Source organism: Dipodomys ordii, unplaced genomic scaffold (assembly GCF_000151885.1).
Source record: "Dipodomys ordii isolate 6190 unplaced genomic scaffold, Dord_2.0 Scaffold57, whole genome shotgun sequence".
NCBI lineage: Eukaryota > Metazoa > Chordata > Mammalia > Rodentia > Heteromyidae > Dipodomys > Dipodomys ordii.
The window spans coordinates 9,478,639-9,540,328 of NW_012267273.1; the positions used below are offsets into that span (position 1 = coordinate 9,478,639).

A 61,690-nucleotide genomic window follows, 5' to 3' on the forward strand; every position below is an offset into this window, starting at 1 on the left:
AGTTCTTCATATCCAGGTAAAGAGTAAAGCAACAGCCAAACACTGACTACCATAATATTCAAGAGAGAATGGAATCTTGTATAACACATATGGATTAACAACCATCAAAATATAATAATAGGTAGACCTCACTCTCCTTCAATCAAAACAATCTTCCTCTCAGTCAGTGAACACTATTCCTCTGCTGTCTTCAGGGAGAATTTAAGAAAAATAAGCCATATGCACAATTCTCTTGGTGATGCTTATTTTAAAATATGAATGGCTGATAATCTTCTAACACCATATTTTACATTCAGAGGAGTGAGTTGCTCACCCAAAAGGATATCCAGCTAGGAAAATTATCACCACAAGAGGAGAGAAATTCTATTTTCAAGATGCACCATTTTATCTGAGCCAAAATGCACTAACATATAGTAGCTACATAATATCAACTTTAAGAACATCTATTATTATGAAATACATACGTTAATGTTGGTAGAACACGAATTTTCTTTACGATAAAACTATCCACACTAGGAACCATACAGAATCATTATCCAGATGTGTAACTTTAAGTGAATAGTTAGACCTCTGTGGACCTCAGTTTCTTCTTTGACATGGAATGGAGTCGTGAAGATGACTGGGTTTATTTCTTATATGTGATATGGATGATCATAGGGGCAATTTGGCTGAGAGACCTGGACAGGCAAATAGGTACCCCAGTTGCTGTCCCATCAGAGACTGACATCCCAGCTGAAGTAAAACTTTGCAGAGGGAGGAAGAATAAGTACCCATGCTAGCCATGTGAGAATGTTTGTAAAGTCAGCTCCAGTGCCTACATTTTACTGAACATGGGTTTTTATTCTCTTTATTTTCTACCCACTCATTGCCATTCAAAATGTTAGAGAAACTCAAAGAGGTTAGGGCTTTAGTTACTAAATGAAGAAGCAGTCAAAATAAATGTTCAGTGAAAAGAAATAAGGGAACATCAATCTCCACACATCCTCATTCATTAAAACCTCCGGGGCTCTAATTCCTGTTTAAGTGTTTTTTATGTTTTCCAAGAATTCTGCTTAGAAGCAAAGAGGCTTCAGGCATTTAGCAGCACAAATTGAGGCGGGCATCTATTTCTCACCTGTCACATGTTGTTCCTTCCTGTGGCAATGACAGGCACCACTTCTTGAGCGTGGGCATCCTTGCCCTGTTGGCTTACTATCATCAGCTGCAAACCTCCTTTATGGGAGCAAGGGGGAAATGTGACTTCAATAGCAGAGTCCTTGTTGGCCATGAGGTCTAGCTGCCAAAGGCTGAGCATAGACTGCCTTCTCATAGGCTTTGCTTTTTTATTTTTTATTTTTAAATTATATTTTCATTATCTTTAAGTAGTTTTCCAAAGGGGTTACAATTCAACATGTCTATTTATGAAAACAATGTATCTTGATCAATATCACCACTTCCATTGTACTTCCATCCCTCCTAATCATGCCCCTCTCCTCAGTTTTTCTAGTTTCCTAGGACATACATTGAATATTGTGACATCTATTATTGTTTAAACAAGCTGAAGTATAAGAAGGCAGGATTTGACCAAAGAGAAAATGAGAAGAATATTTGCCGGATGAGACTAAATCAAATGTTGAGTAAATTGGACTCACTTAAAAGCTACCTGAAAAAGTTAATGTATTTTTAAGATGATTTATTATAGGAAAATTATTTTTTCAAGACACCAATGATTCAGAAATTATTAACTTAGTTATTCTTTGGAGATCTTATGGTTTGGAGAGTTTGGCTATCCTGACTTGGACACATAATAGAACTGGGTTCCAACTTTGAACCAACTTCCTGCAAGTTCTCTGCTGTAGTGAACCAAACAGGAATTTGAGAAGCAACCTGATTTACAAGCTCTGTTCTATCACTAATTTTCATATTGATCTTGAGAATATCACACTTATTCTTGGGGAGAGAGAGAAGAAGTCTGTTCCAATAATACTTCTGGGTGGAAACTCTCAAAAGCTCATCCAAGATCATTGAAATGAAGAGGAGAGAAGGTTGAAATGATTCTGCATGGGGAATAGGAATGAAAATTAAAATACTTGTCAAAGACTAAGAAAGATCCTCGTGAATGTCCGTGTTGAATTTTCTTTGTCTCTCTGCTCTATCTTGGCTCCTCTCCCCTCTTCCATTCCTTCTCCCTTGCCTTTCCCTATCTTCCTCTCCTCTACTTCCACCCTCCTATGTTCTACTCTCTTCTCTTTTCTCTCTTTCTCTTCTGTCTCCTCTCTTCTCTCTCTTTCTTTCCACATGGATTCCAATTATTACTTATTTCTATAATCTGATCCTATATGGGCTTTTTATTCTTTGTATACAAGCTTTCTCCCCTAGTTCCAATCCTCTTCATTATGTGACCCTAATACTCTACATAAACTATCTTAGCATAAATTTTAAGGTCCTAGCTTCTTATAGTGACACCTGGATTTCATATTTTTAACCAGTGCAGGAAAAAAAGAAAGCACTGCATTCATCAAATATTGTAGAATTCAATGAATATGATGTACACAGTCAATTTCTAATGGTGATAGCCCCTAAATCAGTAAGTGATTGCCATTGGTACTTGAGAGACAGGAGTCACCGGAGCATAGGAAAACAGGGCACTTTGCATTTTGTTCTGAGTTTTGCATATTAGGATGGGTTATAGTGGACACTAACTGACAAGGACCGCTCCATTGATCAAGGGCTCCTCTGCCATTAGAAACCTGGTGAGCAAACAAATCTTTCTCAAGGAAGAATGCATAAAAGAATGCTCAGGAGTCAAAAATGACACATATGAGGCTATTACAGGCATATATATTTAATATGACATTGTGATTATGGCTACAGATATATATATATGTATATATATGGTGATTTATTTACCAAGAAACAAGAGTTGTTCATAAAATAATGGGTTTAAAAAACAGAAGATAAACACAATTGTTCCAGAAGTTAAAGCTTATAGGTATAATGATGACAAAATGGCTTGCTCAACCTTTTACTTCTACTCCATTCTCCTGACTTTATCTCCTGATGTTGATTTTCAAATTGCAGTATTTAAAAAAATCCTCAAACTTTATTTCCCTCATATCCAGGCACTATATGACATAAAATGAAGTTTTGCAAACATTATGCTTGTTACTCATCTCTGGTAACACGTTTCTCAGCGTTTTCCTTTTTTTGTCTGCATTGGCCTGTATATTTTCTTAGACAGGAAGTTAAATGCTTTTAATGTATTCACTATCACGTAACGTTGATTAGACTCAACTATTTTAAATATTTCCTGTTACAGAGAAAAAAGGAAAGTACAGGGGATATGTGGGGAGGAGAATATCACTAATGAGAGAGTAAGTAACTTGCCATAGGTTTAGTCAAATAGATATGTATAAGGTTGTATTATAGTTTTTCTACTAGAAAATATAAGATTATTTTTAACCTATGGGCTGAAGATAGTACTCCAAATATTATCATGCTATGATATGAATTTCTATTCAAAGTCTCAGATGTCTTCTAAATGGAAAGAGTTGAACCTTCAGTTCCAGAATTGTTTTGGGAAAAGCATTTCTTTGGATAGCAATTGCTTTGGTTTGACAGATGATTTGTTAAAAAAAAGAAAAAAAAGTATATTTAACATAAGAAGCTGTTGGTAAGTTGTTAACTAAAGAGCTTTGCCCTAAGCAAATGTTAACTGTGTGCTTTTAACATCAATAATAAGTCGGAGTGGTCTCATAGATCAAGATATACCAAAACCTTATATCCAAAACCAACTTAAAGTTGTCTTGCTCTTAGGTTTGAATGATTAAATATTTTAGAAACTGGGCTCTCTACTCATTGCTTTCTGGCACATACAAGTCAAATGGTATTAGGAGATTCTCCACATGTTTTTTCTTCTAGTTAAAGTTCTCTAGGGTGTTAAAATGGGCTTTCTGGTATAGCTGCATGGTGGGTAAAGAAATGCTTCCCTGCAATGATAGAAAATGACAGCAACAAGCAGTTGGATTTTTAGTTAAAGTGAGCTTCTCTTAAATCTTTCTTAGCCAGTGGACTAATTTCACAAGTCTGGGTACTTCTTTACAACTTCCTTCTTCTGCTCTCTTGTCTTTTATCTCATGACCCATCCTTTCCCAAACAATCAAGATTCTCAAGGAATAGGGAAAATGGCTTACTAATGGGAATAGTTTCAGGAGTAAAGGTCATTTAGCTTAAATATAACTAGCCTTTCAGATGATCCTCAAATCATAAAATTTGTGATGGAATGTATAAGTATCAGAGGAGGAAGAAGGGAAGGATGGAGGGCTCTTCACATGACCCACCACTGCTTTTTAACAAAACATGAACATAGTTTCCTAGTTACTCTGGAACTGATAGTCTGTCTTTTTGCCCAGACCCTAACCCCAAGCAATAAAACTTAGTTAGGAGATAATACCTAGGCTAATCATAGGTCTCTCTCAAGAACAAAAACAAATACTTCTTTTTCCACTGACCAAAACTTGGTTCTAACATGTTCCTACATCCCAAATCCACTATGACTATAGTTCCTTGTTCATAAGGTGCAAAAAGCAAACACAGGGCTCTAATGTGAACCTTCATTTTTCCCAGGCAATTTACTCAAGTAAAAGTAGAGAGGAAGGAGAGGAAGGAGAGAAATGATAGATAGAGGTTACCCATTTTTTTCCTGGAAAGAACATCCCATGTTTTCTAATTTCCAAGATTAAAAGGAATATATTGTCTTCAAGTAACCATAGAAACTACTACCAACATAGAAGTGTTGCTTTTACTTTTCTTTGTTTCTTGCTGTTTTTAAAATAGTTCTGTATTATTTATGTTTCAAAGAGCTTTCCCAAAAGAATTTCTAGGGCAATCTTCGTACATATGGCTTCTCATTTGGGTCTAGAATATTTATGCTCATTTTATTATTTTATATAATAGAAGAATATACATGGAGGTATGTATAGAGCTGTTTAACTATAAAATACTTATAGCTATAGATAGATGTGTGGGTACAATGTGACCATTTGGCTTCAGGACTTCCCTTCTTTCCACTGTTGAAGCTTTATACCCCTAGTTTGAGATGCCCTTCCCACCCTTTTCCTCTGGGTTCAGCAAAGGCTCTCTTCATCCTCCATTTACACTTCAGCCTCCCATAAAAGATGCACAGACAGTTTTCAAATATAGTTAATTAGAGAAATCATCTGAGTGAAAGTTGTGACACCTAGTTAATTCCATGGACAATTCCAAAATTTGGCTAGTTTGTATAATATAAAAAAAATATTTAAAGCCTGTAATCCTAGCTACTCAGGAGGCTGAGATCTGAGGATTGCAGTTCAAAGCCAGCCCGGACAAGAAAATCCATGAGACTCTTATCTCCAATAAACCACTAGAAAACTGGAAGTGGTGCTGTGCCTCAAGTGGTAGAGTACTTGCCTTGAGCTGAAGAGCGCAGGGACAGTGCCCAAGCCCAGAGTTCAAACCCCACAACTGACCAAAAGAAAAAATTAAACTTTTAACTACATTACTTTTTCAAGGAGAAATGAACTTGCCTAGATTCTTAAGACTTCAAGGTCTGAGACTTTTTGTTTACTTGGTACAGAATGGCTAGCTGCTGAGGAAGAATGTCAGAATACCTGCTGGGACTTTTCGTCTGAGTGCCTTGTCAATCCCACACAAGAGCACTTCTCCATGCCCACAGTGTTGAGCTCATATATCTCATATATTGATACATGAAGAGCTCCTCTATAATACTGGAAGTATAAATGACAATATTGACATAAATGAATTCCTATCACTTGTAACTTTGTGGTATATTCTGTCACTTTAATTCATATTGAGAATGTGAAATGTCAATAATTCAGATAAAATATCCTTTGAAACCCCAAAAGCCTTACCAACATCCACAGTGTTTGCCCAAAGAAAAGAATAACAAAGTCACTTAGCTTTCAATATTCTTAGGAAATAAGTGAATAATTGAGATACACGTGGTGGGAAACTAAGAGTATGCGAATGAAAAAGGAAAAAGAGAAAATATAAAATTAAACAATGTAATCTACTTAACCATTTAAGGATTTTATTAGTCCTGTTCAAAACACTTTCTTTCTTAAAAATCAACTCAATGCCCTCAATTTAACTATCCTTATATGGTTCCGTTTACTTATATTTCTTCCTAAATTATGTGAATTATTACTTCATAAAATCTATGAAAAAAGATTTTAGCAAGACTTATAATAATGAAATAGAGAACTATAAGCTTAAATCTATTAAAAATACCAAGGCCTATCACTTAGCTGTATGAGGCATGTTGGGAGTGTGAATCTGAACTTCTGACTATAATTAAAACTTACTAATTCAGAAAGCAAGAGAGTGAAGGAAGTCTGGTTGCAGAAAGGTTCTATTATTTTGCAAACTGCAGGATATTTGAAAGTTGTCTCATTTAGAAAGCTTTCACATAGTCACCTTTTCTCAAAGACAATTTGGTATTTGAACATAATCATCATTACTAAAGAAACAGATGGCATCATAATTAATTATAATTAATGTTGAGATTATTTTTCCCTTTTTAGTGCATTGCCCTTTTGATATTGAGATGATAGGCCACTCCAAAGCATGGCAGCAGTTTTATTTTATATGATTAGAGTCAGAAATTTGGGGATTAATTGTACACTCGGAAGGATTTCAAATCATTTGGAAATTAAATTTTGGCCTGCATCTCAGTTACATAGATATTTTTATATAATAATTCATTGTTGATCTTAGGTCACCAATTTAAAAAACAATTTATAGAGAGGCCAGTGAGGGAGATACAAAGTCAGGATTAATATAAATTATATTTAGATTGATTTTGCATAAACAAGATATTCATGTTTGTATACCTTATGTATCACATAATATGCAATTAACATAAAGATGATTTTGGAGAAAGCATTATTAGAAAATCAAATGGTTATCTCATAAAAAGCTTATGACTTTTAAAAATTCAGAAATAATTAGAAGAGTAATCTCTTTCAGTCAGGATTAAAACAATCAATCGTGTTCCTTTCAAATTGGTCTTTTAACTATATTATCTTTTATTTTGGGCTAGTTTAGGTGGCAATAATCTTTCCCCACACTTGATTGTACCATATTCTTCTCTGAGATAGCTTTGTGTTAGGCAAGATTTTTCTGTAATGAATGAAGACTGACAGAAACTGGGTAGAGCTCAATCGAATAGGGCAGGAAGAATGAAAGGTCTTCAGACAACAGATCCACATCCAGACTAATGTAGGCAAAAGAGTAATGGGCACTCCCTGGAATTCTCTGTGTGGGTATCTTTGAGCAAAGCTGCTATGGAAAGCTAGATGTGCATGTGATTGGATAATTCAGTGTTGTTATGGAAAGCAGAACTCATGGAATGTTTTTCATAGGCAGATCAAATTACTACTTGATTAACTCCTGATAAAACTCAGAACGCACAAAGCGTGGCAGAGAATCCTTCTCCATCAGAGCATGGATTCTTTTCTGGGCCACATCAAAGCTGCTCAGGGAAGGTTCCACCAGGCTCTTCATTGTGATGTCCTTAGTGAAGTGGTCAATATTCACCTGTAGACCAGAAAACAAGTCACTGAGTCAGTGTAGGTTGCAGGAATTGTCAGTGGGTGGACAGACAGGTGGGATTTCTTGTCAGTAAAATACATCCTGGGCCTAGTGGCTCATTTCTACAATCTAGCAACTCAGGAAGCAAAGCAGGAGAATTGCAAGTCCAAGATTACCCTCAATTAGTTATCATAGTAGTGTTGTTGAGAACTTGTCTAAAAACAACAACAAAAAATCCCAAGATGCCAGAGGAGTTACAGAAAGATGAGAAGTGTCACTGTTATTTTATAGGCAACAGGATAGAAAAATTGATATTCCAATAAATGGATAACTCAGATTGAACCAACATTAATACATCTAATTGCTATTAGTCTTTCCATTACTAGCCAACAAGTACATGTGTTATTTAATCCTAACACACACACACACATACACACACACACACACACACACACAGGAGAGTAAAAGGAGAGAGAGAGAAAAAGAGAGAGAGAGAGAGAGAGAGAGAGCGAATGTTCAGTGACTTGAAGATCATACCACTAGTAAGAGCATTTGAATTCAGAAGATCATAATTTCAATCCAGACGTCCTGATACTTAATTTGATAATCTTTCTACCACAGTATTTACTTCCCTGCCTTGTGTGTGGGGGGAGTAGCAGCAGAAAAAGAAATTCTGATTGTGATCTTTTTTTATGGCTTTGGGAAAGCAAGGAGGAAATAATAGTTCTGATAGAATCATAAATATAGCCAATGGCTGTGAGTATTTGAGAGGTTAGTCAGTGTCAGATGGTGTGCTGCAAGGTTTAGGTGAATAAATTCATTCAATCCCACATGTCTGTGAGATGCAGACATCTCCTATATGCTACAGAAGAGGAAATAAAGTTATAGAAATATTGTGTGACTTGTCCAAGGCCACAAATAGCATAGAAAAGGAAATCCAATGTGGCTCTTGAACCCAAGGTTGTTAGCAGCAGCCTTGGGCACTAGAAAGCATCAAGACGCCCATGTCCCAGGTGCAGGGACACTACATCATACTTCCTGGAACATCATTACTATTAGGGCCTATGAGAATGGGTTCCTGAGCTGTGAGCTGTGCAAGATACAACATATGAGTCTATCCCACTGGGATGTGAAGGGGACATTTATACTTTACAACGCATGCTTTAATGACTTGTAGGATGACTAAGTGTTAAAAAGAAAAGTAGAATCCAAATCAGTCAATAGTCCTAGATCAGAACAATGAAAATTGCTTCAGGTCTTTCCTAGGATGATAGAGGTCATCACTATGGAAAAGAGGGTTATTTCAGAGTCTCAGATAGTTATGGCAGGTTAGAGTCAAGACAAAGGCTTAATTAGGCAGTTCCCACTTAGGACAGCCTGACTAGTTTGTCTTTGGAAGTTCAAGGTCATTGCTTTAAGTAGGCACAGTAGATGTAAAGGAATGCCGGAATTGAAAGCAGCCTCAGAGATGATGGATTCCAATGTCTGCCTCCACATTCAGCAATAACAAATCTTCCCCCTATGGTATATCTCCTGTTGTCACTGTATTTGATATTGGTACCCTGCATCTTTTTTTTTGTCAGTCCTAGGGCTTGAACTCTGGGCCTGGGCTCTGTCCCTCAGCTCAAGGTGAGCACAATACCACTTGAGCCATAATGCCCTTCCAACCCCATCTTTTATATACATTTGTCCAATTTGAGGAGGGGAAGGGGAATAACAAAATGATGAAACTAGCACACAGGATGAAACATTGCAGCATTGATACCCCCAAGACACTATATTGGAAATGAACTTTACAACTTCGGGCGGGGGAAAAGCGTGGGAGGTGGAGGAGGAAAGGGATAGTGGGAAAACAACAAAGGAGGGAGTAACAATTCAAAACAAGAAATGTACTCATTACCTTACTCATGTGACTGTATCCCTTCTGTACAGCATCTTTACAATAAAATTAAATTAAAAATTAGTGGAGAGCTAACTTATGTGCTTATAATGGGAGGTGGAGGAAGTAGGAGGGGAGATCTGGAGAGAATTTCCAAATCAATGCCCACAGCAGGATTACAACCTATTTCCCTTCTTGGAGATTTTCATTTTCTTAACATTGGCTTTCATTATTCTGTACTTTCATCCTTCTAACCTTTGCTGTCTGTGTATGGAAAGAATATCTGTTGGTATTGAGTCATACAGTTTTCCCATCTATCCAAACATATTTGATGTCTTTTTTAGTGTATGTTGAAGCTACAGTATTCTACCCCACATGTAGAGGAAAAAAAGATGTTATGAACTTCCTCCTTTCAAATCATGGTAAATAAATGACTTTCTACACAAAGAGCTGTTCAGTCATCTCTGTTCCTTATTCCAAACATGTTTCTATGAAACATGTAATGTTCAGATTAGGTTAAGGGGAACTTGGTTTAATTAAACAGCAAAGGAAAAGATAAAGTTTCTCCAAAGTTTCTTTGAAACAAACACATATGCTGTCTTTTCTAATCAAACAGCAGCCAGTCTGTAGCACTACTATCTTGTATTATTTTGGTTTTCATGAATAGAAGTGCACTTCTCCCAACGAGGGTATGAATGCCCAAAACCAGGGAAAGAGAATTAAAGGATGTGAAAGAACAGAAAAAGGGGGAAAGGGGAAATTTGAAGACAGGTACGGGGAAAGAAAGAGGAACCAAAAAAAGACAAATAGTTGGAATACTCAGTAGACAGTTATCTCAAACACTCACAAAACAAATATCCATTACTCTTATTTTGATAGAGGAGAACATTGTCATCCAAGAATCCTCAGTGGCATCTCTCCAACTTAAGATTGCATGAAGTGGTCTGAACAGGACTCAAGTTGTTAAGTGCCAATCTGACAAAGCCCACTCACAAATAGGGGCCAACCTCAGTGCTAAGTGTTGGATCTGTATCTCAGGCCTGCATCCTTCTTGGGAATGTGTTGATCTAATCTTCAACTAACCGCATGCAAACTCCCATCCCCCACCCCCACCCCACATCAGAATCAACCTCTTTAGGAGCCTCGGTTTGGATGAATTCTTCATAAATTTGTTTTGCCTTCTCAGCCATCTTGACAGGGGACTTGATTTTCTTGTAATCCTCACAAGCAATCCAGAACTCAAGGTTTTCTTCACTGAATTCAGACTTCAGGAAACTTTTGAAGCTGGCAAGCCCATCTAACAAGAAAAGAGTCACTTAAGATGGTCTGTTAACTTATTTAACAAGTGTTATAGCCTGTGTATAGCCTGGAATCACTTCCTATGTATGTCTATCCTTGATGAAAGAACCTTATAAATGTTACTTGTTCAGCTCTGATTCATGGCTAAGAGACAGGTGCCACATGTAAGTACTCTACTGGTGAGGTCAGAGAAGTCAAGTGACTACTCATAGCTGCCCGACTGTAAGTGGCAGAGCCAGGATTCAAACCTAGACTATCTGACTAATAGTCCATGCATCGATCCAGTACTCTGAGCCACTTCCCAAAGAGACATGTGATTCAGCTTCTTGGAATAGAAATAAAATGACTGCCTGCTTTCTAGTTTAGTTGGACTGAGAGAAAAATACAAGGCCAGTACAAATGTCATGACAAAGGAACCTCTGACACGGACAGAAGTTTATTAGCTTGTCTTTTGATACAACTGAATGCAGTGTGCATTTAGGTGACACAAACCTATTTATGACATCCAGGAACATGATTGACACTGATGCCATTCTAGACACATATCAATTACCAATGCAGAAACAATCATTTCACATATGGTTTGCCAGTATAAAAAATAGTAATGAGGAGTATCATACATAATCCTGGTAATTTCTTTCTGAAAATTATTTCCAAGTAATTTGTTATGCTTCAGGTACTATGCTTAGTCAGTGTGGTAAATAAAATAAACATGGCTCCTGTCCGGTGAAGCTTATAGTCAAAGGAAAATGAAGAACTACACTAAGTATTCAGGTGCATCACTACAGAGTCATAACAGGGTGAGGGAAGGGAAGGTAGTAACATTCAAGGTAAGAACTAAAGGGAAGGGTCAGATAGAGATGCCACATGTAGTTAGTTAGTGTGGCCATAAATGACATACCTGTGATTGACATATATTGCATTTAAAGTAACAATCATCATTCTGTCTTCAGTTGTAATGCTACAACAAATCTTAGTTTATGAAACACATCCATCTACATAAAGATATAGATAGATTGCCATCTCAGAAAATTCTTGGATCTGGTCATTTTTCTTTCCATTTATTTCCCATCTTTCTTTATTAATTTCCAACATGGAAGGTGAATAGAATGCGTGGGGAAGATTTAATAAGGTAAGGGAGATGGAAAACATAAAAACTATGTATGTTTATATACATTCACATACCTTATATATATGAATCTCATATATTAGATACATATTTCATATGTATGAAACATTTTAAGCCAAAATTCCAACAAATTATATATATATATATATATATATATATATATATATATCTGTAGAAAGAAAATCTGTGTTACCTTGTTACATAAGAAAAGAAAAATTCTAGAGAAATGAGGTAATTCAACTTTTCTTTCCGATCACGGGACTTGAACTCTGGGCCTGGGTGCAATCCCTGAGCTCTTCAGCTCGAGGCTAGCACTCTATCACTTTGAGCCACAGCACCACTTCCAGTTTTCTGGTGGTTTATTGGAGATAAGAGTCTCATAGTCTTTCCTGCCCAGGCTAGCTTTGAACCACGATTCTCAGATCTAAACCTCCTGAGTAGCCTGGATTACAGGTGTGAGCCAATGGTGCCCAGCTATAATTCTAATTTTCTATCTGTAAGATGTACCAATCCAGCAAGCTTATGTGTCACCTTTCTTCAGGGCAGAGGTAAAAAGGACTCCAAGTTTCCTCCAACTTGCCCCAACAGAGATGCTTCTACAACAATCCATGAGCTCCTTCAGAATGTATTCACTATTCACAATGCATTTTCTTTGACCCAGTTTCAATCTATTTCTCTTTCCCTTGAGTTTTTCTCCTGTAAGTTTTTTTTTTCATACAGACCGAATTTGCATTCACTAGTCATTGCCTCATGCAGTGACTTGACACATAAGCAAAAATATATGTGGTGATTAAAGCAGAGATGTAGTGTCCTCCAGTATTTGATTTACTTTAGGTATATTTTTATCACCCATGCTCTTCACAGTCTCTGAAACCACATTCAATTCTGAAGAAACAGAATACCTGGAGTGAAAATTAATTTGGATTAAAGCCACCATTGATTTCAGCATCCACACAAGGCATTGCATAATTTAATCGTTTCTCCCTATACCTACTCTAGAAATATTTTTATGATCAATACTTGAAAACCTATCATGGAATAATGATAGAAATGATAAACAATTTCCTCTAGAGACCTCAATTGAGGAATTACTTTAAAATTCTTTGATAGCCTTTCCTGGTTAAAATCAGGTGTATTTTCTTTCTATCTCTACTTGTATTTTCTGTTAGATTCCCATCACCATTTATCATCATTTAATGACATGGGAGTCAACATATATACTGAAAGAAGAAATAAGGACTAGTTCTCTTTGTGTCACGGTTAAGTTTCACTGCGTATTAAATAAGCGATGTCAAATAGTCTCTGTGGAAATGGAAAAATTCCCAGGGATTTTCAGCTGCCAGGAAATGAAACCTTATGAGTTCTTACAGACTAGATCTAAGACTGCAGAGGAGAAAATAGTTCTAAAAAATAGGCCCATGTCAAATTAATTCTTATTAACCCCCAAACCCAATAAACTACCAGGCATTCTGAATCATCCTTTCTATATTGTTGTAAAATGGAGAGCTAAAAGACAAGTCCTCCCAAACATTGTTATTTAAGATGAAAGGGCATGTGTCAGGACGTAACAACAGAGTTGACATTTACTATACTTCCAGGAAATAAGCCTAGAAAAGAATTTTCCAGGGTAGTGAGTCACCCTGTGTATTGGTTCTATAGCTTTAGTTGAATTCCAGAAAATTATTTCAAGACTTTGTCCATGTATACACATGGACCCTAACTCACAAATGGCTTTATACCCTATTGATCCAGGAGATGTTTAAATTTATTCTTCCTGTCACCTGACTTTTGAGCATGTCTAGGGAATTGTTTTATGGGACCCTCTACAACAACTCTCACTGCTCTTTCTCCTCCCTACACTGTGGTTTTTCTCTTGATTCATTCATTCTAATGATACCTTCTCGAGTAGCCCAGCATTTCTACTAATCTATACTTTTCTAGTGATAGCTTCTCTGTTGAATTCCTATCACCCTTGAGGATGTCTTCTTGGGACAAGAGTTGAAAAGACTCCAAGCTAAATATTTATGTAAGAAGGCATATTTTTTCTGCCCTGCCACCTTCTCTGCCCTGACACCCCAGGAGAACTCCCAACCTACATCTCTAGAAAGCCACACATTCCCTGCTGCTCCTGCATGAGCCTCCCTAACCCTCTCAACATACCTCCTCAGGCATTGACTACCCAGAAAGCAGATGATGCCAGTCCAATCTCCTGGAAGCACCTATAAGATCACTTGGTGAATAAAAGCAGAATTAGATAAGTCCCAGTGAGTTTTCTATAAAGGAAAAGATACTAAAAAGAAGAGTGCACAAATCTCTTCCCATAGAAGGGAGGAAGAAGAAGAAAATGGTACTGACAATTGATACGCAACATTACATAGCTTATTGAATGACAGCATGGATCCTACAGCCAAGATCTCCTGGGAGTGAATCCTGGCACATGATATTGTTGCAGAAACTTGGTCAAGTTGCTTCATTTGTCAATGGAGATAAGGGGACCTACTTGATAGGGCTGTGGCTAGGATTATATAATTCAGACACAGCTCTTACATGGTGCCAAACAACTATCATTATGTATGTATCTCCATAAATGCTGGCTTTGTCAGTGTTATTTATAACAAATTTAAGATTCAGCGTTGTCATTATTAAAAAATGTTGCCTCATTTCTGAGGTGTCTTCACCACTGCTGAGGATTTTCATTCCTAGGTAGGAAGAGATCAGTTCTGTTCTTTTGTTGAGATCACTTACTTCTGTAGCCATCTCTTCCAAGAAATATAAATTCTTTAAGTTCCAGGTTTGAGTTTCACTTACTTCTGCCTCTCTTTTACTTCCTATCTTCTAGCCCAAACCTGTGCACTTAATAGTTAATACAGGTTTTCACTGAATGGAAGCATTTCCTTCCTTCCGATTGGCAGATCAAAATATACAAACGTTAAAGCAAAAAGAATTTTCTGATTTTGCTATTGCTTTAGTACTTTGTGGGCAATCTAGCCTCTCTAAATTTCAGTTTCCTGTTCTAAAAAGAGGGATTATTATTGTAACTATGTCAAAATTATTAAAATCATTTAATAGGTAAATGCATACAAAGTGCTTAGAATAGTTACCTGTCATGTAAGGAATCGACATATTAGTTTTGCTTTTATTATTAAAAATAATTGCCTTGCATGGAAATTGTGGTTTCCAGTGACTTAGATGACAAGAAGAAAAATATTTTTAAAAACTCTAGAAAACAAAGAAAGAGAAACAAAAGGAGAGGCAATGGTAGAGACAAAAAATTGATGTTAAGTGAAATGAACCCCAAGATAAGGACTCAAATGGTTTTTCTTTCTTGCTATTGTTTCTAACATGTTTATAAGATAATTTCTTTGTTGCTTTGTATGTCCCTCCCCCACGGTATAACCCTGTTTTCACTGTATTTGATGTTGGTATACTTTGTGGAGGGGAAGGGAAAAAATAAATTGTTTAAATAGGGATACAGGTGGACCCATTGCAACAATGAGATGTACAAGTTGTTACATTGAAAAACGAACTTTACAACTTTGCAGGGGGGTGTGGGGGGGAGGGCAGGGATGGTAAAGGGAAACAAAGGAGGAGGCAACAATGCTTGATAAGAAATGTACTCATTACGTTGCTCATGTAATTGTAACCCCTCTGTACAGTATTTTCACAACAAAAAAAACTTATTAATAAAAAAGAGCCTGGATCAGGCTACTTCAGTCTCAAGAGTGTATCAAGAAAATATTTTGACCTTCTAGAACTCCTGGGAAAGGAGGATCCACTAAAAACTTGACTGCCACTCAATTGTTTCACTTTCCCGTCTCTCTCAAAAATGATCATTTGGAAGAAATAGTGTCATATAAGCACCCAAATGCAATCTGGTTTTTTTGTGTTTACAGAAACAACATACTTGTCATAAACACCCATAGACCTAATAGATGAAAATAGATGGGGACACTCATAGAACTGAGGGCAGAGTATAGAAGAAGATGTACTTTAAGAATAAAGTGAAAGACACTGGATGATTGAATGAGTAAAAGAGCATCATTGCTAGGTGGAAAAGCTTGAATAGCAGCGTACCTGCTTCTGTATCATTTAGAGGCTTGGTACCAATTGTCTTTATACTCACTGATGAAAATTTTGGCATAAGGAATAACTGGATTATTCTATCAACCATGAGGGGAAATGGCCTATTTTAATACAAAAAATTGCCAAATGTCTCATAACTCAACAGATATGCTCTTCTCCAAGTTTAAATGCTTTAAGTTTATCAGAAGTAATTGTGAACTTCTGGAAGCATGACTTTCCCAAATGCATCTGTCTTCCTTCCCTATTTTGTGTGAATCCCAGCTAACCTCAGACATTTTCTAGATGCACATTATTCATTTTAGCAGATTCAAACAAAAATATCTCATAAGAACTGAGTAGCAAAAGTGTGACTTATAGTTGTTCCTACACAGCCGCTGATGTGCAGAGAAGTAGGTCAAGTGTCTTTTGTGCAGGTCGGTGACATTAGCCACCAGTCCTTCTTCAGGAATCTTTCACAGAAGGAAGACAACAACAAACAGAAGGCAATGCAAAACCTACCCATCAGCTTATGAACAATGTGCTGACAGAGGTCTCTGGAAGTCCAGAGGGTGAATCATTCATTCTGGATGGAACACTGGGCATTTGACATGAAGGTTAGCTCTTATAGGAAAGAGAGAATTTCATCAGATAAGAGACATGAATGAGTACAAAGGGATTATGTAGAAATCTTACACACTCTGACAACAATTCAATTTTCCTAAAGATTAGCCCCAGAGTTAACCTGGTGAGTCTTCACTATGAGACCTTTGAAATTAATACTATAAGTATGAGAATAAGTAAGGCTTTGAGGTTAGGGAAAAGGTAAGGAGTATTCATTGTTGTGCTGGTTTTCATTTGGAAAAGAATTCTGACGTTTATATTGTTTTGAACATAAAAATATGGTCTGCTGTCAGAAGAGGATCTGAACTTCAAGATATAATTCTTGTCAGGCCACCAGAGTAGCTGATAGCAGTTGGAGCTATATATAATCCATAACTTGTGCAGAGGTCTTTGTACTGCTACTATCAATCCTCACCAATCCATAGTTTTTCAGTGTTACTGCTGAGAGTTGTAACAATCACTCAGGTCAAGCCACTTCTCTGCTCACACAAGTAAGCAAGTATGTCTTCCTTTTTCCCACAGTTGTTTTTTCCTCTCCTAGCCAGCTGTATAACTACACACCCATGGCAATCTTCTCTTGTTGAAGCCACTTTGAAATATGGAAGAAATGTTGAAATTGAGGAAGAAAGACATGAGCCAAGCCAAAGTGTTTTGTGTCTCTGTCTCCATCCTAATCATAATGAGAAATAATGTGAACTTACAGTTGTTCTGCAGGAGCTTATCCAGGGAGTCACGCCATTGCAGGGCCTCATCCAGCGAGGGCCTAAAATCAGGAATAAGAACAGAAAACACTGATAGCATTGGTAGGGAGTTAAATACATGCACAGCAATGCCTTGGCCTTGTTTCTCTATGTGGTGGAAGTAATATGCATTCTCAGGACAAGGACATTTGAATTTTTTTAACAACTGGTCTGATGATAGGTTTGCTTTCATATATCTACACTGCTGCTTTTATTTTAACATTTATATATGCAGATACCCAGCAGCGATTTGCTTTCAACCACCAATCCTTTTCTCACAGCAGGATGTGTCTAAGTGAGCTGATTTTGCCTGAGGGGTGGTAGGGATGGTTGACTGCATTTGTTCCCTCTGGGAGCACCTTATTTGAACTCTTGTACTAGGATGTGAGTTCTTCATTGTCAAATCAGGATAGACTGATAGGGCATTTATTATAAGCGGAAGGGGAACAAGGATGTTTTTGCAAATTAGAATTTCCTTAGCTCTAAAATTGTTTATCAGTTTTCAGGAAAATTCTCGCTTCTGACTTTTAAGAAATGATATTTTGGGGATTTCGATGTTTGAAGCCAGCATCTGAGATCAATATAATCATTTCATTTTTCATGTTGCTGGTTCAGATTCTGCCTCATTCTGTCTGTGTAAGGAGTCTAAGGCAGCAGTGGATTTCTTGGCTAAAAACACCATGATTATTTCCTAACTTTTCAGTTCCTCATTGCAATGTACAGAGTGTGAATCTTAAATCATGTGATTTTTTCATCATGTTTTATGTGTTAACTCTTTGAAACTTATACTTGAAAAAAATGACAGTAACAACCCTTGTGAAATTACCTGAGGTATTTTCTATTTTCCAGGCTATAAAGACAAATATAATAGATTGAAAACACACTAATTCCCTGGAAGTTTATTTTTCACAAGTGAGCTCCCTTCACTTCTGTTCATGGGAAGGGACATAGGGAGGAAAAGTGACCTGAGATGTGGTTGAAGTGTGTCTCTATACTATAAAAAGGATACATTTTCTAGAAGTCAATAACTCCTTCTGACTCTTCTATATTGCTTTATACCAAGAACTTTCTCTATGGATATGTCACTTCAGACCTACCTATTCAACATAAGGCCATATACTCTTTAATTTGTTCACTGTGGGTTCAACATTTCCCATAAAATAGACATCTACCAAGTCCAGTTGTTTGCAGAAGCAGCAAGACATTGAATTACTGAACAAAAGCAACTGGCTCAGACCAAAGGGAGTGACAATCACCTTCAGAATGCAATCACCTTCAGCCCTCACCTTCTGGCTAGGAGTTCAGGAAGAAACAATGTCATGGGGAGATGCACCAAACTTTATTACCAGATCTCCCTTTGTCCCAAATGGTCTTGTTAGAACCAGGTCAATATTAGTAGCATCACAGCCAAGATTAAATTCCTGAAAAGGATGTGTTCAGAGGGTATGCCTGGGGGTGAAATCAGTCCAAATGGATTTAAGGTCCAAGTCAAACATGACATATTTCCCACAGCTTGCATCCTAGTGTCCTGATGACCAGCCTAGGAGGTAACAGTTCATCCTGTCCTGATTCTCAGAATTTGTCAGCCCTCATTAAGTCTGACTTCTTTGGGAACAAGATAGATGCAGATCTCTAAATGACCAATAAAGCATCCTGGCTTGCAAGGTCCCAGCTCACCACAGAGAGAGTAAGCACAAAGTCTCTGTGTGGGTGTGTGACAGAGGGAGAGGAAGCTACTCCAAATGACAGGACAAATAAGCATTTATAGTAATGATTAACTGTGTGTTTTATAATGCCCAGTATAAATGCCAACTGGTTGGGAAATGACCATAGTACATGGTGCTGGCAGCTCTCCCTTCCTTTCACCATTCTTACCATATTTTACTTGGCTAAATTCCCAGTATGACAATGGTGTCCTTGCTGCTGGAAAACCATAGCCATCCATAGAAACCCCTTCCCCTCCCACCCTATCCTGTGGCTTGTCCCCCCACAGTGGCATCTGAATAAGTGACCTCTGTTGTGATCATAAAGATGTATGTGCAATTGTGAGTCCATATATATGCAACAGTTTTCTTGTTTTTCCATCTATCACCACACCATTTCCAGGTCAGTATTGGCCATGGGATAAGGGCTCAGTAAATGCTAATGGACTTGAGATTGATCCTGAGCAAAACTCACTGCAGGATAGACAGCCTCCAATAAATGTAGATGCATCAAATTTATACGTGAGTGTATGCTGTCTCATTTCACCCAAAGTTTGTCTGGCTATTGAACGCCACAGAAGAAGATTAACTTATATTTAAACCATGAGTCCTATGAACCATGACTGTACCTGCTCTCTTGCTGTCAATTCCATGCATGGACTGTAACCATGCAAAGTGTCTTAACTATTCTATGTGCCAGAAGTGGGATTTTTGTTTGTTTGGCTTGGCTTTGATATTGATTTTGTTTTTTTTTTCCTTCTCTTTTAAATTTTGTGTTACTGGGGATTAAATTCAGGATCTTGCATTTCCTAGGTGAGTACTCTACCATTTGAGCCATGCCTCCTCCTCATTTTTTTTGATTTGGTTAAATTTTAAAGAGGGTCTCAGATATTTCTTGCCAACTCTAGCCTGGGCTATGATCTTCTGACCCATGCCTTCTCTCCTGAGTAGGTGGGATTACATGTGTGTACCAATAACTAACTCTTATCACAAACTAAACTTATGTGGCTTACTAATTTTATTTATCGTTCATTTTGATGACCTGCAACAGAGCCTTGGTGTGTGTGTGGGGGGGGGGGAAGCACTTAGAGAATTTTAACAAGGAGATAGCTAGTGAGCTGCAGACAAATCAGAAAAGGGGCCTAGGAGGAGGAGGAGGAGGGAGAGGGGTAGATCGGGGCAGAGGAGGAGTTTAAAGCCTAATGAGAAGACAAAGAAAATGTTAGAAGTACAATATAGACTTTGAGAGGTCTCTGAGAAGAGAAGTGAATGTTATATGCCAAGGGGCTGGAGAGCAGAGATCATGAAATAGGGAAGGGTACTTGTTTGCTCCAAGTGAAGAAGACAAGATCTGAGGAAAAAGAGTTGTTCAAACTAGTAAATCTGAAACCAAAGCTAGAGTTTGGTACAGAAATATCAGCAATTGTTGTTTTTTTGTTTTTGTTCTTGTTTTTTTTTTAATTTCCCAATGATTCAATTTTTTTATTTTTTTTATTGTGAACTTACTGTACTTATTGTAACTTACAATTACATGGGCAAGATAATGAGTACATTTCCTATCAAGCATTGAAGCCTCCTCCTTTGTTTACCCTTCACATGCCTTCCCAGCCTCCCCCCCCCCCCCCCATCCAATCCTCCCCCCCTCCCCCCGCCCCCACCAAAGTTGTAAAGTTCGTTTTCGACATGACAACTTGTACTTCTCATTGCTGCAACGGGTTCACTTGTATCCTTATTTAAACGACTTGTTTTTCCCCTTCCTCTCCACAAATTATACTGACTCGATTTTTTTTATTCTTAAGGTGAACTACAGAGGAGTTACAGTTACATAAGTATAGTAATAAGTACATTTCTTGTCAACCTTGTTACCCCTTCCCTCATTTTTCTCCTACTTTCTTTTTAATCAATCAAGAATTGAAAATATATTAAGCAACTGAAATGTTTCCTAAAAAATAAGAAAGATAAGCAAGATTAAGAACACTTTCATCCCAGAGGGTTAATTTTTCCTCTGAGAGAATACAGGTAGATTTTAAAAAGGAATGATAGAAAATGATGAGAAAATAAAAGTTGATGGAGTTCATGTAGGAAAATTTTTATCATGATATGTTATGTTCTGGTCTTGACTTACTGGTGGGGTCAGCCAGGGTCCCCATTCGTGTTCAGATCAGAAACATGTCCACTAGAGGGAAGACCTCCTTCATCACCCTTAGATAGTTGGTATGTGCTATAGTGTGTTGTAAATCTTCTTCTGTCCCTCTAGAAAAGCAAAACAAAAGCCAAACTCTCCTTGCTAGATAAAAGTCAGAGAAATTTGCCCAACATGAAGGGTTGGGGATTTGGAAGAGTTGGGGGTTATGGATTTGGAAGAGAGTGAAATACTTAGTAGTCACTGTAAAAATTATAATAAACAACAGAGAGAAAAAGGAAAGAGATTCTTTAGGGATGGGAACATCTTTCCGGAAATAAATCAAATTTTCAGAAGGAGAAATTGGATGGAAGGCAAGAGAGGTAAATAACCCAATAAGGGCAGCACAAGTTTGCTTCTGAATCTATTTAGCCAAATAGTACAAGTGTTTACATGGGACATTAACCTGCAGAATCAAAATAGGAAATGTAGGACTATATTTTTAAAAAATTTATTCCACCAGTCAACAATTACCAAACTATTTCCTTCAAAGTAGACCTTTTGATCTTTTGCTACTAAGAGATGTCATTCTTACTCTCCATAAGTACTCTGAGCCTCATGTTTTCCATTGAATTAGCTATCCTTTTTTAAAAAAATTTTTTTGCAATGCAATAAACCCAATTATGCCCCACTTCCATTTTGAGATCACTTTGAAGTAATGAAAAGAGAAGGGAAATATCCACTTAAGATTTTTTTTAAAGCATAAGGCATTTCTTTATCTGCCAACCAAGTCAGCTATATTAAGTTGAAGGTCATTTGGGCAAAAGATGGGTTAGCCACTTTCTACAAATGTTAAATTTAAAATGAGAAATGGAAGTCAGAGTTTCCTGTATTTTCCTATGTTTCTGTGATATCAAAACTTGCAGGAGGCATAGAAAAGTTATTATTACATTTGGCTTTTCCTTTTCCATCTTTCCATTCTTGAATTCTGCGTGTAACTATACTTTTTGAAGGGAAGATGAAGAGGATCTATTTAGACAGAAATGATCTAGATGGCTCTAGAAGGAAGATGAACAGGCAAATGAGGGGCCCATTTAAACTGAGATCTAGATTCACTGCCATAACATACAGACTCTTTAGAACCATAGCTTCCTGCCAGATACTAGTAACTTATGCCTGTGATCCTAGCTATTAAAGAGGCTGAGAACTGGAGGGCTGTGGTTCAAAGCTATGAACTCCATCTCCAATGAACCAGCAAAGAACCAGACTAGAGGTGTGGTTCAAGTAAGTGGTAAAGCAAGAAAGCTGAGCAAGAATGGGAGACTTTGAGTTCAAGCCTTGGTACTGGCATATAGATAGATAGATAGATAGACTGATAGACTGATTGATAGATAGATATAGATACACATGCATATATATAGACATATATGTGATCATAATATGTCTATACAGATAAAGATCTACATAGAGAGAGATCTATCACTATAGATCTATATGGATATATCATATGATAGGTGTCATATATAAATACATATTATGATATATCATATATATATTATATAATAGGTCGTATGATATATGGCCTATTATATGTATCATATATATGGTACATATACATGTGTATACATATATAGCCATATATATCATGTACTCTATGATATATTATGTAATATATGTACTACATTGAAGATATATAGTACATAATATACATAGTGCCAGTATCATATTGCTATATTATATATTTCTATTTCTGTTCATGTTTCCTACCATGACCAAGTTGAAGAAAGATGTGGAGGTTGCAATGGTGGGGAACAAGAGAGGGAAGACAAAAGAATCTTATCAGAAATATTAACTTATAAATTGGGGAAAATATATGATATACATTAAGTAGAAATAGTACAAGTATTCATTTTTCCCAGAAATAACAGTCTATCTTTCCTCAGATGGACCTTTGGAAGAAACTATTAAATAGCCTAATACATCTTTATGAGGACATGTCTTTGTCTGTGTCAACATGCTGAGGAAGAGCCTTGGATACTCCTTAGCAGGAGGCTGTGTGCAGGTCATAATGGGATCAGGGAAGTTTCCTAACCGACAGTTACCTAACACTGCATACGATCACATGTTGTATGCTAAATAACTGAGGGATATCTGGTGCCATTTTGTGAAATAGGGTCCAATTTTAAAAGAAAAGGCAAGTCTTTTTTTTTTTACAAAAATTCTACCAGTGTTCAATATTATGCTCCTTGACATGGAACCAGTGGTGTTTCAAAGCCTGCTTATTTACAAACAAACTCTCCAAGGACTCTTGTGATCTTCAATGAAGAATTGAAGGGGATAGTTCTATAGACAGGGGTGATGCTATCCACTTAAGGAATGATTGTCATCTGGAAGAAAATGAGTGGAATCCAATCATGACTCACTTTTGGGTCTTGGTTGGCTTCTCTGGCTTCTCATTATAAGGAATGACAAGGTCAACAACCGAGTCAGGCTTCTGGAGGAGAATTCCCAACTTGATCTTAATCTCCTTGGCCCTGAAAGAAAAGATATAAAGAGGAACAAGAATACCAGGTGAGCATTCAGATCTAGAGAAAAGATATCTTTCTGTATCAAACAGCAATGGACAAAACTCCACGTCCTTCCTCTTGTTGTGATAGAAAGACCATCAGTGCAGGAATTAAGACATAAAAATTCTAAAATATGGGAAGGGATAGGAAGGTGAAAGAAAGGAGAAAGCAACAATGCTTGATAAGAAATGTACTCATTACCTTGCCCATGTAATTGTAACTCCTCTGTACGGTATTTTCACAATAAAAAAAATTCTAAAATAAGCACTTACCAAGTTTTTTTTGTTTCTATTGTCTCCTCTTAATCTTAGTGATTTTATAAGTATTCTCTTATTTTTGTATTGCACATGCCTTATACTATTATTTATATTTTACAGATGAGGAAAATGAATAGCAGTGAGGCCAAACTATCTACCTCTAGAATTCATTGATGTAATTCTCTACTAGTCTTCTGCTCCCAATCATTGATTACATTTAAGACATTTGGAAAAAATATTGGCAGCAATTAGCTGTATAAGAGGATTTCATTTTAATATGTCCATTTGTGTATACAATTAATCATGATCAGAGTCACCTTTTTTCTCCGCTCCCTTCTCAAACCAGTCTTGGCACATTTCTTCGTTCCATCTTGACACGCGTGCATAGAGTATTTTGACTGTCCTCACCCTTCATCCTCTTTTTGGTTAGTCTCATCCATTCTACTTGTACATACACTCCAGACAAGACATGTTTCAACTCTCTAATATGCATTTCTGCTAATGTATGCTAATGTTAGTGTGTGTACACACACTTTACTATATGTGTTCACATATGTATTTATTTTAGGTTTATCACCCATCTATGAGAAAAAAACATATGACCATTATCCTTCTGAACCTGGCTTAATTCACTCAATACGTTGATTTCCAGATTGTTCTACTTCTCTGAAAATATACAATTTCTTTTTCTTCTTGACTAAATAATACTCCATTGTGTGCTTATAGATAGATAAATCTCACTATATATATATATATATATATATATATATATATAAACTACTGGTCCTCTGTTTCCTTTTCTGTAAAATGTGAGAGTTAGAATAGATGCTTTCCTGAGCCATTTCTCATTATAAAATATAAATATTCTGCTTGATAGTTGTTTACGATGTTTTCTTTTCCAAGCCCTGGCTATTGCACCATGATGGCTGTTGGAGTATCTCATATGCAGCAAGCCTTCACAGATGTGTGTTGTCTATGGGGAGATGACAGCCATGTTCTCTAGTCTTTGGTAGCTTCAGTATTTTAGTGAATTCTGGGTAGTTCTCCATCAAGGGCTACAATTATTTCATGCTCCATTTTAAATGTAGAATTAAGCACCCCATTACTTTAACACAATTCTGAGCTTAGAAAGCACTATGTAAATCTTAAATATTAATCTATAAACAAGTCATTGCATACTAGGAGACCCAGAACTGTCCTTTCCTTGTCAGTGTGAACACTAAGCATGCTTTTATGTATAAAGCACATTTATGATATTGCATTAGGGTTATTGATTTATGTGTCTGTTTTTCAAGCTGGGTAGAACTCTTTGAAGGTAGAAATTAAATTTTAAATACCTTTTAACCTTTGTGCCTGGCACAATTGCTTGGCAACATTGTAAACCTTCAAAAATATTTGTCAATGTGGGCTAAAAATATCGTCATTTTGGCCCCATAAATCAGTTAACATTTGTCTACTAGTCAATGGTAATCATAACCAAAGCTGTGATGGGGCTCACACTGTGGCCAGACAAGATTTTGATATCGTAAACACAACCCTTCTTTAGCCATAGAGAGATAGCAACGAGACAATTTAGATAGAATGGCCGAGGTTAACAAGTATGGATATTAGAAAAGTTAAGGAAACCTACTCTAACAGCCTGGAAAAGCAGCACTAAATATCTAAGTCTTATGTCATGTTTCTTTTGGTACTGTAAATATGATTTCAAAACCATGATTTAGAATTGGCCTCTTTTCCTTCTTATTTCTTTCTGCTTCTGTTCTTAGAAGAACCTTCTCACTGACCGAAGCCCTATCAGGCCAGGCTCAGTGGAAAAATGACATTATGGGATGTTCTGCTAAGCTGCTTATATAACCTGCTGAATAAGAAGTCTTATTTTGATTATGTAATGTTTTCCTGTCCATATAGCATAGTGTAGCTTCAGACTTTTGAAATGAGTAAATATGCCCATGCATGGATTCCCTTACCACAACATTTGACATATAATTTTAATTCTGAGAAGTTGGATTTAGCAAAATAATTGTATTTAACTAAATGCAAATTGTGTTTCTTACCTTTCAGCACCAAATCAAAGAATCAAAAAAGTTCCCATGTTACTTAAAAAACAAACAAACATTGCAACAATGAGATATAAAAGTTGTTATGTCGAAAACAAACTTTACAACTTTGGTGAGGAGGGGAGGTTGGGTGGGAGGGGGGGGATGGGATGGGAAGGGGAAACAAAGGAGGAGGCTATAATGCTTGATAAGAAATGTACTCATTATATTGCCCATGTAATTGTAACCCCTCTGTACAGTATTTTCACAATAAAAAAAAACCAAACAAACAGAAAAACTAAAACACTAGATCCACAAGCTTCCATATTCTATCAGTGGAGACAAGAATTGACTGTGTTAATTTATCTGAAATATGAAGGAAATATTATTGAGGGCATGGGAGAAATGCATGTAGAATGTGAGGCTCCCCTCTAAAGACTGACATGTGGTCTATATGTGGCCCCAATTCCTGAACATAAAGCAAATACATGCCATAAGTACTTTTAGTTTCAGTGTGAATTAGCAGTAACCACTGTTTAGTATTGGTGAATATTTAGATTACCTAATGAAAATACATCATATGTATTTTCCTATAATTTTTCCTCTCTCAATTCCTGTTTTTCTCCCTTTTGTCCTATGAGACAATTGCTGTTTTGTTTTGTTTTGTTGGAGATAAAAGCCTGGCCTTAAACTTTCAATTCTCCTGCCTCAATCTCCCAAGTGCTAAAACTACAACTGACACACCACCATGGACAGTTTGAGCCATTTATTTTTGTAAAAGGACGACAGATATTTGTGTATAATGTCCTTTGCAAGAGCAACAGTCCATAGTTGTACATTAAAGGGTAACTAGAACAAAGAAGATAAATGTTGCAAAAATAATTATTCATCCATTACCTTATTTATTTCTTACGATGTTAATTATCTATCAGGTTTATCAAGTCAGGCTGTCTTCAGTAAGCATACAGTCGATAGCAATTTCAAGTACCTTTTTAAGAGAGGATGTGCAGAAAGCGGCAAGGCACTGGGCAGGAGTACCAAGGCAGTAGGGTCAGGAGACATAGACAAGGCAAAGAGAGGCCTTCTGGGAAAAGAGAAGGGAATATGCTTGTTGGGATGCAAAAGCAGCCTGTCTGTCCTGTTTGAAAGTGAAGTGATGACCAGGAAGGATGAAAGCTGCACTTGGCCTCTTGTTCATGGAGTTCTGGTGATAGAGAAAGGGTTGAACTGAACCAAGCCAGCAGAGCATATAGTATAAATGAAAGGAAAAGGTAAAACTACTGAAAGGTGTCTTTAAAACAGATCTGTCTCTAGGTAAAGTGAAAGGACTCTGCCATATAAATTTGATGTGTTTCAAATTTTCTTTTGCTGATTTTGGATGCATTTTTTCCTTAGTTCTTTCTATTCTATCTCGATCATTTCTTTTTTTTTTTTTTTTGGTCTGGTTTTGGGGCCTGAACTCTGGGCCTGGGCGCTGTCCCTCAGCTCTTCAGCTCAAGGCTAGCACTCTACCACTTGAGCCACAGCGCCACTTCCAGCTTTTTCCTTTTTGCTTATGTGGTGCTGAAGAATTGAACCCAGGGCGTCATGCATGCAAGCCAAGCACTCTACCACTGAGCCACCTTCCCAGCCCTGGATCATTTCTTAAATAGGTGTCTATGTGTTGATGTGGGTGGGGAGCTCTACAAATCTGGTTTATAACAACCTTCTGTAGAAAAGTATATTCTATTTTCTCAGATTAGACACACACAAGACACCGCATGATTGCCCTGAGGATGCTGGGGTCAGAGGAAATGCTGGGCTTTGGAAAACACTGATTCTTAAGAGTTTACCTACTGGCCTAGTGTCTCCTTAAGAACAGGATATTAAAAAAAAGTATACAATCTGAAAAGTCCAATGACCCAATTAGAACTGTGAACCCATTCAGAAAATGAATAATACTGTTACATTTATGTCCACAAAGCAGTAACAGAAGCTAAAGAGTTGACAAATGCTGAAATTCAAACCACTCTAAACATTTTACTCCTTTAGCAAGGAAAAACAGTGTGCACACAGTGTTTTTTCTGCTCAGGATTTCCTGGAGAAATATTTCATCACCACTTTCCTCTTTCTTTTATTCTGGCCACATACCAAGGGGGGAATGGAACACGTCAAATAGAATACCAAAATAAACTTAAATTTACTGAATTATTTTCCCCTTTAAAGAGAAAGCTAAATGGACTCGATTTTAAAGTAATTTCAAAAACAACACTATCTGGCAAAAAGAAAAATTAGTTTGTTTACAATTCCAGACTCAGTCTCTGCCTCTATTTGACTCAACACCAGGTATTTTTTCCTGGCTAAATCATATTGATGCTTATTTACAAGAAATAATGTTTGTTACCTCTCATCTTTCTCCCCTTCCTCTTGTTATCCTATTGTTTTACAAAGAAAAGCTTGTTTTGAAATGAAAAAAGTCAATTGGAGACAACTGGGTGAAAGTTTAATTACAGTCTCAGAGGAAGAGAATTTTTCCTTGGGATGACTCATATTGTTGATTTCAAGCTGAAAGAGTTTGAAGAATTGTAAGGTTTTGCTTTTAAATCTGCTTCCTATGGTACTATGGGAGCCAGGAAATAAAAATATGAAGCCATGGACTCTTTAGTGCTTCCTGCTAATAGGTGAATTAAATGAAAAGATTTTTTTTCCAGGCATTTGTGAGGAAAGCAACACTAAGAGATACAATGTAATCACAGTCTAATCTGTACCTATACCCAGTGTTTCAATGTTTACAAGGATGCTTCCTGCCTTGGAAACATTTGAAACAATTGAAGGACCCATTTCCATTGCCTGTAAACTCTATAATATGTATGTATATATATCTATATCTACATATATATTTCTAATTATTGAAAGGGGCAGGCGGGATGTACTAATACAAAGTGTAGGCCAGAAACATGTGAAATAACATAAAACTGTTTAAAAAATAAAAGAAGTGTGATGGCAAATACTAGACATTCTAACAAAAACCTTTACTGTAATCTCAGAGCCCTTTATATTGTTAGACAACAGCACTTATCAGTTTGAACTTATATCTCTGCATATATATTTGATTATTCTCTCTCTCTCTTTCCAAGGTGTGCCAGGTCCCCAAGAGCAGGGTCAAGATCTCTTTTGTTCACAATTGTATCCTTAGCACTTAGCTCAGGAGTCAGAGCTTAATAAGTACTTGATAAAGAGTTTCTGTATAAACTAATGAATGGATAAATTGGTGAATGAATCAAATTGCTGAGTTAGTTAAGCTGAAGGTGGGGATGAGGTACGTAGAATATTGGAGTGTACCATAATATGACCCATGGAGCACTAGGATGCCTCTAACTTGGTTAACAGGAGAGAAGTAAAACCATTAAATGATTGTAAGGATCACAAAACACCTGAATTCAATTTCCACCCCTTAAAGAGAATGAAAATAGAAAAATGGTTGGGGATGGGGTGTTGGCATCACCTGGTAGTAGACTGCTTGCCTAACATGTGCAATTCCCAGCAGCATAGAGGAAAAAAAAGGGGAGGAAGAAAGGGGACAGGAAGAGGAAAAGGGGAGGAGAGAGTGGAGAGGAGGAAAGGAGTGGAAGAAATTAGGAAAAAGGTAAAGAAAGGAAAGGAAAGAGAAGGGAAGGGGAAAGGGAGCAAAGGGGAAGAGGGAAAGAAAGGGAAGGAGACATCCTGAACAAACATGCAGTTCTTCACACTATGTAGGACATCTTCTGAGAAAGATGAAAGGGGATAATGGCAAACACTGGAGATCCCAGTGAGGCTAACTCACCAGTAATTAAAGATAATGAAAGTGGCCCAGGGGCATAGACCAGTCCGGTGGTTGTTTATAGGACTATGACAATCCCAGGTAGATTTGATGATAAATTTCAGGATTGTGTTAGGAGCAGCTAAGAATGAAGAAGAGCTACAGGAGAGTTGGGATGTGTAGGAAACGATTTTCAGGACATTTCTATTAGAAGGGTCCTGGCATGGGGCAATCCGATGTCAACTGAATCTGGCCCACATCTGTGTTGCAGATGCCCCCTGCTGGCCATGGGAAGGCATGGCCTAAAGTTAGTGAAGAGATAAAGAGAGAGCCAATTTGCTCCAAGCTCTTTCTGAAGAAATACTGCAGGAATGCCCATTTCCGTTTAAGTAAAAAGAGGGTGTCCTTCCTAGCAACAAATATGTGGACAAAATAAACACCAGGGTCCACCATGTTCGTTAGGAAACAATCAAAATCTGGAGAATATGCTGTCGTGGGGTCTGAGAGCGAGAGGAAGAAATGCGATTCTTTAAGTAGTGTTTGGCTGAGATCTGAATCACACAGTACCCACACAGAGGTCAATAGAGAAGGGGGAGCCCAGGAGATATAGATTGAGAAGCATTGGACAACATGTGCTAGCTGCTCATTTCGAATTGTTACATGTAGAAGGCTCAAGAGAGACAATTATATTAAGTGACTGTGAAAATCCCCAGTGAAATAGAAGACCATACCGGTGGAAAACCAAGTCTATTCTGGAACTCAAGTTCCGAACTTTGTAGGATTCTCTGAACATGATCATTCAAAATCAAGATAAACTGTTGAAGTCAGGCAGAAGGCAATGGTGGTCATTTTGGTGCAGAACGAATGTCATTTTAACATTCCCCCCACATTATTTTCTGAATCACCCTACTTCCATTTGAACTAAAAACAATCCACTCATTGATTTATCAGAGGATGAAAGAATAGTCATCAAATGCAGTGTGATATCATGCCAAGTACTTAACTTCTTACCTGATTCAGGTTATACATTTATGGACATTATGGTTAGCATTTCTCAGGATAGAAAGGCAAAAAAATAAAAAAAAGATGCCAAAGAATCTAAGGTTAATGTATTGTGATATGACTTCAGCAATAACAGTTCTTTTTCTTTTTTTCCAAAAGCAAGTGAATCTGTCCTTGGTAGTGCCCTAAGCTTTTGCTCATGTGAAAGGTTGAGTTTATCATAAGCCACTTCAATCAAGAAGATGGTGGAGAAAACAGACTTGACAATGTCAACTGTGTTAAATGTGTCTCTGGAAAGTATATTCATCTATTTCAACCTTCAAACTTTTGCTAAGTTCTAGTATTTTGCTTCAGGAAGTTCTCCTAGTAACAACTATTGCTGTGTGTGTGTGTGTGTGTGTGTGTGTGTGTGTGTAATATACTAGAGTTTTTACTGGGATTCTTGTCATATACGAAGCCATTGATTCTTAAACACCTTGTTGCCTGATACAAACTACCAGGTGATCGGAATGACATTTCAGAATATTTTGAGTTGGTGAATCTTTCACATAGTGGTAATCAGAGAACAGAGATCTGGAACTTTGTTAAGATTACAGAATAAGTTATATAAATGCTTTTTAAAATCAACTTGTTAATAATTATACAGTATAGTCCAAAAGGAGGATATAATTAGACTTCATTATGGAATATCAGTCTTGCTTTTATAAAGTCTAGTTATGGAGCAGAAATGTTCTTATCATTAACTATTCATAGCTAGAGTTATCTATTAAAACAAACCAATCGCTGATGATAAACAAATTGACTTGGGCTAATAATTTTCAATAGTCTCTTACTATTTCAGTGAAATTGTGCAAGTTATATATTATCTCTGAGGGTATCATTAGGATCTGAAGAAAGAGGTTTATGTGAAGAGTGCAAGAGGTAATGATTGTAAAATCTCAATGCCTGGCCCATGAATGCCATGTAGGATGTGAAACAGTATCATTATTGTCACTTTCTTCCTCCTCCTCCCTCTTCCTCCATCTTCCTCCTCCTGCTCTTCTTCTTCTTCCTCCTCTTCCTCTTCTTCCTCCTCTTCCTTTTCATCTTCCTCTTGTTCTTCTTATTTACTGAGCTTACCAACACTCATTTCACTTAGTGTTTTATAGTAGTTTCTTTTTTACTCTTAGTATACTAATATTCAACTCATTAATCTCAGTTTCTTCTTGGTTGGTAAAACAGACTCCAAGTCTTATGCAGTGAAATATCAGGGGTAGTAATTTGAGAAGAATTGGGAAATCAGAAGCAGTTTCCAATGATCCTGTAGTGGAGATGGTAGCAACCAAGTTAGGCTGATAAGCCAGGAGGTTCTGACCATAAAGCAGTAATCAAATGAGAAAGTGAGGCTCTGATACACTTCCAAGCAGCATGGAAGGGTCCATCTTTGCAGACCCCTTGTTTGTGCCCAGACAAATGTAAACTGAACAAGACAGATTGCTAGAGCTTGTTCTAATTAATGATGTGTGTTCTTCCTCTGTCACCTGGGAAAGAAATTACTGTCTCTTCCCAGATCCCTGACGTATAGGAGTGTGGACGATCACCTGAGGTCATCCAGCTTTCCTCTAATCATACCAGCCCTGATCCAGCACAAGGGCACACACACCCTGGCCAAGCAGTCACCCCCACGCAGCAAACAGAAAATAAGTGATCTGAAACAACGCTTACCTATAATGACATACAGGGATTAACTTACTGCAGGTTTTGTTCGTGTTTTCCTTAAAGACAGCAGTTGGGGATTTGTGCTTTCTCATCTCTGAGGGAGTTGTTAGACAGAGTGCAAAGTGGATGGGGAATGGACTCTGTTGTCCACAATGCTAACTCACTGAGGAGCTGGGCTGGCTTATTCCCAGAGAGCAGGACCGAGAATATATTACTTTCTAGTAAAAACAATGAAGTAGAAAACAATGAAGTAGAAAACTAGAGAGGGAAGAGAGACACTCCCAGAGACAGGACAGTAGGATGGTGGTTTAAGGGTCCATAATTAAGTATGCGTTTCCCAACCACACCACACACCTTTGTAGCACTTCAGGGAGAAAGAAGACTGTAGAGAGGGATGGATATATGGTACATACCATAAGGTTCCACCCTTAGCAGCTACAACCATACCTACACTCAAGCCACAGATCCTAGAGTGACAGAGTCTGAGAAGCCTCAAACAAGAAACTTACAAGTAACAGTGCATCTATTGAAAAGGATTTTTTAACAATAATGTTTCATTTAAATATGAAAAAACTTCCACCGAAAGAAGAGTTTTCTGAAATTCAAACAGAAGGTGTTAAGGAGAACCCACTATCCATAATTGTAATGGAACCATGGAAATAGTGAGCAATAAGTATGGCAAAGTTTCCATGACTGAAAAAAGTCATCAACAGCAGATTAACAACAGCTGTTTGGGAGAACAAAGTCATATGACCACCTGGATCTGTCCAAATACTTTCATGAAACGCTTTCCAGACCTCTAGTCCATCATTACCATCACAAATAACATGGTGAACTGTGTTAAATCTCTTCCTTGCACCTGCCAGAAAAGAAAGTCTAGATTTAATGATGAAAAGTCTGTCTCAGATTATATAACTGGATGAGCTTGTAGAGCAGCCCTTCTACACACTGAGATGGCTGTCCTTAGAGAGAAAGTCAAGTGGAACCTAATGCTCCTATCAAGAATATTCATACTCAGAAAGCACATCTGGTTATAGTGGTTTGAAGCCAGGAAGGAGAGTGTGTGAGACTCTTATCTTCAATTAACTGTCCAAATGCCAGAAGTGGAGCTGTGACTCAAATAGTAAAGCACCAGCCTTGGAGTGAAAGAATTAAGGGACAGTGCCCAAGCCTTAAGTTTAAGCCCTAGTAATGTCACAAAAAAAAGAAGGAAGAAAGGAATTATGGAAGGAAGGAAAGAAGCAAGCAAGCAAGCTTAATTTATATCTATGTCCATGTCAATCAACTGGAAAGTCAGATTAAGAGCTCTGACACTCAAATCAAATTTCTCTGATTTATCTTACTATGCATTTGGCAAGTTTCTAGATTTTACATTACTTATTTTTTTCTTAATCTGTAAAATGGAGAAATAATAGTAGTTCCTACCGCTTAATGCTTTGATGGTGAACATACTCCTATTAGTGCCTGGCACATGTAGTGTGACACTCCATTAATTTCCTGGGTTATTTTTGGTATCATTAAGTACAGTAAATTCTATACTCCTGAAGGAAAACATCTGCCTTATCCACAGAAAAAGGTGACAGCTCTCCACACAGAACATAACACAGAATATAACAGGAAGTAAAGGGAGGAAACTATAGCATCTGCCTTTTACTACACTTTATTGTCAGTCTAGTCACCAATTTGCTGGATGATCATAGGTAATTTGATCCTTCTTATCTTTAAAGGAAGAGAGAGGAAGGAAGGAAATTAGTGAAAGAACTTTGAATGTCCTTTCTGATATGATTTCATAATTACAACATTGGACATCTTTAGCATATAATTGAAAAGCCACAGAAAAGAGAGCTTCAGTTTCCTGGGAATGAAATCATATATTCCAACCTTTCTTCCCAACAACAGTCATATGCTGATCATTTGTCTATTCCCTTCTCTACTTTAGATTGTCTTCCTTGTTCCTGATAGCTAAGTTAGTCACAGATGCTGTTATTTCATCCTAGGAAATTCTTATAAATGTGTTGCTTCTTCTCCATACCTGAGTTTACCATTTACAATTACTGTGACATCCTCCCTACGACTTCCCTCTCCTCCTTCAAAACAACTTCAGGGTCCTGAGTAGCGGGGATTATAGGTGTGAACCACTGGTATCTGGCTTAATTTTCTTTTTCTTTCTTTCTTTCCTTTTTTCCTTCCTTCCTACCATCCGTCCTTCCTTCCCTTTCTTCCTTTCTTTCTTTTCTTTTTTTTTGTCTGTCATGGGGCTTGAACTCTGGGCCTGTGCACTGTCCACTGAGCTCAAGGAGAGCGCTCTACCACTTGAGCTACAGCACAACTTCCAATTTCCTTCTTTCTTTCTTCCTTCCTTCCTTTCTTCCTTTCTTTCTTCTTTTTAAATCTCCTTATTTTGTTGTCAATATCTGGCCTCATTTTTCTGTATAAAATATTGATAACAGAGTTCTCATCTTATAGATATGCCACTGGGCTAGGAAGTCCATATATAAGTGTTTAGAATAACATTTATTAGGTAGTAAATATTTGGTGAATGCTATGTAGTTATTATTACTGTCCCTTTCACTGTCATAGCATTTTGTACTTAGGTGTTAGCCAATAACCATTCATCGATAGGATAAGATACAGCAGATAGAATACAATCAGCTTAAAATGTGATCAACAGGGCTGGGAAGGTGGCTCAGTGGTAGAGAGCTTGCCTTGCATGCCTAAGGCCCTGGGTTCTATTCCTCAGTACCACATAAGCAAAAAGAAAAAAGCCAGAAGTGGCGCTGTGGCTCAAGTGGTAGAGCGCTAGCCTTGAGCTGAAAAGTTGAGGGACAGCGCCCAGGCCCAGAGTTCAGGCCCCAGGCCGGACCCCCCCCCCCAAAAAAAATGTGATCAACAAAGATTTTCTAGGCTATAATTCAAGATAAGCTCCTTTCAAAAATCCTCTACCATGCAACTGATTTTGAAAATATGGAGAAGATCCATGTTTGTCTGCTGTGTTGGGGACAGTCTTCTGGAAAGACAAAGTGGATTTCATTTGTATTTTCTGAGGCTTCTACTGCTCCCTAGCACCCTCTTGTCTTTTATATTTTAGAATTTTTCCCCTAAGTGCTGTCCACTCCCTACTTGAGGGTTCCCATGGAATTTGAGATATTTCCCATGCTTTTGTGACCGGTCTCTGTCACACTCATCACTCAGAATAGGTTATTGAGGGTAATGAAGGAGACAGTGTAGGGACAAGATGAACAGGACAGAAACAGTTCATTTCCCTTTGACCTCCAATTCCCTAACTTATTCAAAATAGTATTGGCTGGATGGCTGGACTTTCAACAACTCAATTTGAAAGCCAAATAATAAGTAGTGGGAAAATGGTTCCCTTCCAGTGGAGGAAGACAGATATTTATGGCCATTTTAAGTACCAAAGGTGGAGAGGTCAGAAAAGATTCCCATGGGAGTGTCTATGAACAGTGGTGTCATCCACAGCTCCTGGATTCTTTTGAGTTAAATAATACTGATGGGCTTCATAGACTGAACGTCTATTATTCTGCATAGATCTTACTTTTAATTCATTTGATGTAACACTAAGAAAAATAAGTAATAAAGAATATTGGAGGAGAAAGGGAGGGAAGGGGGAGAAGAGTAAAATTAATTGAGATCTTAGTAATCATTAACAAATATTCTTTTAATTAATAAAGCGACAGCTCCCAGAAATGTGGTCTCTCACAAATCATTTCTGTAGTAGCTATGAACACAATACCTCAGAGAGAATTCTTGGTCAACATTTATCTTTGGCAAATATGAAAAAGGTTTGTTTGGCAAAATAATGGCATAATAATAATGAGGAATGAAAGAACGGTTATTGTGGCATAGTTGGAGTTGTCCTCTGTCTTTCTAGAGTATTTTAACTGCAGTGTATTCTTCTCAAGATTTCTGTTCTTAAAAGTGGCATCTTGTATATACATTTGTCTAATTTGAGGAGGGGAAGGGGAATAACTAAACGCTGAAACAAGGACACAGGATGGCCCATTACAACGATGATACCCACAAGCCAGTATATTGGAAATGAACTTTACAACCTCCGGGTGGGTAGGGGAGTTGGGGGGGATGAGGGAGGGAAGTGGAGAGGGAAGGGATAATGGGAGAACAACAAGAGAGGGGAGAACAATGATTGACAAGAAATGTACTCATTACCCTACTCATGTAACTGTAACCCTTCTTTACAGCACCTTTACAATAAAAATAAAACTAATAAACAATAAAAAGTGGCTATTGACTCACACCTTATTTTGATATTCATTTACATTAAGATATTTTTGTGTTAATTATTTTCTCATCTATAAAATGGCAAGCAGGATTTTTTTAAATTATTAGCCTCAATAATGCAAAGGTATCTCATTATGATAGTTACATCTGGTATATATATAATACTTTGATCAAACTCACTCATCTGCACTACTCTTGTTACATCTTCTCTCACCTTTATTCCTTTGAACAGTTTTTGGTGGGGCTCACTGTGCGGTTTGCATGCATAGGTTTGATGTACTTTTACAATATTTAACTTCTCCTTCCTCCTACCCTAGTTCCCCTTAATCATGACATATTTTGAGGGCTTCTTTTAGGTCTAACCCCTTCAAATGAGCAAAAAGTGAAATATTTTTGTTTTATTATCTACTAGGTACTATGGTGATACTTCACAAAGTAAGAAATGATTCCTGATCTGAAGTTACTTCCTTTAGTCACTAATAAAGTGACAATGTCTCTGTTGCTGGGTTTGATAAAAATCAAGTTGTACAATACCAAGTACCCAACCAAAGTTGAATCTGAGGAAAATAGAGTAAGACATGAGCTGAGTATGGTGGTATATGGTTATAATCCCAACACTCAGGAGACTGAGGCAGGAAGACTCCAAATTTAAGGCCAGTTTGGACTACATAATGATACCCTGTCTCAGAAAAGAAAAAAAATAGTAATATCACTTACAAGAAAAATAAAGATTTTAAGTAGAAAATGTTTGGTTACAGTTCAGAGAATGGAGGGATAATTTCTTCCTGGGGGAGGGGAATTACAAAAAGCTTCCCAGAAGGGGTGATATTTGGAGATGAACGCTCTTGGTGAATCCTTGCTGTAAGGAAGAAGAGGGCATTTGTTTGGATCCCAAAGCTTTCTACTTTTCATTCTCCTATCTCTCCAGAAGTTCTCAAAATTTAACACAGGAGTTCACATTTTCCTAAGGTATTTTTTAAGCTTTACAAAGAAGCACTTAAAGTCTATGCATGTGAATAGGTTTCACTCCTGGAGAATTCTCCTTAGCACAGCCAGAACATCCCTTCCTTTCCTTCCAGCCAGACATACAGTCTGCCCTGTAGCTCTTACACACTGAGGAGACTGAAGAATAATAGTAGCTCCCTCAAATTATGTGTTTTAGCTGAAATAGGGTAGATTCAAGTGAGAACTCAAATAGTGTAATTCCTTAAAAAGGCAAAGTCAAAGTTCAACGAAATAAACACCAGGAAGCAGTTACTTGAAAGGAGTCAAATGGGGCCATGGGGAAAGAGGTAGAGGAATGAAGAGGAGAAGGAGGGGAGAAGGTAATCAAGTATTCAACATATATCCTACAAAATTAAGAAGCGTGAGGGAAGGGGTGGGTTGAAGAGGGATGGGTAAGAATGTTGAAAGGGGAGACATTGATCAAGACACATTGCATTCATGAACTGTTTTGTTAAATGACAACTCCTTTCTGCAACTACTTGAAGATGATAAAAATTAAATAAATAAATAATGGATATTATTTGATTACTGAGAGAGAAGTTACTAAATTTAAATTTGATCTTAGTGTGAAAAAAGAGTCCAGGAACCAAGCTGATTGCCAGTTGCCACAAGACCTTAATCAATATAACACATATTATAGGAATATGTTTATATGTATTTATGTGTATATATATATATATATATATATATATAAACTGGAGACATTTCAGACTAATGTAAATATAATTTTATGTATTCTAAAAGCAAGTCACAACTGATAGACTATCAAATATAGAACACATCAAGGAAAAATGTCCTGGGAACTAAGAACTTTGGGAAGCATTGCCAGAGAGGGGGCTTAGAAAAATCCCAAGGGGAAAAATAGATATAAATCCTAGATAAGACATGGCCCAAAGCTGAGAAATTTCCATTCAGATGACAGAAGAAAAGTTAAGAGGGCATAGAAACAGGTTCAAAGAGAGTAAGGAGAACAAGCTACATGGTAAAAAGTTTAATTTCTTCATCTCCCACCATCATGGGTTGAATATTGGCCCTCCAAAGATGTCTACCTCTTAATCTCTAGGACATGTGGCTATTTTACTACTTCATGTGAGTGACAGTTCTTAGCTTGCTATGGAACATTAATCAAAATTGTCTTTATGAGCAAAGACATGCAGTGTTCTTGAACCCGAAATGCCCCCGATGTCTTGGGTCATGTCAGAGAAACACTCCAAGGGAAATGGCCGTGCCCAAAAGAGTTATGTAATGAAATGGAAGTGGTGGGCATAGAAAGGACCCTGCCCCTTGGGAAGCCAAGGAGGAGACAGAAACAAGAAATGGATCTGTCCCTAGAACTGATTCTGAAATGGTGTGAGGAGCTGCCAGATTCTATCATCACTTTGATGCTGCCCAATAAATGCACTGACTGACAATGTGATGCTTGCTTTATGAACGAACAGCAGTTCCAGGACAAACAGACAAAGTCCTGTTAGAAGATTGTCAGTATAATCAAAGAAGGAAAAACACATCAACCTGGTATGCTGACTTCCTAGCAATATGTTTTGGGTTTTTTGTTTGTTAGTTTGTTTTACTGACTCACAGGTGGTGGCCAATAGCTTGTAGAAGGGCAGTGGAAATTGGCCTTATTAAAGGAATGTCAGTAGGGGCATTATTTCCTTTGGAAATTATTATGAGTATTTGCTTTAAAGTGGAACATGTCACTGCCATCTGATCCCTCTTCTAGGTTAGGGTGGTGACTGGATTCAGCATGACACTATTCCTATGTTCTCATTAGTGATGACTGCCTGCATTCATCAAATGAGAGGACATGAGAGCACTACAGCAAGGGGCTAAATCTGTGCACATTGTTTTGTATGTTTTAAGACACAATGAGCTTTTTCTGCTTGTCAGCAAAAGAGGCAGAGACTGTCAGCAGATTCTTTGGTGGGAAGGTTCTGAACGTAGTTGACAGGTGAGAATAAAGCTGCTAGCCTTGAGGGTTGCAAATGGGAAAGACACAGAATCTGGATTGGGCTTTGCTGTCCTGCTGTTAGATGTTAAGTTCAGAGTTCTACAAAAGCCCCGGAGTAGATGTGATGCAGATTTGGATCATTGACTGTCGTTTCTTCAGAAAAAGGAATACACTTTTTCACCAAAAATGCCCAACAATTTGCAGAGAGATATCATTCTCTGAATGATAGCTTGATGGGGAAGGGGACCAAGTAGTTGAAGCATTGGTTATCTAAAATGGAAGGGAGGTGGTGGAGATAAATGCATGAAAGGGGGGCTTACACACCCTCAGAAGCATGTCCTTACCCTCAACATGAATGGGAGTAAAGGAGAGAGAGGAGATAATGGATCCAAGATGAATGAATGGCATCTTGTTGGAAGATAGTACAACCAAAGAAAGATAAACAAATGGGACCAGCAAGTTGAATTGTATATTATTCTGGGGGGAAAGAAGTGGGAAAGAATGCTCTATGCCTTTATGCTTTGTACTTTTTTTCCCTTATCGCCTCACATTTTTTCCCACTTACTTCATGAGATGATCAACAGAGTTGAGATACAAATGTAATGCTGGGACTACTGGTGATTCCACAGACTGAAGGGGATTCTGCTCTCATCCAGTTTGGTAAAATTGAGGTTAAGAGTGATTGTAGCACTAGGTGCCGGTGGCTCATGCCTGTAGTCCTAGCTACTCAGGAGGCTGAGATCTGAGGATCGTGCTTCAAAGCCAGCCCAGGCAGGAAAGTCCGTGAGATTCTTATCTCTAATTAACCACCAGAAAACCAGACAGAAGTGGCGCTGTGACTCAAGTGGTAGAGCACTAGTCTTGAGCTGAAGAGCTGAAGGACAGCACCAAGGCCCAGAGTTCAAGCCCCATGACTAACAAAAAAAAAGTGATTGTAACTATAGTGTGTAGTGATAAAAGGAAGCCAGTAGGTCTGCACCTATGTATGGATGGAAGTGGGCTGATGAGGGGGATCTTTCTGGGCTAAAAATTCAAGACCAAAATGGTGTGCAAACTAGTATCCCTTTCCCAAAATAAAAACAAAAATAAAAAAGAACTTGAGAGCTGGGAAGGTGGCTCAGTGGTACAGTGCTTGCCTTGCATGCATAAGGCCCTGAATTCAATTCCTCAGCACTGAATAAGCAGAAAAAAAGCCGAAAGTGGAGTTATGGCTCAAGTGGTAGAGCACTAGCCTTAAGCTGAAGAGCTGAGGGACAGCGCCCAGGCCCAGAGTTCAGGCCCCACAACCAACACCAACAACAACAAAAAGAACTTTAGATGTAAGGGAAGAGGGGGAATAGTAGTTGAGACAAAGAAATAAAGGAGCTTGAAATGAAGGAAATTTAATATCATGTTACGACTTCAAAAGAATCTCAGAGTAAGAGATGATATCTCATAGCCCAAATAGGACAGATTCCAGAAAGTATAAATCCATATGCTTCTGAGACTCCTCTTGCTTTTGGAACCTGATAGTATCAAGTGGGTGTATGCAAACCCGAATGGCATTTCCATATAATATGATGATGGATTGAGTTAGTCATTAAAAATGAAATGTGATCTTAATAGAGTGCCAGTATCTTGCTTTTGCAATTATTTTACTGTAAGGGGTTCATGGCCAGGGAACAAGAATTAGACCATGGCATAGTAAGGAATGTTCCTGGCCTATAGCCCTTAAAAAGTTTATAATTTCCGGAGCAATAGAGATGTTCTTACATTTGGTTTTGGATTCTGGTTGTTGACACAGGCTTCTGAAAACCCTTGGAATTTCCTGAGTGATAGGAACATCTTTTTTTGTTGTTGTTGTTATAAGAAGACACTTGCTAGCATCCTGGATAGTGGCTTGATTGCCAGAAAGACAAAGTCATACTTAGAAACTTGGAACTTTCAGCCCCATTTCCCATCCATTTAGAAGGTGGGAGGGGGAAACAAAGGTAGATATTGAGTTAATAATAATCAATCGTACTTATATGATTGGTGTAGTTGCCTCCCAAAGGCCCATGTAAGGTCTTGGCCTCCTACCCACAACACTATTGGGAGGTGATGGGAGCTTTAGAACGCATTGCTGAGATGGAGGTTTATGTCACGTCACTGATGGTCCCTGGAGAGGGATATTAGGAGATTGTCCTCCTCTTCCTCCTTGTCCTCTTCCTCTTCCTGCCCTTCCTTCTCTCCCTCCCCTTCCTCTTACCCCTCCTCCTCCCTATCCCCCACCCCTCTCTCTCATCATATACATTAGGTGAGAACTTTTGCTCTACTATTTATACCTTGCTATGATGGGCTACTTTACCATTAGCCCAAAGCAATGAGGCCAATGGATCATAGAGTGGACTGTGTATAAGTGTGAGTGAAAGTAACTCTTCTCCCTTTACAAGTTGGTTTTTCTTTGGTATTTGTTATGATGATAGAAAACTAATGACATGATGAAGCGTCCAAACAATTCTCTGAAGTGCAAGTTTCAGAGACCTTCTAGGCAGTTCAATGATGACATAGCATGCTCTCAGTGTGGGGGAGGAGGGTGAGGAAGAGGTGCACCCATAGATGTCATGAAAACTCTTACTTTGACAGGTGCATCTCTTTATCTATCTGTTCATCTTTAATCTTGGTAATATCCTTTATGATAAGCCTGTAAATATTTCCCTCAATTTTATAAGCCATTATGTAAAAATATTGAGCTCATAGAAAGACTCACGGGAAAGCTCTGTTTATAGTAAAACTTACAATTAGCATCTGAAGGAGGACCAGTTTTGTGGGATTGAATCCCTAGCCTGTAGAGTTTGACTTTAACTCCCAATCGTGTTAGAATTTAGCTGATTGATAAGGCACTGCACTGGTTTCAATGTAGTTTGATCTCTACAAAAGTTATATTGAAATTTGATCCCTTGTATAATAATAGAGATGAGAAGTATAGAAATCCTGATGAGGCGATTAAGTCATGACTAAGGATTAATACAGCTCTCTCGAGACTAGATTAGTTACTATGAAGCAGCTTGTTACAGATTAAGATTGTCACTCCTGGTTTTAGCTCTTCCATGCAGGTTCTTTTTTTTTTAACTGAACCTCTAAGTTATAAGGCCGCATGAGATGTGAAAATCATGTTCCTAGATTTCTCAGCCTCTGAAACTCTGAGTTGAAATTAATTTCTTTTTTTATAAGTTTTTTATTGTGAAAATACTGTACAGAGGGGTTGCAGTTACATGAGTAAGGTAATGAATTCATTTCTTATCAAGCATTGTTGCCTTCTCCTTTGTTTTTAAATTAATTTCTTTCTTTTATAAATCACCTAGCCTCAAGTATTCTGTTACAGCTGTAGAAAATGAACTAAGTAACATAGATGCCCGATGAATGTCTGTAACAAGTAGAGAATTTCTTGGTGTGAAAAACTCAAATTCAGTGTCAGAAGTGAATCATATATGAGATGAGCCAAAAGCTTCTTTTCTTATTCAACGTAAAATATAAAACATGATAGAAAGACACACGCGCCTGAGAAAGAAAAAGTTCCTCGCAATTTACACTCATCTTTGTGAAAGAAAATGTATTCCTTCCTGCCAAGTTCAGGCACACTTTCAGTTGTTTGTATAAATATCTGATTTCAACAATTTTTACCTAAGTCACACACACACACACACACACACACACACACACACACAAACAACAACATCTGGAATGTGTGTATGTAGTCAAGGGTATATGAGCCTGTTCAGGTGACATGCTAGTTTTGGAGGTAGGACATGGATAAACTAACTTTAAGTTTCTTGAACTTTGTAATTCAGAAACCACCAGACCCCTAGACCTTCTGACAAAGTCCCCAATGTCTATGTCATTTGGTCCCACACTCCCATGGACCCACACTTCTCTTGTAAACCATCATTTAAAATAAGTTGCCAAAGTACAGGAAGCTACTTCTTAATGGAACATCTTGATTCTTCCTAAAGCTCTTGAATCCCATAGACAAGGGCCTCATCAGGAAACAGATGTTCAGCACAAAAAAATATTAGAAAAAAGTAATAGCTTGACCAAAATAGCTCCCCACACTTCACTACTAATAATAAACACTTGCAGAGCTGAGTACGCCACATTCTCACAAGCACTTTATGTTACAGCATCTCTTCTGAGTCAAATGGGATAGTTCTAGCATCTTTCTAGGGTATAGAGAGCTTCAAGGGTACAAGTGAGACTGTGTCCAGCTGGGCTTGTTGCTGTTCTGAGAAGTGTTAGGAAAGCAGCTGGGAAGGAAGACATGGGGAAAATCAAATGATAGGCCTAGCCCCTGTCGCTGTCAATGAGCCAACATATTCATCAAGTCCTTACTGTCCAAAGTACTTAAAATCTGTCTGGCTGAATGCCTTAAAGCTTGAGATATATAGATATTTCCATTTTTGAAGGAGTAAAGGAAGGCTAAGTAGAATGCTTTGCTAAGAAATACCCTATTTGCCCTTACCAGGAGAACCTATGATACAAGTAAATGAGCCCAGAGATGCATGTGAATTACTTGTCTTGAAATTGTATGCTTCCTGTAATTAGCTTGATGGTACCTACAGGTTTTCTAAGAAAAAGCCAATTTCTAATATGTGGTCCAAAGGCAAGCCGTATGTCTGCACTATGGTTTGAAATGGCAATTGTATATATATTTGTTACCCAACATGGACTCCTGCCATCAGAATCTGAATTCGTAGAACTTCCAAGGATGGTCAGTCCTCTAGGATCTACACAACTGGGAAATGAAAGTTGGTTAATGATATAAAAGCTTAGGAAACCTGCCTGACCCTTCCCATCTGGGCCTCAGACATGGGCTCTCTTCACTGGTAAGGCAAACAAGTCTCTCTGTAAGCGGTGCTCAGATGACATGCATGGGCCACAGTCCATGGGCTGCATGTGGCATAGTGTAGAGGCACACTGGTATCACACCTCGGAAGTCACATGTGTCTGCGTCTTTGATTTACTTTTGCCTCCTCATTCTCAGAATATTTACACTCTTAACAAAGGAACAAAGTTAACTGTGGACCAAACTTAAGAATGAGGGAAGGGATGACATTGTCCAAAAAGAAATACACTTTTTAACTGTAACCCCTCTGTACATCACCTTTATAATAGCAACTTATTTGCAATAACTAGTACATGTGTAGGACAAGTAGAAAATGTCAAAAGCTATGTACATATGACCATATAAGATGATGTTAAATGAAATGAAACCCAAGATAGGGACACAATTTTTTTCTTGCTTGCTATTGTTTCTAATGTATTTATAATGTACCATGTGATTTTTTTGTTTCTTTGTATGTTCCTCCCCAATGGTATAACTGCTGTTTTCACTGTATTTGATATAGTGCCCTGCCTCTTGTATATACACTTCTCTAAGTCCGGGAGGGGAAAAAATAAAATGCTTAAATAGGGATACAGGTTGACCCACTGTAACAATGAGATATACAAGACACTATGTTGATAAACAAACTTTATAGTTTAGGTGGGGGGGGTAGTTGTGGAGGTGGGAGAGAAGGGATATGGTAAAGGAAAAACAAAGGAGGAGGCAAAGGAGGAGGCAACAATGCTCTATAGGAAATGTACTCATTACCTTGCTCATGTAATTGTAACCCCTCTGTACAGTATTTTTACAATAAAAATGTACAAAAATCTTTAAAAGAAAAGAATCCAATATAAAATGGGGAAGAAGGAGGGAGAGGAGGAGGAGGAAGAAGAAGAAGAAAAAGAGGAGGAGGAGTATTGTTAAAGACTGCTAGATTTGGTTTACCCTCTTGTGTCAAGAACACTCTTTTCCTTTATTAAATTCACCAAAGTAAATACAGTCTTATTCCACGGCTTCTTCATGCACCTTTACAAACTGGAAACATTTTTTTTTCTGAAATTACTATGTGAGGTTTTAAATTGAGTTCATTGATATTAAAATTAGTATAAAGAAAGCTATATTTTTAACTCACTGCTTCTATTGAAGTTTGTTCCCTGGCCTTTATCAGTGACTTGGATGAAATGACAACTTAAAATGTAAATGGAGACTATCCTGAAAAGAAGTGATGTCCAAATTCAGAATAAGAAGGTGGTAGAGCTGAAAGAAGTGTAGAGGATTACATAGCATAGACAGTAATGCCTAGTGAGAGCCACTTGTTGATATTCTTAGCCAAGTCTATGACTCAGGACACCTTACTTCTATTCAGGAATTTCCCTATGTATTATACAACTTTCTGTACTCATTCTTACATATGATGTATTACAGAGAGATAGAGAGAGAGAGAGATACAGAGACACAGAGACACACAGATACACAGATACACAGAGTAGAGATTAAGAAATCTGAAGCGAAGTACCTGTGGCTCACACCTGAACTTCAGCTACTCAGAAGGCTGAGATCTGAGGATTCCAGTTCAAAGCCATCCCAGGCAGATAAATCTGAGAAACTCTTATCTCCAATTAACCAGCAAAAGTTTGGAAGTGAAGGTGTGGCTCAAGCGGCAGGGTGCTAGCCTTGAGCAGAAAAGCTAAGGGACAACACCCAATCCCTGAATTCTAGCCTGAGTCAGTACGGGCACATGGATTTAAGAGATTCTCAATCTCAGAATGTGAAATTTTGTATTGTGATTCAATCATCCCAATTACAAAAAGTTATGGAAAATATTTGGATATGTACTGTATATTTAGTAGTATTAAATGTCTATTGCTAATTTTTTTTTGGTTGGTCATGGAGCTTGAACTCTGGGCCTGGGTGCTGTCCCTCAGCTCTTCAGCTCAAGGTGAGCGCTCTACCACTTGAGCTACAGCGCCACTTCTTCTATTGCTAAATTTTTGAGTATAAATTATGTTTTTAATGAGTCTTCTAATGGTTTTGGAAGAGTTAGCACATTTTCTCTAAAAAGTGAAACATATTGAAGGAATGATAGATTAAATGGTAAAAAAGTGTTGCACTAAATACAGATTCATTTTCATTATAAAAATAAAAGATGAGGTTTTGATGCAGAAATATGAAAAAATATATTTTATCAAAAGTCTTGATGTTTGATTGACTGGCTTCAATGATATTTTTCTGACTACCTTCAAAAAGTAGATTACTCAGGGCCCAGCTAACAAAACTAGTCACTTGTATGCATTATTTCATGTATTTTTATGGCACTTCTTTCCAACAAGATAAATATTCTCACTGAGGAAGTGAAGCTCAGAGAGCGGTTCTGTGGCTTTCCCAAGTTTACAAAGGTAGCAAATAATAGAGGGAGAGTTATGGCCACTGTTCTTTCCTGAAGGCAAAAATGGACTCTGAATTCACTTTTATATTCCTAAAATTAAGTAGGAGTAACTTTCTCAGGCAGTCAGTAATAATCCAGATTTTACTGTCTTGATCCTCTGGGTGACTGAGTCTTTAAAATATGGTACAGATTCAGTGTTATCTGAGAACTGATGGAGACTTTAAAGGAAAAAAGAGATAGGAACCTGCTATCTCCTGTCTTCCAGCCATATCCTGGTTCCTGTTAGTAGTGGTTGGTCCAGGCTGAATTAATTACAGTTTAGTTCCTTTGCTTTCTGGCCAACAGGACAGACAAAAGCCATTAGCCCTGCCCCAGAAACATAAATAAACTTTCTCCCTAGATACCATCTATTCCACAGTGTGTAATTTTTGCTGGGGAAGGAGAAACAAATTAGATAACCTTTCAGAGACCCTTCATAATGTAAGCCTCTGGGATCTGAAAATAGTTAGAACTGGCATCTGGTAAGTCAACATTGCCCAGACTAAATGAAAGAATGATTGGAAAGGAGCAACAAGGTACAATGTAAAATGTAATTCACTAAAGCAGTTGTAATAGTAAGCTCCATGAGAAAGAGCCAAAGCCGTACAATTTCCTAACATTCACCAGTAGCCAAAGCCAGAACATCATTAGAAATAAGACATGCTTTATTCCAAAGGTGTTTCCAATGAAATTATAGAAATGCTGAAGGTTTTCTTTCACATTTTTTTCCCTTCAACCAACCAGGTGTGGTGGTAATGCATTGTAGCACCCAAGGCCTCTCACATGCCAGGCAAATCCTTCCTCCCTGAGCCACCCATCCTCAGCTCACAATTTGCCTTAAAAAGTTTCTGTTAAAGTCTCGGTCCCTAGGGAAGTGCTGTTAGGAGATCTTTACATAATTGGAGACTTACCCTAAAAGATGACTATGAGACTCTACCCCCTTCATCTGTTCCTTTGTTCCTTAGTGACGAGGTGCACCGTTTGGCTCTGCCACACACTCCTACCATGATGTATTAGACCCAAAAGTAATGGAGCCAGTCAAATGTGGATGGAACTTCCCAAACTAGGAGTCCAAATAAACCTTAAACTGTTATCTGATTATCTCAAGTATTTTCTTACAGTGATCATAGCCCCATCTCTACCTCAGGTTTCATACCACAAACATGACCATATGGTGGAGGACCAAACTGCCACTACATAAATCTTTGAAGGTTAAGCCACAGTCAAACCATGACACCATGGAGTCATAGGCAGGATGGGCTATCCAGGAGGCTATGCCCAAGTGTGGCTGTCTCTGAAGTTGACAGGGACCGTACGTAGATGTCATAGCATCAGCCAAACTAACTGTGCCCTCTCACCTTCATTTCTTTGCACCTTGAGCCTTGTCTTGTTGGCTTAAAAGGCATTCCTTCTCCTTCCTCTTCCCATCTAGAATTAGCTAGCAGGTCCTGTGTTGGGCCCTAGAGAGTTGTTCTTCATTCCACTCTTATCACAAAATTTCAGAGAAAAATAAATTAGAAAAGCAACACCTTCAGTTATATCTCTCATGTGTCAGTGAAATCAAATACATTTGTCTAACCACGCTTATGCTAGGTTGGAGCTATGAAGGATATTAGAAAGCAGTGATACAATGTCACTTGTTAAGTTAGAAAATGGAGTCTAAGGAAAGTGAGGTAACTTGCTCCAGGACACAAATTTAGATACTGTTCCCAATCAATAGTCTTTTCACTATGATAAATGACAATATATCCATTTAATTAAAAAAACAGAATTCTTTCTATAATGCAATATGATACAAGTTGCAAATTGATTCTTTAGAATAGCTTTTCATTAAAAACTGATTTGTGCCAGCACTGGTGCTCATGCTTGTAATCTTAACTACTCAGGTGGCTGAGATATGAGGATTCCAGTTTGAAGCCAGTCTGGGCAGGAAAATCCATGAGACTCTTGTTTCCAATTAATCATGAAAAAAGCTAGAAGTGTCACCATGACTCAAGTGATAGAGCACTAGCCTTGAGCAAATAGGAGCTCAAGGACAGCACCCAAGCCCAGAGTTTGAGCTCCATGACCAGCAAAAAACAAACAAAAAACAACCAAACAGAACAAAACAAAACACCTACTGATTTGTTTTGCAATGCATACTTGTTGCCCTCATTTACTCTATATGAAATTTAAAAGCTTTGAAGCATAGCCAGGTTCCTTTTGTAACTTAGAGATAGATAGGAGCCAGTGTTTTGAGGGACATGACAACTAAAAAAAAATAAAGAGTTTGATGCTGATTTTTTTTAGTAGATTGAATCATTTAACTACTAGGATGTGTGGAATCTTGAAATGGGAGCTGTGGGGGAAAATGATAAAAGTCATTGCATTGGTCAAGATGCATGATACTCATAAACAGACATGTTGAATTGAAGCCCCTGAATCCCCTTTGTACAACTCCTTAAAAATGGTAAAAGAAATAAATTAAAAAATAAAAGTTTTATTCTTAGCCTATTTTGACATTCTGCATGAATATTTACTAATCCACAGTACATATGAGTTTACTGTTAATAACAGACTCATAGTGTAAGGAATTTAGGGTATAGCTCAAAGATAAAGCATTTGCTTAGTATATGTACAGCCCTAGGCACTGATTCCTTGAAAGAAAGAAAAATAGATTCATAGAGTGATTCAACATTAGTGTTGCCAGAGAACCAAACATGAAACAGTACTAGAAATAATTGGGCAATGTCCCATTTGTGGGCCTTAGTAAACAGGCATGTTTACAAAAATACACAGGGCAAAATCAGTGATTAACTAAGAGTACAAACATGAGCCCCGGGCACCTGGCACAAATCAGTTTTTAATGGAAAGCTATGCTAAAGAGTCAAATTGCAAGTTATATAATATTGCATTATAAAGAAAATTCCTTTTTTAAATCTAATGAACATATTATCATTTATCATAATGAAAATTTAACAAACATCGATTGCTCACCAAATGCCAAGCAGTATGTCATACAATCCCAAAATTCTTGGCAGACTGATGGTCTTACAATCATTCCTGAGTTGATTATTCACTAGTTAATGTGGAAAGACTTATCTACTATATGTAAGTGTGCAATCCTTTCAAATAACAAGTAAGTAAAAAGATCCACTAACATTGTGAAAATTCCCCTAGTTAGAAATATTGAGAAAGAAATCATTTTGTACCACCTCATATTCAAGGAAATTTAGGTACCTTTCAGATGTCTGTTCTCTGCCTGCTTCTCAGGCTTTCTATACAGCAGGTAAGAGAAAGGAGCAGCAATAAACAGTACCCAGTATTAAAACCCATCTTCCTCCCCATGGATGGTCCAGTGGACAGCAAGGACCCTAGTTACCATCTATTATGATTTAACTAGTATCAGCTTCCTTTATGTGCATCTGTTTAAATAATCTGTGGTTTTAAAGGAGGAAATAGGATTCCTTTGAGTCTAGCAATCACTAGAAAACACTGCTGTGGAAAAGAAAATAATGCTATATTGTTATCTGATTAAAAATAATCTTGAAGTAGGATGCGAATCATCAGAAAGAAGACTAAAGTTTTCAAAAGACAGAAATTCAGATGACCCACTAAATAATAATATATGACTTTCTTATACCAACACTCCTAGTGCCTTTAGGGATAAGAGTTAGATTGTGTAAGGATCTCTTTTACTTTTTCAGTAATGAAGGATCAAACTAAATTTAATCAAATCCATTCTTAATAAAAGGAGAAACATTCCTATCTCTGCAGGATTGGTAGGTTAAATTTCCTAATAGACATTTGTTCTTATTCTATTTACTTTTAGTTACTTAAGATTTCCTCCAGGTATTTTTCAGCTCAAGTACAGCCAGAGAGCAAAAGAAGGGTAGCTCCATTTGTCCAGAAACTCTAGCTAATCAATAAACATTGCATTCCAAGGTTTTTCCTTTCACTCAGCAAATTTAGGACTTCTATGTAACAGAACCACAGTGCAAAGTACAATGAGAAATCCCTTTGCTCATTGCAAACCTGCTTTCTTCTCCAGTCTCTGACCTTAATACCGGTCACCATTTGAGAGTTTTATATACATAGATTCACTTGTTCCCAATATCCAGACTGTGAGGTAGACACTTTTAAATACTTTTAAATAATTGTACAGATAAAGAAACTTAGAATCAGAGAGGTTAGATATATTGGTCAAAACTGTACAATAATAATTGGATGCAGTATTCTTCTAATTTAGCTTGCTGTTAGAATCTCCATTTTTAAACAGATTTTTTTACTCTGAAGCCATCCATAGTGGCATATACCTGTAACCCCAACAGTTTGGACTGAGAGCAGGAGGAGAAAAAGTTCTAGGCCAGCTCAGGCTCCTAGCCAGACTTAGGCTGTCGAGTGAGACCTTGTCTCAAAATGAAGAATAAAAAAGAAAAGGAAGAGGAGAAGGAAAAGAAAAGTGCACATTATTTTTACTCTGAATAAATACCTTTAGAATAGGCATCATCTTGGAATATTGTTCTGAACAATAAACGATGCATGGAATCCCTCAGGCCGTGTCACACTCCAAGTTTAGACCTTTCAAAACCTTTATTGTTTACAGATAGGAGACAATTCCAACCCACAATCAAGCACCTCAATCTAGTCACAAACCACAGTGCCTCTCTCGCCTTAGGGTGATAGACTTCAAGTAAAAACTCACCATACCTCTGTCTCTTAAACTAAAATCATTTGGTTCTCACCTTTCCAGGCATGAGTGGGGCAAAGCTGCAAGTCCTTTACACATTTTGGCAAGTTATTGAACTCCTCAGCTTTGCACAAAACTTCTTAACAGCAGGACTGGTCTCTGAAAACTTCAGCACTGTCTGGGGTAGCCTTTCTCTCTTGCAGAATAAATACAAGCTTCCTCCCAGCCCTCTGGGGCTCTTTGGACCAATGGAGAGCTGCTCAGGAAATTGCAGGCTGGAGACAGCACAGTGTGCTTGAGGTGGAGGCTGGGATTCTTCCTGGACTGCAGACACTGCATCATTACAAGACTGGAGATCACTGTTACCACCACATTCTACTTCTGGTTCAGCCAGGACACAAAGGACATTTGTGTTTGAAGTTAGTAATAGCAGGCGGGCTAAAGTCAAGAGCAGGGCTTTCTTGGGGAGCAGAGTGACTTGGGCTACTTCGGATGGGTCAGAGATATTGACAAAGTTCCTTGGATACTATTTAGTCCTATATTCGTTCACAGTGGAGGGAATGTGTACTGTATGTGAATACTTCTCTCATGCCAGGCACTTGAATGGATGCTAAAAATTCAGAGAAGAGACTCTCCTTGCTCTCAAGATCCAAATGCAATACAAAGTGAACAAGCTGTTAGAGTCATGTGAGAGCCTCTCAGCATCAAGTTCTCTTCCTCAACCTGTGCTGAAGGATGGGCACCAAATTATCACTTAGATAAATCATAGCACATGAATATATAGTGCCTGCAATCCCAGCAGTTAAGGGAACTGAAGCAGAGGGGAGGAGATTTGTGTCTAGCCTTGGCTGTGTAGCGAGACCTTATCTCTGATGTCAAAAATAAACACACAAATAATTACTATATACCCTTTATGGAGTTACATGTATGGAAAGGTGTTAAAAATGATCAGGAACATCACACGTCAAAAATCTTAATAGAGATTGAGTAGGACAAAATCCAAAAGGACAAAGTGCATCTATCAGATATTATTTCCTAAACTTTGGTAATTCCACAACCATTATCCTAAATTCTTGATAAATTGGTGAGCTAAATTTTGGATTTCACCCCAGAGCCATTCATCTGTTTGCATTTGGACGGCTTGTCTTTTCTTACTCTTCATCCTGTCTCCGCTAATTATCACTCAAATAGTATTTCCACCAAAATTAACCTGAATTGCATCATATTCTGTTGACACCCAATGTAAGTCCTAAGGAGTAAATTGAAGTTCAACTTGAAAATAAGAAGCATTGCATAATCTTTAAGAAAAGCTCTGAATACGGCATTCAAGATCATGCTCATAATTTTTTTGTATTTTTAAAAAATTGTTTGTGTGAAATATCTTAGGTGAGTTGAGTGAGGCAATTCATGCCTGTAATCTCAGATACTTGGGAGGCACAGGCAAAGGCTCCTGATTCAAGTCCAAGTCAGTCCTTATCTCAACTATATATACCCAAAAGCAGGAAGCATAGCTCAAGTGGTAGAGTGCTTGTCTGGCAAGTGGTGGCCATGGGTTCAATTCTCATACCTACGTGACCAAACTCAAATAACAGACTTCATATTGCATGTTTTTCAGATTGTTAATTAGGACCTGTTATTGACTTGTAAAGTCAATTCAATGTATTCTGACCAAACATTTAAAATTAAATAACTAGACTAGGCAAATAGAATTGAATTGAAAAGAATAGACACCTAGACAAACACACTTGGGTGCATTACATTTAGAAAGTTAACAATTATTTTATGAAATGTTTGCTTTAATTATCAGGAGGTATATAGGCAGAGGTTATTATGTAATATGTATTTCTTACTATGGGTCACTCAGAAGGTACAGGCAGGAGGATTTTACAAGTTCAAAGCCAGCTTGGGCTACCTAGTGAGTTCTTGGATAGCTTACTATGTGGTTATATGGTTATATATATGCACTTTGTATCCTCAAATCTAAGCTCAATGTCAGTCATACATATGGATACAAATATACAGCTTGATTTAACACAATGGCCCAAATTCTGCCATTTACTGGCTAAATAAACACTAGCATATCAATCAATCGTGGTTGTTTAAACATGTGAACACTGTCCTTGACTAGTGAATCTAATAATATGGAAAACAAATGAGCAGAGAAGATTCCTTGGGGACAAGCCCAAGTCATTGTTTGGAAGTCAGGGGCCTTTCATGATAATATGGGGGATAGTAATTTAATGTAGAGCAATGGAGGGTGATGTCTGAGGACTTGAAAAAATCAGGTGTTTCTGTTTCCCCAAATTTTGTATAGCTAAAAATCAAGTGTATAGTAACACTAGAGCCTAGAATATCAAAATTCAATAACAAAAGTATTAAATGCAATGTATTTTTTTTAAAAAAAAGACTTCATAACCACGATCGAGCCATGTAAAAGAGCGGCTCTAGCAGCAGGAAGCAGAGAGGTTGTTTCCAGTGGCTGGGGAGAAGGGATTGAAGAGTTCCTGCTCCCTAGGTGTGAAGTTTCAGTGATTAAATATGAAGCATTACTAGAGATCTCCTGTATGCGATGGTAGTTAAACACTGCTATATAGTTAATATGTTGATAAGAGTATCTTTTCTCACAAAGAAAAAAAAAGTGAAAAGTACTCAAGTAAAACACATTTGAAGTCTTACCTTTATTTTTATTCCTTCTTCCCTCTAAGAATCTCTCAAATGGCAGCACATCTATACGGAGGGTAAAAAGCTATTATAGCAACATGACCGCAGACTGTCACACCGTGAATGACTTCAGTCATGTTATGGTTGATGAAATGACTGGCAGGAGTGTGGCTGATGAAGCAAGGGATGCTACAGTCCATCTGCCTGCAGTATGTTGGGGGCCGACTGAAGTGCCAGCCAGGGCTGCAGGAGGCAGAGTTGCCGGGGAGGTGGAGAGGATTATCTGATGAAAGGATCTCTGGCTCTCATTCTAGTTCATTTTCCTAACTAAATGCCGTATTTTTTATCTTTTAACTGTGATGAGCAGTATGCTTATTTTTAAAATGCTAGTTTATTGTAAAGATGCTGTACAGGGGCTGAGAAGGTGGCTCAGTGCTAGAGTGAGGCCCTGGATTCGATGCCTCAGCACCACATAAGCAGAAAAAGCTGGAAGTGGCACTATGACTCAAGTGGTAGAGCACTAGCCTTAAGCTGAAGAGCTGAGGGACAGCGCCCAGGCTGAGCTCAGGCCCCACAACTGACAAAAAAAAATGCTATTCAGAGGGGTTACAGTTACATAAGTAAGACAATGAGCACATTTCTTGTAGAGCATTATTAGCCCCTCCCTTGTTTGTCCATTATCCTTTCCCGCCTCCACCCCACCTCCCTAACTCCTCCCCCCAACCATCACCGGAAGTCTTAAAGTTCATTCCCAATATACTGTCTTCTTGTGGGTACCATTGTTGCCAATGGGTCATCATGTGTCCTTGTTTCAGCATTTTGTTATTCCCCTTCCCCTCCCCAAATTAGACACATGTATATACAAGATGCAGGGTACCAAAATCAAGTACTGTGGCAACAAAAAGTATACCATAGGGGGAAGAACTTACCAAGGAAACAAAAAAGATCACATAATACATTAAAACCAACAACAACAAAGAAAGACCTCTTGTGTCCATATCTTGGGGCTCATTTCACTTAGCATCATCTTATATGGTCATATGTACATAGCTCTTGAGCTTTTCTGCTAATCTGATAAAATTATCCTAGATGTATACTAGTTATTACAAATAAGGTAAATGATGGGACCTCTGTTTTGGGGTGTTTGGTTTACTTCACTTAATATAATTTTTTTCAAGTATTTCCATTTCCTAACAAATGGAGTGATGTCATTCTTTCTGATGGAGGCATAGAATTCCATTGTATATATACCACATTTTCTTGATCCATTCGTCTACTGAGGGGCATCTGGGTTGGTTCCATATTTTAGCTATGGTGAATAATGTTGCGGTAAACATAGTTGTCCTGGTAGCTTTAGTGTGGCCTTGTTTGTGATTTTGGTAAATGCCCAAAAGTGGGATTGCTGGGTCATAGAGGCTCTCTATGTGTAGTCTTTTGAGGAACTTCCATACTGCTTTCCAGAGTGGTTGAACAAGTTTATACTCCTACCAGGAATGCAGTAGGGTTCCCTTTTGGCCACATCCTCTCCAGCATCTGTTGTTATTAGATTTTTTTATTATAGCCATTCTAACTGGGGTAAGGTGAAATCTCAATATTGTTTTGATTTGCATTTCTTTTATGGCCAGAGAAGTTGAGCATTTCTTCATGTGTCTATTGGCCATTCTTATTTCCTCTTCAGAGAAGTCTCTCTTTAACTCTTTAGCCCACTAATTAATCAAGAGGTTGTTTTCTTTGCAGATTTGTTTATGGAGGATTTGAATTTTTGAATTCTGAGTATATTTTAGATATGAGGCCCTTGTCTGTTGTACAGCCTGTAAAGATCTTCTCCCAGTCTGTGGGCTTTCTATTGATTTTACTAGCTATGTCATTTGCCATGCAGAAGGTCTGCAGATTCATGCGATACCATTTATCCAATCTTTCTTTGATTTGTTGTGTTTCTGGGTCTTTATTGAGAAAATTTTGGCCTGTTCCAAGGAGCCCTAGAGTTTCTCCTTTTTCTTCTTGTAATGTTTTCGGGGTGTATGCTTTTACTTCAAGGTCTTTCATCTATTCAGAATTGATTCTGATTCAGGGTGATATATGAGGGTCTAATTTCAGTTTTCTACAGATGTTTAATTTTGCCAGCACCATTTACTGAAGATGCTGTCTTTCTTCCATTCTAATTTTTTAGCTCCATTATTGAAGATTAAGTGGCTATAGGTCTGTGGGTACATTTCTGGGTCTTCAGTTCTATTCCATTGGACCTTTGATCTGTTTTTGTGCCACTATCAAGTTGGTTTGATTACTATGGCTTTGTAGTATAGTTTGAAGTCGAGTATTGATATTCCTCTAGAACTTTTCTTTCTGCTAAGGATTGTTTTTGCTGTTTGGGTTCTTTCATTGGTCCATGTGAACTTTTAGGTTGCTTCTATTTCATTAAAGAATGAGGTTGGGATATTGATAGGTATTGCATTGAGTGTGGAGATAGCCTTTTGACAGTACTGCCAATTTTCATGATGTTAATCCTCCCAATCCAGGAGCATGGGAGGTTTGTCATACACAGCCTTTATTATATGTAGGAATGTTACCTGGATTCCTAGTTTCTTCAAAGGTTTCATCATTAAGGGGTATTGGATCTTGTCAACTGCTTTTTCTGCATCTATTGAGATAATCATGTGGTTCTTATCTTTGCTCTTGTTGATGTTATGAATTACATTAATTGATTTGAACCAAATTTGCACCCCTGAAATGAATCTTGTTTGATCATGGTGTATGATTTCTTTGATGACTTGTTGAAGTTGATTGGCCAGAATTTTGTTCAGAAATTTTGCATCCATGTTGATCAAAGAAATGGGTCCATAGTTCTCTTTATTTGATGAGTCCTTGTCTGGTTTGGGAATGAGGGTTAGGATGGCTTCATAGAAAGAGTTTGATAGTGAACTTCCACTTTCAATGTGATTGAATAGCTGGAGGAGTATTGGTGTAAGTTTTGTTTTGAAGGCCTTGTAGAATTCAGCTGTGAATTCATCTGGTCCTGGGCTTTTCTTGGATGGGAGGTTTCTTATTACTGTTTCTATTTTGATGCTTGATATGGGTCTGTTTAGTTGGTTTAAATCATCTTGGTTTACTATGAGCATATCAATATTTGCTAGAAATTCTTCCATTTCTCAAAGTTATTCACATTAAGGTTTGAGACATACTCCCTTATAATGTTCTGAATCTTGGTTGTTGCTGTGATGATGTTTCCATTCTCATCTCCGAGTGTTCACATAGGTGTGTTCTTTTCTTTTTGTTATAAGATTTGTTAAGGGTCTGTCAATTTTGTTAATTTTTTTGTAGAATCAACTCTTTGTTTTGTTGATTCTTTCTATGGTTTCTTTGGACTCTAATTCATTTAATTCTGATTTAATTTTAATTATTTGTTTCTGTCTACTGGACTGGGATTTGGCTTGCTGCTCTTTTTCAAGGAGCTTCAGGTGTCTCATTAAATTGTTGGTTTGAGATCTCTCCATTTTGTTGATGTAGGAACTCAGAGCTATAAATTTTCCTCTGAGTATTGCCTTTGCTGTTTCCCAGAGGAGTTGGTAATTTGTATGTTCATTTTTGTTAAATATTATGAACATTTGAATTTCCTTTCTAATCTCTTCCATGACCCATTGGTGGCTCAACAGTGTGTTTTCAGTGTGTATTATAGGATTTTCTTTGGTGGCTTTTAGTGTTGAGTTCTAATTTTTTTCCCTTGTGGTCTGAGAGAAGGCGGGGCATAATTTTAGTGTTTCTGTATTTGGACAGATTTGCATTGTGACCTAAAATGTGGTCTATTTTGGAGAATGTTCCATGTGCAGCTGAGAAGAATGTATATTCTGTTGCTGCTGGGTGAAGTATTTGGTAGATGCCTGTTAAGTCTAGTTGATCTATGCAGTTGTTTAGGTCTGAGATTTCTCTGTTGTGTTTTTGCTAGATTGATCTATCCAGCAGGGAGAATGATGTACTAAAGCTCCCAACAATTAATGTCTTTAAATCTATGTGTGATTTTAGGGAAAGTAGTGCTTCTTGAATAAATTTGGGTGCTCTGGTATTTGGTGAATAGATGCATAGAACTGTTATATCCTCCTGTAAGAGAGATCCTTTTATTAGTATGTAATGTCCTTCTTTATCTCTTCTCCCTAATTTTAAGTTGAAGTCTATTCTATCTGATAATAAAATTGCAACTCCTGCCTGTTTATGGGGGCCATTTGCTTGGTAGATTTTGTTCCAGCCTTTCACTTTCAGAATGTTTGTTTTTATTGGCAAGGTGTGTCTCTTTTTTTTTTTTTTTTTTGGTCCGGTCGTGGGGCCTGAACTCTGGGCCTGGGTGCTGTCCCTCAGCTCTTCAGCTAGCGCTCTACCACTTGAGCCACAGCGCCACTTCTGGCTTTTTTCTCTTTGCTTATGTGGGGCTGAGGAATCAAACCCAGGGCCTTGAGCATGCAAGGCAAGCGCTCTACCACTGAGCCACCTTCCCAGCCCCAAGGTGTGTCTCTTGAAGGCATAGATAGAAGGATCTTACTTTTTGATCCATCCAGATAATCTATGTCACTTAATTGAGCAGTATGTTTATTGAGATGAGCTGTGTAATTTCTGATCTAGGCATGTCTAGGATTATGTAACCAATAGTGAACAATCAGATGTGCACATGTGCACATGTGTACAACAATATGGGCTTTGAAATGTGGGGCTTCATGTTCTAACTTGGCTTTTTGTTCAAGGCTGGTGTCTACCACTTGAGCCATAGCTCCATTTTCTTGGTTTTTGCTGGTTAATTGGAGGTAAAAGTTTCATTGTCTTTTCTACCTAGCCTGGCTTTGAACTATGGTCCTCACATCTCAGCCTGCTGAGTGGCTAGTATTATAGGCATGAGCCACCAGGCTTGACTTAAATTTGTTATCTTCTTTGCTTATCTTCCTTGTTGATTACTGGTGTATGCCACCACTTCTTGTTCTAGTTTTATGGAGATCCTGACTTGCTTTATTTCCTTGAACCTTTCAAAAACATTTTTTTAAAGGATTTCAATAGCTCTTCAGGAGTCCAGATAGTGATTAAAAATAATCCATAGGAAGACATACTGAAAAGATGAATTACAGGCAAATAAAACAGGCTTTGTTGGAGGGTGAGTACCAGTGGGAGGCAAGCAGTGCCAATCAAGAGGGTAAATGTTGGAAAAATGCATACACATATGAACATGGAACAGTGAAATCCGTTGAAATTGCTTCAATAAGTGGGAGATAAGGGAAGGTGTGAAGTTGATGAGGTACATTGTAGGAAAATGTCACACTGAAACCTACCATGTACAACTAACACATGCTATTAAAAATCTTTAAAAACAAAGAGACAGATTAAAAAAAACAGTGCTTCAATTGAAATTATAATTCTGTCACTTCAAACTTAAGCATCTTGATGTTTTCAATAAAGTGAGGGAGAAATGTTAATAAAGTGTTTATAAGAGGCCATTATACCTAATAAACTTCTGGTAAAGATATGCTACAGAAATGATTACTCCTGTTTCAAATTTCTTTTTCTCATGGCAATGAAATTCCTCATGGTTTTTTAATTCCTATGTAGGAATTCTATCTTTTTTTTGTTTGGATGGTAGTGGAATTATCTGCTATAAACATTATTTTCTTACGGATGTCCTGGGTTTAATAGATTGCATAATGTTTGGGTCTCTACCTTTCTCTGCTGAGGTCTACTAGATAACATTTTTTATCACATATATTACATTGATATATTGATTAGAATCTAGAGTCTTGGGTAGTCAATGAAGAGTTTTAATCTTGACTATGCATGCGGAGGACTCAAGCTAAGAGCACTAAGAATCCCAAATAAGCCAAGAACAAACAGAGTTGAGAGGTATAAACTTTGTTTCAGCTTTTCCTCAGGTTCCTTGATGGAGAGAATCATTTGAAGATAACAACATCAGAGAAGAGGTGAGTACAAAACTCTAGTTGTAAGAAATTTTCTAGAGAATGTGAGTCAGGGAAATTCAAAGGAGACTATGGAGTCCCTATATTTCCAAGGAGTTGAAGGATAAAGAGAAATATTATGGTAGCCTCAATAATAATTGGTTAATACTAATTTTTACAAGTGTAAATGAGATGTGAGGGTGTTTCTACGTGTCTAGAACATGTATGCTGAGGTTGGGAAAGGAACAAGTTCTTTGTGAGATAGAGGGGAAGGAAAATGAAGGAAGATGATTCCAAGAAGAAAATCATGGTAACAGGACCAGTTGAAGGAACTTCTTTGACAGCCCTAGATTTGTCAGTTGAGGAGGATGTGAAGGCAGAGAAGCTTTGGAAAAAATTCTTACCAGTCTTGCCAGTTTGCTTATGAAAAAACTATATGCCTAGATAACTCAGATATGTTACCTCTGTGAATCTTTAATAACTGTAATCTTCTTTGGGGGGTGCCACACGTGTACCCCACATACCACTCAGCCATAGAACAAGATGTATTCCGTGGTAATTCTGGGAATTTCTCACTATGCATGTTAAACCAAAGTAGGATGGAGATGGCAGGCTCCTTGCCTGAAGGAGATACTGAAACAACACTGTTTCCATGTCTAAAGGGAACAGAGAGACAGAGTGTCATAGTTGGCATGGTTCTGTGAGAACTGCCTTTCTGGTCTAATTACCCTGATGTGGTTATTCACCCTCAAGGTCAGTAGTGACTGTGAAAAGGCTGTCCCTGTCCCTGGAGAACAGCATCCTCCCCCGACAAAACAATTTCTGTTGGAAGAACATTCTGTAAGTCCCCGTTCTCACTGCATAATGTTATCCAACATAGCACTGGAGGACATGTTCAAAACAAAGACTTCATCTTTCTTATCCAGAATGTCTTGGGTTCAATGACCATTCCTCAAGCAGGCAGTATTTATCTTTTAAATACTAATCTGCAGCTTTTTCAGGTTTTTTGAGTTTTAGTCCCCACATCCAAATGAAACATTTGAATACATGATGTATAAGTTTCCTCCCATTTAAAATGTTCTGAGGCTCTTGACACCTGGGTGCTTATAACTATCTGAGTCTTAATTCTTTGCCACATTCTAACCTTCTCCAGGGCTAATAAGATAACATACTTTACTTGTCTGAGTTCCTCAAAATGTGTAGGATACAGTTCCCATATCAGTCAGTCTCTGATTAAGAAAATAAAGGGATTAAAAAATACAATGCCTCCAAATAGCATAGCTTTGCTCAGTGATGCTGCCTTAATGGGATCTAGAAAAGAAAGGTTGTTCCAGGTGGATAAACACTCCAGTCTATAGTTTGACTAGTGGAATACTAACTGATGTTTAATTTCTCATCTCCTCTTTTTGGTCCTGTGATCTTATGCAGAATACCATCTCCAGGGGCTGGGAAGGTGGCTCAGTGGTAGAGCGTTTGCCTTGCATGCTTGAGGCCCT

The 61,690-nt window shown here is 37.8% G+C and overlaps 1 protein-coding gene and 1 long non-coding RNA gene across 2 annotated transcripts in view; one reads left to right on the plus strand and one right to left on the minus strand.

Moving 5' to 3' along the window:
- The window catches only part of LOC105989677, a 12,026-nt gene extending 8,834 nt beyond the window's left edge, over positions 1 to 3,192 (plus strand). Inside the window, exon 2 of the long non-coding RNA XR_001175254.1 lies at positions 2,854 to 3,192. This is a non-coding gene — a long non-coding RNA (uncharacterized LOC105989677). The remainder of the gene's footprint in view (positions 1 to 2,853) is intronic.
- Positions 3,193 to 5,531: 2,339 nt separating this feature from the next.
- Positions 5,532 to 51,812, minus strand: Rgs5 (regulator of G-protein signaling 5). The gene is made up of 5 exons (XM_013021847.1): positions 51,668 to 51,812; positions 23,551 to 23,661; positions 17,264 to 17,325; positions 10,582 to 10,748; positions 5,532 to 7,578 (listed from the first exon to the last, which is right to left on the minus strand). The coding sequence occupies exons 1-5, from the start codon at positions 51,709 to 51,711 to the stop codon at positions 7,417 to 7,419; spliced, it is 546 nt and encodes a 181-aa protein (XP_012877301.1). The 5' UTR covers positions 51,712 to 51,812; the 3' UTR covers positions 5,532 to 7,416.
- Between the last annotated feature and the right edge of the window lie 9,878 nt (positions 51,813 to 61,690).

Excerpts from the sequence above, each read along its gene's own strand:
- Rgs5 (XM_013021847.1), bottom strand. The coding sequence starts at position 51,711 with ATGTGTAAAGGACTTGCAGCTTTGCCCCACTCATGCCTGGAAAG. Across the intron at positions 17,326-23,550 it reads AAGCCAACCAAGACCCAAAA|GCCCTCGCTGGATGAGGCCC; the intron begins GTGAGTCATGAT and ends TCCTGATTTTAG. Across the intron at positions 10,749-17,263 it reads TAAGCTCCTGCAGAACAACT|ATGGGCTTGCCAGCTTCAAA; the intron begins GTAAGTTCACAT and ends TTTTCTTGTTAG.